Source organism: Pseudocercospora fijiensis, assembly GCF_000340215.1.
Source record: "Pseudocercospora fijiensis CIRAD86 unplaced genomic scaffold MYCFIscaffold_1, whole genome shotgun sequence".
In the NCBI taxonomy this organism is placed as follows: domain Eukaryota; kingdom Fungi; phylum Ascomycota; class Dothideomycetes; order Mycosphaerellales; family Mycosphaerellaceae; genus Pseudocercospora; species Pseudocercospora fijiensis.
This window is the reverse complement of record NW_006921532.1, coordinates 3144847-3212942: the sequence shown is the minus strand read 5'-3', so window position 1 is coordinate 3212942 and position 68096 is coordinate 3144847. Positions and strand designations below refer to the sequence as shown.

The 68096-nt window shown below is 45.4% G+C and overlaps 15 protein-coding genes across 15 annotated transcripts; 8 read left to right on the top strand and 7 right to left on the bottom strand.

Annotated features, from left to right (window-relative positions):
- Nucleotides 1-23347: 23347 nt before the first annotated feature.
- Nucleotides 23348-25442, top strand: MYCFIDRAFT_192173 (uncharacterized protein; the record flags this gene model as incomplete). The annotated part of the gene is made up of 8 exons (XM_007922963.1): nt 23348-23403; nt 24441-24450; nt 24633-24646; nt 24701-24736; nt 24792-24827; nt 24883-24930; nt 25024-25226; nt 25417-25442. The coding sequence occupies 8 exons, from the start codon at nt 23348-23350 to the stop codon at nt 25440-25442; spliced, it is 429 nt and encodes a 142-aa protein (XP_007921154.1).
- Nucleotides 25443-26529: 1087 nt separating this feature from the next.
- Nucleotides 26530-29369, bottom strand: MYCFIDRAFT_159061 (uncharacterized protein). The gene is made up of 6 exons (XM_007922962.1): nt 28690-29369; nt 28305-28636; nt 28147-28248; nt 27853-28090; nt 27676-27799; nt 26530-27623 (listed from the first exon to the last, which is right to left on the bottom strand). Exons 1-6 carry the CDS (start codon nt 28811-28813, stop codon nt 26723-26725), a joined length of 1821 nt encoding a protein of 606 aa, XP_007921153.1. The 5' UTR covers nt 28814-29369; the 3' UTR covers nt 26530-26722.
- A 2207-nt stretch (nt 29370-31576) lies between these two features.
- MYCFIDRAFT_128450 (uncharacterized protein) lies at nt 31577-31885 on the bottom strand (the record flags this gene model as incomplete). The annotated part of the gene is made up of 1 exon (XM_007922961.1): nt 31577-31885. A coding segment is annotated over one exon (309 nt), but the record flags the coding sequence as incomplete, so codon positions are not given.
- Nucleotides 31886-34021: 2136 nt separating this feature from the next.
- Nucleotides 34022-34635, top strand: MYCFIDRAFT_75695 (uncharacterized protein; the record flags this gene model as incomplete). Its single annotated transcript, XM_007922212.1, has 3 exons — nt 34022-34259; nt 34326-34505; nt 34565-34635. The coding sequence occupies 3 exons, from the start codon at nt 34022-34024 to the stop codon at nt 34633-34635; spliced, it is 489 nt and encodes a 162-aa protein (XP_007920403.1).
- A 397-nt stretch (nt 34636-35032) lies between these two features.
- On the bottom strand, nt 35033-36671 carry MYCFIDRAFT_75694 (uncharacterized protein; the record flags this gene model as incomplete). Its single annotated transcript, XM_007922211.1, has 2 exons — nt 35033-36475; nt 36549-36671. The coding sequence occupies 2 exons, from the start codon at nt 36669-36671 to the stop codon at nt 35033-35035; spliced, it is 1566 nt and encodes a 521-aa protein (XP_007920402.1).
- A 455-nt stretch (nt 36672-37126) lies between these two features.
- Nucleotides 37127-38055, top strand: MYCFIDRAFT_48132 (uncharacterized protein). Its single transcript, XM_007921824.1, has 4 exons — nt 37127-37360; nt 37490-37697; nt 37758-37945; nt 38010-38055. The coding sequence occupies exons 1-4, from the start codon at nt 37166-37168 to the stop codon at nt 38025-38027; spliced, it is 609 nt and encodes a 202-aa protein (XP_007920015.1). The 5' UTR covers nt 37127-37165; the 3' UTR covers nt 38028-38055.
- A 716-nt stretch (nt 38056-38771) lies between these two features.
- MYCFIDRAFT_209633 (uncharacterized protein) lies at nt 38772-40524 on the bottom strand. Its single transcript, XM_007922960.1, has 2 exons — nt 39963-40524; nt 38772-39908 (listed from the first exon to the last, which is right to left on the bottom strand). The coding sequence occupies exons 1-2, from the start codon at nt 39973-39975 to the stop codon at nt 39190-39192; spliced, it is 732 nt and encodes a 243-aa protein (XP_007921151.1). The 5' UTR covers nt 39976-40524; the 3' UTR covers nt 38772-39189.
- A 97-nt stretch (nt 40525-40621) lies between these two features.
- On the top strand, nt 40622-41414 carry MYCFIDRAFT_209632 (uncharacterized protein). Its single transcript, XM_007922959.1, has one exon. It carries the CDS (start codon nt 40744-40746, stop codon nt 41026-41028), a length of 285 nt encoding a protein of 94 aa, XP_007921150.1. The 5' UTR covers nt 40622-40743; the 3' UTR covers nt 41029-41414.
- On the bottom strand, nt 40622-44373 carry MYCFIDRAFT_205819 (uncharacterized protein; the record flags this gene model as incomplete). Its single annotated transcript, XM_007922958.1, has 14 exons — nt 40622-41513; nt 41555-42163; nt 42199-42242; nt 42303-42378; nt 42408-42452; nt 42489-42577; nt 42610-42627; nt 42669-42805; nt 42839-43135; nt 43174-43535; nt 43585-44096; nt 44141-44165; nt 44202-44265; nt 44309-44373. The coding sequence occupies 14 exons, from the start codon at nt 44371-44373 to the stop codon at nt 41355-41357; spliced, it is 2502 nt and encodes an 833-aa protein (XP_007921149.1). The 3' UTR covers nt 40622-41354.
- Nucleotides 44374-44684: 311 nt separating this feature from the next.
- Nucleotides 44685-45181, top strand: MYCFIDRAFT_26170 (uncharacterized protein; the record flags this gene model as incomplete). The annotated part of the gene is made up of 2 exons (XM_007921543.1): nt 44685-44850; nt 44901-45181. Coding segments are annotated over 2 exons (447 nt in total), but the record flags the coding sequence as incomplete, so codon positions are not given.
- Nucleotides 45182-45772: 591 nt separating this feature from the next.
- MYCFIDRAFT_125368 (uncharacterized protein) lies at nt 45773-48224 on the top strand (the record flags this gene model as incomplete). Its single annotated transcript, XM_007922957.1, has 4 exons — nt 45773-45912; nt 45969-46189; nt 46262-46914; nt 46962-48224. The coding sequence occupies 4 exons, from the start codon at nt 45773-45775 to the stop codon at nt 48222-48224; spliced, it is 2277 nt and encodes a 758-aa protein (XP_007921148.1).
- An 890-nt stretch (nt 48225-49114) lies between these two features.
- Nucleotides 49115-50669, top strand: CKB (casein kinase II, regulatory subunit). Its single transcript, XM_007924090.1, has 2 exons — nt 49115-50054; nt 50121-50669. Exons 1-2 carry the CDS (start codon nt 49350-49352, stop codon nt 50634-50636), a joined length of 1221 nt encoding a protein of 406 aa, XP_007922281.1. The 5' UTR covers nt 49115-49349; the 3' UTR covers nt 50637-50669.
- A 144-nt stretch (nt 50670-50813) lies between these two features.
- MYCFIDRAFT_71284 (uncharacterized protein) lies at nt 50814-52091 on the bottom strand. The gene is made up of 2 exons (XM_007922124.1): nt 51796-52091; nt 50814-51735 (listed from the first exon to the last, which is right to left on the bottom strand). The coding sequence occupies exons 1-2, from the start codon at nt 52038-52040 to the stop codon at nt 50937-50939; spliced, it is 1044 nt and encodes a 347-aa protein (XP_007920315.1). The 5' UTR covers nt 52041-52091; the 3' UTR covers nt 50814-50936.
- Nucleotides 52092-59575: 7484 nt separating this feature from the next.
- On the top strand, nt 59576-61444 carry MYCFIDRAFT_184732 (uncharacterized protein; the record flags this gene model as incomplete). Its single annotated transcript, XM_007922956.1, has 2 exons — nt 59576-60912; nt 61432-61444. 2 exons carry the CDS (start codon nt 59576-59578, stop codon nt 61442-61444), a joined length of 1350 nt encoding a protein of 449 aa, XP_007921147.1.
- Nucleotides 61445-61562: 118 nt separating this feature from the next.
- MYCFIDRAFT_213042 (uncharacterized protein) lies at nt 61563-63610 on the bottom strand (the record flags this gene model as incomplete). Its single annotated transcript, XM_007922955.1, has 1 exon — nt 61563-63610. One exon carries the CDS (start codon nt 63608-63610, stop codon nt 61604-61606), a length of 2007 nt encoding a protein of 668 aa, XP_007921146.1. The 3' UTR covers nt 61563-61603.
- Nucleotides 63611-68096: the final 4486 nt, after the last annotated feature.

Genomic DNA, 68096 nt, shown 5'->3' with positions numbered 1-68096 from the left:
TAGTATCTTTAGTACTAGCCTAGAAATAGTATCTTTAGTACTAGCCTAGAAACAGCATCTTTAGTACTAGCCTAGAAATAGCATCTTTAGTACTAGCCTAGAAATAGCATCTTTAGCACTACTAGCCTAGAAATAGCATCTTTAGCACTAGCCTAGAAACAGTATCTTTAGTACTACTAGCCTAGAAATAGCATCTTTAGCACTAGCCTAGAAATAGCATCTTTAGCACTACTAGCCTAGAAATAGCATCTTTAGTACCGCTAGCCTAGCCTAGGTACTAAGTCTGCTTATTTAGGTCTTTATTTCGGGTATCTAGCCTCCCGACTTCGTACTCCGCCCCTTACGATGCAGAGTAAGTACCCTATCCCCGTTTAGAAGCGCTTGCTAGCATAGTATACACGTTAGAAGCTGCTTAATAGCGGAGATAGTGCCCTGCTTCGAACGACGCGGGCATTGTCGTTTAACTCGTTAAATTATCGACGGTAGCGATACTACTACTATCGCTTTCTATATTATAGCCGATTCTAATTTATAATCTGTAGCCTACGGCCGATTTCTACTCGGAATATCTAGCCCGCTATCGATTTTAACTTAGAATTAGTAGCCTACGGCCGATTTCAACTTAGAATTAGCAACCTACGGCCGATTTCTATTCGGAATATCTAGCCCGCCGTCGATCTTAATTTAGAATCTATAGCCTATAGCCGAGACTTTCTATTATACTAGGAGGGATTTGCGTCTATTAGCCGCCCCCCTCTCCCCCTTTTCTATATCTCTAAAACCGTATTTAATAGACCTTAAGCATCGACGACTCGTATAGGATATAATAATAATATATACGGGATAGTAGACTTAGTTTAATATAAGTTTTACGTACTACTATATAAAGTATCTTATAGTATTAGTACGGTTATATTTTTCTTAAACGTTAGTACCTCTTCGCGACCTACTTCTATAGGCTAAATAGCTACTAGAACCTCTACTACGGCATCGGCAGCTCGAAGCTACGCTTACGGAAGAACTTCGTCTACGAACTAGGGCCTTTGCTGTCCTTAGTAGTGCGGCATTAGCTATAAGTTGCTAGCTTTATGCTACTACTAAAGTCGATTACTATACAATCCTCCTCGAATTGCTTTATCCGCTATACCTATATAAGATCTTTATATCTCTTAAACTAACGGATCTTCTAAACCTCGGGATATTCTAGTAGCTTCGAGGCCTTCCGCTCTATAACTATACTAACCCTCTTACTTTCGACTAGGCTAGGAGGAAGATTCTAAATCCCGCCTAAATCCTTCTATTCGTATACGATAAACATATTAGAGCCTTAGATATCGCGAATGTCCTACTCTAGCTAGTTCTGTTTAATCTCCTTCCGATCGAATTCGATAACGATAAAGGTCTATAGTTTAGCGGTATACTGCTTATTCGGTTTATCCGTACGCTATTCCTTGCGACCGATCGCAAGTAGAGCTATCGATCCGTCCTTATAAACAACCTCGCTAACTTTAATATACGAGACCTAAAGCGTATAGTTAGTATCTATAGATCCTTAGCTTTCTTAGATCTATACTTGCTAGTCTTAATACCGTACTATACCTCTATCGACGTCGAAGTAGGTAGGAGCTATAGTAAACTTCGGTATTCGGGTTAGCTTAGACGTATGTTTAAGGTTCTAAGAAGATAGCTATATTCCGGAGGTTGTTATTGTTATCGATAAGATTAATCGAGGGCTTAGTATAGGCGTTAAATACCTACTTTCCTATACAAAGGGCAGGTAGCAACTAGCGCCTGCTTCTAGAAGCGGCATATAATAGTAGAAATGTTACTACTAGTATAACTTAAACTATTACATACCGCGTAACTTCGTCTATTACCTACGTACGCTTTCTAGGCGATAAGGAAGGAGCTCTAGTAGGTAGTTAGTTACAGTATATAAGACTTTAGTTAACGGCAATCCCCCTTCCTTTCTTTAATAACAATTATTAATTACCCGATAGTATAGAATACTCGAGCTACTTCGACGAAATGTCTAACAATATATAGTAGAACTAGGGCTAGTAGAACTAGGGCGGAGCGCTATTATTACTAGCTTATTTCGATACGGATATAGGTCTAGTTCGTAGCCTTTAGGGAATAGTAAGTGCCTATAGTCGTCGATTCGTCCGTACGAATACTAACATTTAAAGGGTATTATTATCGGTATAGTTTAGAACGGCGTAGGTAGAGCGTTCCTAGGTATGCTCTATTTTACTACGAGGCAGTACGATCTACCGAACAATAGCGGCCCGGCGACTATACTATAGTTAGTCGTATAGACGCTAGTAGCGGCGAATAATAGATAAGGCAGTATTACCTTTACGTATTAGTTTAACTCTAGAGAGGCAGGCATTTAGGGCCTTCCGAATCAGACGAGGCAAGCTTCTTTTACGCTATTCGGACGTTATCGCGACCTCGACGAAGACTACTAGCGTACGTTAATAATCCGAGACTCGTATACTCTGTTCCCGAATAGTTACCCTCGGGTCCCTACGCGTTAGGGATATTAGTATAACGATAATAGTCCGAATAGCGGTAACCGTACAAGTCTGTAGTCGGTATACGAGCCTACGTTCCTAGAATAGTACGCGCGAGCATACGGGCCTCTAATATAGCTAGCACTGCCGACCTCTCGACAAGCAAACCGAGGGCAATAATAAGAGCTAACTTAAGCCGGAGATATTATAGGCGGGAAGGGTAGGGAGCTCTAGAAGTTAATAGACAAGAGTGCTAAAGTAGTAATATTATAGGAGGGTATCTAAAAAGCGTTCCGCGTTATAGCCGATAGCTAGGCCTTTATATCTCTACCTTAGAGCGAGAAGTTAATGCGTTAGAATAGGGTTTATAGACTCGCGAAAGTTGATCCCCTACTTCCTAGCGACTAGTAGAGAACCTAAATTGAGCTATAGGTCCTAGTATTGCGACTAAGATTAGCATTAGTATATTAACTAGTAGTAGGTCTAGCCGACGAGTGCTATATCTTAAGGGCTAGCTTAGGCAGCGATCGAGCGAGAGGCTATAGGTATAGCGCGAGAGAATTTCAAGGCAGACTAGGGACATTATCTAGGGCAGACACCTCTACTAATATCGCTAAGATCTATAGGAGGTAAGAAGGTTAACAAGAAGGGCTAAGCATCGAGTATTAATATAGATTTCGGTATTTCCGGCATTAGTCTTATTATTTAAATGTTTCTAGCTTTGACATTAGTTGTTTAAATAGCTTCTAGGTTAAACTTAATAGATTCGATTCCCTTTGCCTCGATAGAGTATAGTATTCCCTCCCTCGCCTCCTTTATTAACGCCTTAGAGCGTACTACGACGTTACTAGGAAGGAAGGCTAGGTTGTAAGTTTCCTATTTACTTTTAGAACAATACGAGCTTACTTAAATAACTAAACCTACTAAACTTACCTTACTCTTATAGTTATATATTGCGTACTTCCTAAGTCTATCGATATAACGTATACTTTCTCGCTCTCCCCTATAACAACGTTACCTTAAATATAAGAACTACGTTAGCGGTACGGAAAGTAACAAAGATAGTACTAGTACGCTGCAAGTTGCCCTAGTAGGCTCGTCTCTACCTTAGGCACGCGCTAACTAGGAAATATAGCCGTTATAAAGCTAAACGAGGGCGATATATAGGTAGCGGTAGTACAGATCCTACGGCGGGCTACTCGCTTCGGGGCTAGGTACGTTATCCTCTAGCCTAGTAAAATCGTCGTTTCTGCCGCTAATATAGATCTAGATAGGGCACGGTAGCACCGCCGTAGGCACCTTAAATAGTACTATTACTAAATCTATAAGGTCTTAGACTATTCGCGCCGGGTCTGTTTAGTCTAGCGCCGCTTGCCTTACCGCCTCCTATCGTACCTCCGGCCGGACCTATAGTACTACTACCGCTACTACTACTACTATTCGTGCCTGCTCTACCTCCTCCTCCTCTAGTACCTATACGTCTCGTCGTACGTATCGACTTCTGCTAGTTCTATCTGCTTTAGGTAGTAATCTTCGTAGTTTTAAAAGCTTTTGTTTTTGCTTAGGCTTAAACCGGTCTCTAGAAGATAGGCGAGAAGGGCAAATACGGTCTTAGTAGGTTGGTTTCTAGCAATTAATAGACTACCTTTAGGGCAAGGCCTCGTTCGATAATACCTGCCTTAAGGCTATTGCCTTCGCCGACTACCTCCTCCGTTAGATACTATTATAACGCTTCGCTCGTAGTTAGACTCGGTCTATCTTAGGTAGCGGTATCGAGGCTTTTAAGGATATATACTAGTCTTATAAGAAGGGTTATATCAGTAGGTAGATAGGGTAGTAGTAAATCAGTTTAGTATTCGATAGAGATCTAGGAGGAGAGGGAGGAAGGTAGGAGAGTTAGCCTAACGCTAAGCGCTAAGCCCTGCCTAAGGCATTAAGACCCTAGCTTCACTCGGCCTAGTTATATGCTAATTACGTATAGCCTCTTTGGCTATAATACACGCTTCCCTTCTAAAGGCCGCGCCCTCGTAGCCGGTCTTTATTCTAGTCTCAACCCCTATTGCTACTAACTTAGCAGGTCTAATAAGCCGCTTAGTCCGCGCTGAATTAAACACTTAACTACTTAATTATATAACTATATCAAACCTTACCTTCTAATACAATGTCTAACTCTAACTGCGCTATCCCTATATATAATGAACTATAAAGTGATATATGTCTATAAGAATTAAGGGCCTTCGACTAATTACAATACGAGCGCGTCTTCCCTACTATAATAGGTAGACGTACGAGGTATTGCAGCCCTACCTCCGCTCTACGTAATGTCGTACCGAGTTCTTTGCGTCTACTCTTAAAAGACCTAGCAATGTCCGCTTCCGAGGGTTGTTCTTGTTGTTACGAGGGCTATTATTTACTATCGTAGTTTTACTAGCCTAAATTAGTTAGGTTTGGCAGCCTTTAAGTATTAACTAATTATATCCTTTTAAAAAACTTAGTTCTTCTAGTTTCTATAGGTAAAGGCTATTGTAAGTGCAGTAGTAGAGGTTCGCCTCGCTTAAAGGGTTAGATAGATCGAGGAGTAACCTATTGTCCGCAAGATCGACCCCGGCTAGCTTAGCTCTATAGTTTTGCCCTTAGTTAGTCTATTAGTCGCTTAATCTTTTAACTTAGTTAAAGTTTTAACTTAGCCTTAAAGTTTTAATTAAACCTTTAACAGGCTTAAAGCTTTTAATTAAAGTTTTAATTAAAGGTGTCTTAGGCTCGTAGTATAGGTAAGGTTGTGTCTGTAGGCGCAGCGATAGCAGCAAGTAATGTTAACAATAGCAGCGCTAGTCGTCTTAGCGCTAACTTTACCTTCTTCTAATTTCCTTCTTTAACTAACAACAACTCGGTAATACCGTTACTAATATAGGCGCGCGCCGTTTCTCCTAATACACTGCCGGCACTATCCGCTACGCGTACGCCTTCGCCGATCGCTTAGGCCTCGAGGCCTCGTTAGAAGAAAGGAACAAGAGGGGGACTTAAATACTAAGAGGAGGGCCTTATTGCGTACGCTAGTAAAGGGGTAGATCCCTTAAAAGAGCAGGCGATTAGTTAACAGTTATAGCGCGTTTGTTGATGCTTAGTGCGCGTCTACTATAGTAGTGTAGCCTTATTATCCTAGTTTGTCGGCCTCTAATTAGTTAGCTAATAGCACCCCGGGGGTGCTATTAATCCTAAGCCTTAGTAACATTACGAGCTTTTAGCCTTCTTCTTGTTCTTTATACTAGTCTAATACTTATCTAACAACTTAGTTATATCTTTAAAAGAGGCTTTAGCTTCCTACGAGTCCTATTTAGGTAAATAGCCTTACTATCTTAGTAGGTACTCCTTCTTGCCTTTCCTAGTCCGGTGCTATAGGATACGTTCTATAGACTACAGCTCTTCACCGTCGGCTAGTATTTCTTTATGTTTAGCAGGGGCTTCTTTATTAGGGTCTCCGCGGTAGTAGTATAGTTTAAGGAGGGAGATGTAGAAGGTGTTATAGATAGTGTAGTATAGTAGGAGCCATAACTAATAGGCCTAGCTATTGCCCTTCGGTTCTCGGATTCGGAATAGGCTAATAAACCGTAGTGCTAGTTTAGGGCGTGTTTTGCTATTAGGTAATAGGTGTTTGCGGATGCGGAGGTTCTTTATACTAAGTATAACTATATCGCCTTGCTTGAAGGTTATCGGTATATAGTGTTTGTTATAATAGGCCTTCTAATAGGCCTAGGCCTTTGCTAGTTTATTAGCTATCTTAGCGTGAATCTCTCGTATCTTTTAAACCCTCTCGATAGCCGCTAGTATTTTAGGGGCTTAACGCGCTTCCCTTTCCTTGCGCTCGGCCTCGAGCGAGGTAAATAGGTCTTATAGTAAGGTAGCGTTTTAGCCTATTATAGCTATATATAGTAAAACCTTAGTTAATGAATGCACGCTATTATTGTATACAAATTCGGCCGGTTATAGGAGGTTGACCTAGTCCTCGGGGTTCTTATTAATATAACTGCGCAGGTACTGCTATAGGGTAGCATTCTGCCTCTCTATTTAACCGTTAGTCTATAGATAGAAGGCTGTTAATAGCCGATGCTTTAGTCTTAGCTATAGGCATATTTCGCTCTAATAGTGCGATGTAAATGTCGAGCCTCGGTTAGAGACTATCCCTTTAGGGGTTCCCTAATAGGTATAGAAGATGTTAGTCTATAGCGCCTCTGCTATATTAATAGCAGTCTAATCCTTACGCGCCGGGATATATCGAGCGCCCTTAGTAAATCGATCTACTATAACAAGGATAGTATTATATACTTCCCCCTTACGCTTAGTAGGCGGAAGTCCTATAATAAAGTCTATTATAAGCTCTGCGAATAGCTTCTTTAGAATAGGGAGTGAAGACAACTCGCTAAATAGCAAGTGCTTCGGCGCTTTAACTCGTTAATATACGGTATACGTATTTACGTAGTCCTTTATATCCCGCTTACTATTCGGCTAGTAGTATGTGCGCGATAGTAGCTCGTACGACCTCTCTATGCTATAGTAACCGGCAAGCTTACTATTATAGTGTCGCTTAAGAAGTTCTTGTCGGATCGAATATTTAGCGGGGACATAGTATCTGCCCTTAAACTTTAAATAACCTTTGTTATCGATCGACTAATTGTTACTCTTACTAGATCGAGTCTTTCGCCTACTTATAAGCTTATCGATATGTTTAGTAGCAAAGGCGTCTCTCTGCTAAGCACGTAATAGCTCGTCTATAAACGATTAACTATCCCTATTTACAAGGTTATTTAATAGCACCCTCGCTATTAAACGAGGTACGTATTGTATGCATCTAATAGCACTAGCAGCCGGATTAACTATATTAGTGCTTTAATCGCTATTACTATATATAGCGATATCGACTAGGGAGTTATTATAACTTCTCCTATCTGTGTCCTTAGCTCTTGCCTTAATACGTACTATTAATATAGTAAGAGCATTAATATGCTTTAAGCCGTCGCGGAGTCTGGTAAGCCGCTTATCCTACGTATACTTATTAACAATACGGGCTATAGCAATCTTATACTATAGGGTTAGAAACAATAAATTAATAGATTGCTAAGTCCCGCTGTCGTAATTAGGTCGCCTCGATAGGCTATTAGTAGGGTTGCTTACGCCTAGCCGATATAATATATCAAAATCAAACCTAGCGAGGTAGACGGCCTATCTAGCCTGTCGACCTATAACCCTAGTAACCTTCGTAATTCTACGGAGGTTGTTATAGTCTATATAGACCTGTATTGTATATTAAGCCCTATCGAGGTAGTGCCTCTAATGCTTAAAGGCCTCGACAATAGCTAAGAGCTCTTACTCGTAGGTCTCGTAGCGACGCTTAGCATTAATTATCTTTCTCGAGAAGAAGGCAATTAGGTGCTAGTAGTAGTCACTGTCTAACTACTAAGACATTATAGCTAATATAGCGAACTGTAAAGCGTTAGTCTCAATTCGGATCTACTTATTTAGTACAAAATAGTATAATAAAGGGACTTTAGTAAATCGCTTCTTTAAACCGTTAAACGCGGCTTATACTCTATTAGTCCATTTAAACTCTCTAGTTAGGTTGGCCTTAGTTTTAGTAAGCTTAGTTAGGGGCATTACATGCCGTAAATAGCCCTTAATAAAGCGACGATAGGAATTAGCGAAGCCGAGGAATAATTGAAGCTCCTTAATACTAGTAGGGGTTAGCTACTTAGTAATAGTCTTAATCCGATTAGGATTAGCCTTAACACCCTCGGTTAATACGAGGAAGCTAAGGAAGGACACCTCTTTAGTAGCAAAGGTACATTTAGAGGGTTTGTAGTACAAACTATAGGCCCTTAGGCGATCGAGTACCTTGCGGACTATAGCCTAGTGTTCCGCAATGTTAGGAGAGTGTGTATAAACTAGGATGTTATCTAGGTAAACTATATAGAGGTGATTTAATAGGCCCGAAAGGGCCCGATTAATGTAGGACTAGAATGTAGCAGGGGCATTAGCTAGCCTAAATAGTATAACTAAGTACTCGAAATAGCTATAACGAGTACGAAAGGCCGTCTTCTATTTATCGCCCTTACGGATACGGATACGATAGTACGCATCCTTAATGTCTAGTATAGTGTAGAAGTAAGCCCTAGAAAGGCGATCGAGGGTCTTATTAATAAGCGGAAGTAGACAGCGGTCTTTAATAGTAACAGCATTAAGTCTATAGTAATCGACGTATAAACGCAGGCTACTATCCTTCTTTGGAACAAACAGGATAGGTGCACTAGCAGGGCTGTTACTATACCGAATGCGGCTATTAGCTAGGTTTTCCTCTAGGTACTCACGTAGTATAGCAAGCTCTCGTTTACTAAGGTTGTAGAGGGGGCTAAAAGGAACCTCTTTGCCCTCTATAATGTTAATCTTATAATCCGTCTCTTTAAATATAGGTAATGTCGATGCTAGGTAGTGTTTAAACACATTAATATAGGTCTCTCGGATAGGCTCTAGTATACGAGCAAGCTAATTAGGATCTATACTATTAGGGGGCACAGGCTTATTATTATTACCGAGCAGGTCGACCGTCGGGTTAGCTAGGGTTAGGTTGCTAATAAATAGGACCCTAATATTATTAGGGCACTCGCTAACATCGATATATTCAATGTCCTCTTTCCGAGCGATTCTAAATCGCTATTATTAACTGCCTAAGTCTATAACTATAGTATAGTACTTAAGAACAGGGTTGCTAATAACAATGTTAGATAGGAGGCTGTCTATATCTACCGCGTAGGCAGTAAAGTTTAGTAGGCGCTTATTGCCGAGGTCGTCCTTTAGGGCTATATAGACATAGTAGGCCCTATAGGTCAAGTGCCGAGCGTTATTAAACTAAGTAAGGGTTAGCAGGTTAGTCCTAGGCAGTTGTCGAAGGTCTAATTGCTTAGCTAGGCGATAGCTAATAAGGGCACTAACTGAATTTCCTAGATCTAGTATAACCTTAGTCTTATAGTTAGTCCTATACGTGTCCGATACGAGACAGGTACGTATAATAGCTAGCACAATGTCGATAGTCTTACGCCGTATAAGGCTAACAGTTAGTGCGGCGCTTACTCTTTTTTCGACTAATAAGAAGGCTAGCCTATAGAGGTAGCGTTAGCTACTAAAAGGTGCTTTTAGTACTTAGTAGTAGCACGGTCGATTCGGGCCTAGTCCTTAGGTTTATCGTATTAGCCTAGTAGATAGCTAGTGCTATTACAATTGAAGCACTTCAGTCCGGTTAGTAGACTGCCGTAGCTATTATTGCTGCTATTGTTAGTCGAGCGATTAGTATTATAAGGATACGAGCCCCTTCTACGGCCCCTATCGCAGCCTCCTCTATATAGCCGCCGGCTACGGCCTCTTCTACGGTCGCTATTACTGTTTCTATTATTAGCATTGTTGTTTTAGTAGGACTCTTAGCTATTGCCTCCGCGGGCACTACGATTGCCGCGGTTAGTGCTAGCTAGTCGGATCCTCGATTCTAGTCGTTACTAGAGCTAAACAGCCCGTTTAGCAGTTTCGACTTCGACTATAAATTAAATGCGTATAAGATTAGCCTATTTAAACACACGGTAGCGGTCCAATTCAAGGACCAATTCCTATCTCAATTTAGGACGTATTTCGGAGATCTAGATAGAATTAGTTTTAGTCGGGAGGTCGTCTTCGAGGGTCTTTAAATAGGCCTTAAATGAGCGAGCCGATTGATTAGTCTTTTGTTTAGCTCGAAGGTATTAGTCCTAAGCATGTTATTGCCTTAGTATAGGGTTTCTAAGGGTATCTAGTATAATAGTTTTGTAGGTCTGCTACTAAATAGCGGTCTAATCGTTAAGGGAGTCAAAATAGTTATCCTAGGTGCGTTTTGGGTCTCTATTAATATATTGTATAGCATAGACGACTAGCGAATAGTCGTCTAGCAGGGCCCTTAGTGTATTCCGCTAGTTCAATTTACAATTACGTATATAATCATTATACTGCTTACGGCTAGAGCTATTAAATACGGTACAGTCTTTAAGCTTAGCATCCTTCTTTTAAATAGAAGGTCCTGCTACTAGTTCTAGTCTAGCAGTAGTTGTTAGGGCTTCCTATAGGCGGCGAATCTCGAGGAGATTATCCTTTAGCTGTTATTCTTAACGTAGGGCAGTAAGCCTATTTTAGGTAGCTTCTTAGAGTCTCCCTACTAGTTAGGGGCTAAAGGCTAGTTAGCTATATCGACGGTTAACAATATTGTTAAGAATATCGTCGATAGGCAATTCTAGGTCGTTACCTAGAATTACAGGTTCTTCTTTAATAGGCTCTCCGGCAGGCTCTTTAGTAGAAGGCACTTTAGTAGGCACTTTAGCGGGAACTGTGCTACTAGCGTTGTTATTGCTAGCGCTACTAGCGGCAGCACGGTTGTTGTTGTTTCGTAATAAGCCGGCTATTGTAAGGGGTAACACTAATAATATATTGTAGGGCCCTAAGATACGGATATAGCGGAATTAGAAGATATCGGCTTACCGCGATTAACTCGGAATAATAGGGAGATTAGAAGGCCTGATTTAATAATTAGTACGGTTGTTTCGATAGAATAGTACGTATAGGTCCCGTTCTTCGGGCGTAATATAGTTAGATTAGTTATTATAGCTATACCGCTAAAAGCTTAAAATAAGGACTATCTAGCTGCTGCCCTTAAAGGGTAGATCGAATACTATATAAGAAGGGTTATGTTAGCAGGTAGATAGGGTAGTAGTGAATCAGTTTAGTATTCGATAGAGATCTAGGAGGAGAGGGAGGAAGGTAGGAGAGTTAGCCCAACGCTAAGCGCTAAGCCCTGCCTAAGGCATCAAGACCCTAGCTTCACTCGGCCTAGTTACATACCAATTACGTATAGCCTCTTTAGCTATAACAAGTCTCTACGTATCGTTTACCTAGGCCGCCTTTCTATTAATGTCGATATAGCTAACGGCACTTTCTAGACTACCGATATGCTTTATTAATCTGCTATTACGGTGCTCGCGATATTAGCGACCTTATTACCGGCATTTAGTATAAGGGGGAGAAGGGCAAGTATAGTGTTAGTCTTAAGAAGTTCCGGAAGGTCCGCGTTATTACTAAGCGCCGTAGCTAGTATAACGAGGATAAGTATTATATCGAGCGCTTTATCTACTAGGATGCTAAGCAGTATAAGGTATAGGTTACTAATCCTCGAGGCAATAAGGTAACTATGTCCCTCTACGACTACTTCGCTAAGAAATACAATATCCGTCTCTACTGCTTTCTAAAATCTTCCGAGAGTAACGTCTATCTATTACGTCGAGACTTGCCGAATATCTTAGGCTTAAGGTTATTATTAACCTTCTTATTTTACTAAGGTCTACTGCTTGTCTTAGGCTTAAGGTTATTATTAACTTCTTATCGTTGCACTTCTCGTCTATCTATATTAGGACTAAAGAGGTTATACGTAATTAGCATATAACTAGGCTCGAGTAAAGCTAGGGTCTTAATGCCTTAGGCAGGGCTTAGCGCTTAGCGTTAGGCTAACTAGCGTTACTAGCCTACCTTCCTCCCTCTCCTCTTAGATCTCTATCGAATACTACCTATACCTACTACTACCCTATCTACCTGCTAATATACCCTTCTTATATAGTATTCGATCTACCCTTTAAGGGTAGTAGCTAGATAGTCCTTATTTCAAGCTTTCGGCGGTATAGCTACGAAAACTATCGATTTAACTATATTACGCCTAAAGAACGGGACCTATACGTACTATTCTATCGAAACAACCGTACTAATTATTAAGCAAGGCCTTCTATACGGCCTATTATACTGAGTTAAGCATACTAGACCGATATCTACTAATTCCGCTATATCCGTATCTTAGGGGCTAATAATATATTATTAGTGTCGCCCCTTATAATAGCCGGTTTATTACGAAACAACAACCGTGCTGCCGCTAGCAGCGCTAGCAATAACAACGCTAGTAGCACAGTGCCTACTAAAGTGCCTACCAAAGTACCTGCTAAAGTGCCTCCTACTAAAGAGCCTACTACTAGGCCTACCGAAGAACCTATAGTCCTAGGTAATAATCTAGAATTGCCTATTAACGACATTCTTAGTAATATTGTTAACCGTCGATACAGCTAACTAGCCTTTAGTCCTTAGCTAGTAGCGAGACTTTAAGAAGCTACCTAAAACAGGCTCGCTACTCTACGTTAAGAACAATAGCTAAAGGACAACCTCCTCGAAATTCGTCGCCTTTAGGAGGCCCTAACAACTAATACTAAGCCGATAGCAGGGCCTTCCTTACTATTAGTCCTAGTCTAAAAGAAGGATGCTAAACTTAAGGACTATACTATATTTAATAGCTCTAGTCGAAAGCAATACAACGATTATATTCGTAACTATAAGCTTAACTAACGAAACGCACTAAGGGCTCTACTAAATGACTATTTACTAGTCGTCTATGCTATACAGTACATTAACGGCGACCTAAAACGCACTTAGGATAACCATTTTAACTCCCTTAATAACTAGACTGCAGTTTAGTAGCAGACCTATAAAACTATTATACTAGACACCCTTAGAAACCCTATACTAAGGCAACAACACGCTTAGGACTAGTACCTTCGAGCTAGACAAAAGACTGATTAATCGGCTCGCTTATTTAAGGCCTATTTAAAGACCCTCGAAGACGACCTCCCGACTAAAACCGATTCTATCTAGATCTCCGAAATACGCCCTAAATTAAGATAGGAATTGGTCCTTAAATTAGACCGCCGCCGTGTATTTAAATAGGCTAACCTTATACGCATTTAATTTATAGTTGAAGTCGAAACTATAGAGCGTGTAGTATAGCTATAGCAACGGTTAGAATCTAAGATACGACTATCTACTAACCGTAGTAGCCGCGGTAGAGACCAAGGAAGTACTCCCTAAACTAATACCGCTAATAATAGAAACAGTAACGACTAACGTAGAAGAGGCAGGGGCCGATACCGCGGTAGAAACCCCTAGCGAGGAAGAGGGTAAGGAAGGGGCTTATTTCTATATACCTCTAATCGTTTCTCTAATTCTAGCGCTAATCCGAGTAGATATAGTAACAATCTCCTAACCGGGTTGAAGTGCTTTAACTGTAATAGTACTAGCTATCTATTAGGCTAATGCGACAAACCTAGGGACTAGGCCCGAATCGACCGTACTACCGCCGAGTACCGTAAGCACCTTTTAGCCGCTAATGCTACCCCTATCGGCCCTTCGAAAAAAGAGTAAGCGCCGCACTAACTGTTAGCCTTGTACGGCGTAAGACTATCGACATTATGCTAGCTATTATACGCACCTGTCTCGGAGGGGATATATATAGTAATAATTATAAAACTAAGGTTACGCTAGACCTAGGAAATTCAGTTAGCGCCCTTATTAGCTATCGCCTAGCTAAGCAATTAGACCTTCGACAACTGCCTAGGACTAACCTACTAACCCTTGCTTAGTTTAATAACGCTCGGCACTTAACCTATAGGGCCTACTATATTCCTATAGTTCTAAAGGACGACCTCGGAAATGAACGCCTACTAAACTTTACTGCCTACGTAGTAGACATAGACAGCCTCCTATCTAACATTGTTATTAGCAACCCTGTTCTTAAGTACTATGCTGTAGTTATAGACTTAGGCAGTTAATAGTAGCGATTTGGAATCGCTAGGAAAGAGGATATTAAGTATATCGACGTTAGCGAGTGCCCTAACGATATTAGGGTCCTATTTATCGGCAACCTAACTCTAGCTAACCCGACCGCCGACCTGCTCGGTAGTAATAACGATAAACCTATACCCCCTAATAATCCTAATTAGCTTGCTCGCATACTAGAGCCTATCCGAGAGACCTATATTAATATGTTTAAGTATTACCTAGCATCGACATTGCCTATATTTAAGGAGACAGATTATAAGATTAATATTATAGAGAGTAAAGAGGTTCCTTTTAGACTACTCTACAACCTTAGTAAGCGCGAGCTTGCTATATTGCGTAAGTATCTAGAGGAAAACCTAGCTAATAGGCGTATTCGGTATAGTAACAGCCCTACCGGTGCACCTATCCTGTTCGTACTAAAGAAGGATAGTAGCCTGCGCCTATATGTTAATTACCGTAGACTTAATGCTGTTACTATTAAGGACCGTTGTCTACTTCCGCTTATTAATAAGACCCTCGATCGCCTCTCTAGTGCCTACTACTACACTATATTAGACATTAAGGATGTATACTACCGCATCCGTATCCGTAAAGGTAATAAATAGAAAACAGCCTTCTATACCCGCTATAGCTATTTCGAGTATTTAGTTATGCTATTCGGGCTAGCTAATGCCCCTATAACATTCTAGTCCTATATTAATCGGGCCCTATTAGGCCTATTAGACCACCTTTGTATAGTTTACCTAGATAACATCCTAGTTTATACCTATTTACCTAATATTGTAGAGCACTAGGCCGTAGTACGTAAGGTCCTCGACCGCCTACGAGCTTATAGACTATATTGCAAACCTTCTAAATGCACCTTTGCTACTAAAGAGGTGTTATTCCTTAGCTTCCTCGTATTAACCGAGGGTATTAAGGCTAATCCTAATCGGATTAAAACAATTACTAAATAGCCTGTTCCTACGTCTATTAAGGAGCTTTAATCGTTCCTCGGCTTCGCTAATTTCTACCGCCGCTTTATTAAGGGCTATTTACGGCATATAATGCCCCTAACTAAGCTTACTAAAACTAAGGCTAACCCGTCTAGAGAATTCAAATAGACTAACAAGACACAAGCCGCTTTTAACGGTCTAAAGAAGCGATTTACTAAAGTCCCCTTATTGCACTATTTTGTACTAAGCAAGCAGATCCGTATTAAGACTAACGCTTTACAGTTCGCTATATCGGCTATTATGTTATAGCAATCAGATAAGGACTATTACTAGCACCTAATTGCCTTCTTTTTACGAAAGATAATCGATATAGAGCGTCGCTACGAGACCTACGAGCAAGAGCTCCTAGCTATTATCGAGGCCTTTAAGCATTAGAGGCACTATCTCGATAGTATATAGTACACTATTTAGGTCTACACAGACTATAACAACCTCCGTAGCATTACTAAGGTTACTAGGGTTATAGGTCGATAGGCTAGATAGGCCGTCTACCTCGCCGGGTTTGATTTTAATGTGTTATACTAGCTAGGCGTAAGTAACCCTACCGATAGCCTATCGAGGCGACCTAATTACGATAGCGAGACCTAATACATTAATTCTTTGTTTCTAACCCTGCAGCATAAGATTGCTATAGCCCGTATTATTAATAAGCACGCGTAGGATAAGCGGCTTACCGGACTCCGCGACGGCTTAAAGCATATTAATACTCTTACTATATTAATAGTACGTATTAAGGCAAGGGCTAAGGATATAGATAGGAGAAGTTATAATAACTCCCTAGTCGATATCGCTATATATAGTAACAGCGATTAAAGCACTAATGTAGTTAATCCGGCTACTAGTACTATTAGATGCATATAATACGTACCTCGTTTAACAGCGAGGGTGCTATTAAATAACCTTACAAATAGGGATAGTTAATCGTTTATAGATAAGCTGTTACGTGCTTAGCAGAGGGACGCCTTTGCTACTAAACGTATCGATAAGCTTATAAGTAAGCGAAAGACTCGATCTAGTAAGAGTAATAACTAGTCGATCGATAACAAAGGTTATTTAAAGTTTAAGGGCAGATACTATGTCCCTACTAAACATTCGATCCGATAAGAACTTCTTAAGCGACACTATAATAGCGAGCTTGCCGGTTACTATAGTATAGAGAGGTCGTACGAGCTACTATCGCGTATATACTACTAGCTAAATAGTAAGCGGGATATAAAGGACTACGTAAACACGTGTACTGTATATTAACGAGTTAAAGCACTAAAGCACTTACTATTTGGCGAGTTGTCTTTACTCCCTGTTCTAAAGAAGCTATTCGCTAAGCTTATAATAGATTTTATTATAGGCCTTCCGCCTGCTAAGCGTAAGGGAAGCAAGGATATATATAATGCTATCCTAGTTGTCGTAGACCGGTTTACTAAGGGCGCTCGTTACATTCCTACCCGAAAGGATTAGACAGCTATTAACCTAGCTAAGGCGCTATAGACTAACATCTTCTATACCTATTAGGGAACCCCTAAGGGGATAGTCTCCGATAGGGGCACGACATTTATATCGCACTATTAGAGCGAAATATGCCTATAGCTAAGACTAAAGCATCGGCTATTAATAGCCTTCTATCTATAGACTAACGGTCAAATAGAGAGGCAGAATGCTACCCTATAGCAGTACCTGCGCAGTTACATTAATAAGAACCCTAAGGACTAGGTTAACCTCCTATAACTAGCCGAATTCGTATACAATAACAGTGTCCACTCATCTACTAAGATCTCCCCTTATTTTGCTATAATAGGCTAGAACGCTGCCTTACTATAAGACCTATTTACCTCGCTCGAGGCCGAGCGCAAGGAAAGGGAAGCGCGTTAAGTACCCGAAACACTAGCGGCTATTAAGAGGGTTTAGAAGATGCGAGAAATCTATACTAAGATAGCCGAGAAGTTAATAAAGGCTTAAGAGTACTAAAAGACCTACTACGACAAGCACTATACGCTAATAACCTTTAAACAAGGCGACATAGTTATGCTAAGTACTAAGAACCTCCGCATCCGCAAACACCTATTACCTAATAGTAAAACAAGGCCTAAGCTCGTACTAAGATACATTAGCCTATTTCGCATCCGAGAACCGAAGGGCAATAGCTAGGCCTACTAGTTATAGCTCCTACCTTATTACACTATCTATAACACCTTCTATATCTCCCTCCTTAAACTATACTACTAGCGCGAAGGCGATTAAGCGCCTACTAAGTTAGAAGAAGTCTTAGCTAATAGTAAAGAGCTATAGTCTATAGAACGTATCCTAAAGCATCGGACTAGGCAGGGCACGAAGGAGTACCTATTAAGATAGTAAGGCTATTTACCTAAATAGGACTTATAGGAAGCTAAAGGTTCCTTTAAGGATATAACCGAGTTATTAGATAAGTATTAGACTAGCGTAAAGAACAAGAAGAAGGCTAAAAGCTTATAATGTTACTATTAAGGCCTAGGATTAATGCTATCCCCGGGGTGCTATTAGTTAACTAATTAGAGGCAAGCAATTATTAGCAACAAAGGACAATAAGACTATACTACTATAGAATCCACCTCTTTACTAGCGTACCCTATAAGACCCTTCTCTTAGCGCCCCCTTTTATTCCTTTATTCTATCGAGGCCTTAAGGCCTAAGCGATCGATAAGGGCGATACGCGCGCGCGTACGAATAACGGTAGTAAAGATAATAGCGTCGCGCTACGAGCTAGCGAAGGACGGCGCGGCCGGCGCGGCTATATTAGTAACAGTATTGCGGAGTATATTGCTATTTAAGAAAGGAAGGATACGGCTATATTAGTAACGGTATTGCCGAGTTGTTATTAGTTAAAGAAGGAAATTAGAAGAAGGTAAAGTTAGCGCTAAGGCGACTAGCGCCGCTATTATTAATATTACTTGCTATTATTACTACGCCTACAGACACAATCTTACCTATACTACGAGCCTAAGGCACCTTTAATTAAAACTTTGATTAAAACTTTAAGGCTAAGTCAAAACTTTAAGCTACCTAAAAGATTAAGCGACTAATAGACTAACTAAGGGCAAAACTATAGAGCTAAGCTAGCTAGGGTCGATCTTGCGGACAATAGGTTACTCCTCGATCTATCTAACCCTTTAAGCGAGGCGAACCTCTACTACTATACTTATAATAGCCTTTACCTATAGAAACTAGACGAGCTGTGTTTTTTCGGAAAAGATAAGATAAGATTAACAATTGAAGGCTACTAAACCTAACTAATTAGGGCTAGCGAAACTACGAACAATAATAGCCCTCGGAATAATAAGAACAACCCTCGGAAGCGGACATAGCTAGGTCTTTTAGAGTAGACGCAAAGAACTCGGAACGATATTACTTAGAGCGGAGGTAGTACTATAATACCTCGTACGTCTACCTATTATAGCAGGGAAGACGCGCTCGTATTATAATTAGTCGAAGGCCCTTAATTCTCGCGGTTATATATTACTTTATTGTATACGAGGATAGCGCAGTTAGAGTTAGACATTGTATTGTGTTAGAGGTAAGGTTTAATATAGTTATATAATCGGTAATTGCGTATTTAAGTTAGCGCGGACTAAGAAGCTTACTAGACCCGCTAAGTTAGTAGCGATAGAGGTTGAGAATAGAACATAGACCGGCTACGAGGGCGCGGCCTTTAGAAGGGAAGCGTATGTTAGGACTAAAGAGGTTACACGTAATTGGTATATAACTAGGCTCGAGTAAAGCTAGGGTCTTAATGCCTTAGGCAGGGCTTAGCGCTTAGCGTTAGGCTAACTAGCCTACCTTCCTCCCTCTCCTCTTAGATCTCTATCGAATACTACCTATACCTACTACTACCCTATCTACCTACTAATATACCCTTCTTATAATCTATTACGGGAATTTGCTAGTTGTTTTAGACTTAAGGTTATTATTTAACTTCTCGTAGATAAGTACTAATTAATATCGGCCTATTCTATAAGGCGAATAAGGTAATAACCGAAGCTGCCTAGGGTAAGTTCCTTAACCTAATCCCTTAATCTCCTTAGGGCTATAGGACTTGTTTAACTTGTCGATATTGCCGTAGATAAGGGACATTAATATAGGCACTATATAGCCTTGCTATTATCTAATTAGGCCCTTTAGTATAGTAGTTAATTACGCTCTACGGTATAGTAACGGAGCGTAATTGCTCGAAGATCGCCTATTAAGCAGTTATATGCCTCTAGCCTTAGCTCTATATTACTCGTAGAGACTTCCTAGGGCCGGAGGTAGCACTACTTAGGCATCCGAGAGCGGTTACAATCTATATACTTGCGTTATACTCGATCGAGAATGTCTCTTTTATACTAGAGTAACCCGGGTTCGAATCTCGGAGGGGCTATCTTCTTTTACTTAGGTGTTAGCCTTTTATAGAGGTGTTGTTCTTCTAGATAATAACTATTTTAATCTTTTTGGACCTTTATATAATTCGCTATCTTCTTTTGCTAAAGTCCTATTATTATACTAAAGTCTTATTATTATGCTAAAGTCTTATTATTATACTAAAGCCTTGTACCTAATATCCATTTTTTAGCTCTTTAAATATAGAAGTAATATCCGCGCTCCTTAAGCCTATAGGCTCCGGGATTCTAGTATAACCGTTATCGCGGCGACGCCGGTATAATCTGTAGGCTTCTTAACGACTAGACTAGCTTAGTCTCTAGTGCCCTTAAATTTTGCCTTAATTAGAGCAATACGAGCTAGTATATCGTAGGCGATAGTCGTTAGCGATCGTGTTTAGCGGGTAAAGTCGTCGAGTTACTAGATGTTTATACCTATAGAATGTTTAGCTACGTTCCCTGCCCTTAAGATATAGTATATCTTACGGCTAAGAAGGTTGCGGTTAGGCGACGTATACTTCTAGACTAGCGGCGTTATTAATGCTAAAAGTTAATAAGAATTTTCGGAGACGGGCTTCTTAACGTATAGCACCCGCTACTAAGAGGCTCTTAGGTCTTATTAGCCGAAAGTTAATAAAAGTTGCTAAAAGTTCGTTCGAGGTAGGGCCGCGGACGGGCCTACCCTCCGTCTAAGCTACTAATTTTTACCCCTCGAGTATTATCCGCGCGCCTTAAACCTACAAAGTTTGTAAGTAGGGTTTATAGGACCTCGGGTCCTCGGGAGCTATAGGGTTTATCGTCCTCTACGCTATAGATTCGAACCGATTAGAAGAGGAGTTTTAGGTCGAGAAGAAAATATAGTAGCTAAGGCGCGAGGATTATACGATCTTATATATCGGTAGAGGAACGACGACAGCGATATTAACGATCGGATTTGGCCGCTTAGAGCGCAAGATTCAAATAATAAGAGGTAGAAAACGAGGCATATCGCAGGCATATAGGTACGGATATTATTTCAACTTAAGAATCTATATATTTAGAATTGCCGACTCTGCGGTATTAATAGCGGCCGCACTTTATATTGCCGGCACTACTATCGTATACCCGCTTGCCCTCCTTAGTATATATACGATAGGTATAGCCTAAGCGGGTATAGCGCTTATAGGTAGGCGTACGTAACTCTCCTTTATCTGTCTCTTCGATGCGGCCGATATACGTTAATCTAATCTATATCTCGTTCGAACTCTCTATCTATAGCTTTATAGTCTTAGAATAGTAGGCCTTATCGGCCTATAGGTAGCGTAGCGCAATCCGTAGGCTACTTAGACCCTTCTTCTTCTTCTTCTTCTAAGCCTAAGCTAGTGCTAGTACTAGTGCTAGTGCTAGCGGTAGTAGCGCCCTAGGTACTAAAGTCGAGGCTAGAGGTAGCGGAGGAGGAGGTAGAGAGACAAGAGGCAGGCCTTAGCGAGAGCGGTCTTGCTATCGACGCGCCTATATACTTAGACTAGAACGCCGAGATAGTACTAGAGCTAGTAGCGCTAAGGCCGCTATATTAACGATACTAGGATACATTAGCTATAGCCTTATATAAGGCGAAGATAGAAGGCATACTCGTCTAGGGTATCGATATCCTAAACCGAGCCGCCCTACTAGTCCTACTAGTCCTACTAGTCCTACTACTGCTACTATTATAGTAGAGGCGCCTACGCCCCGGGAGATAGAAAGTCTAGCGCAAAGTCTACAATTTCGTCGAGTTCTTAGTTAGATATAGTAGCGACTGCGACGGCGAGGTATTAAAGGCAAGGATAGTATATATCGGTAAAGAAGAAAGAGAATAGAAGAAGGTCGGCGAGGAGTCTAATTTATAAGCAACTCTCTTATCGAGCTCAATTTCACTATATCGATCTTACTTCGGTATTATACCCTTACTATACGCCTTATAATACTATCCGACTGCTATTATTACTTTAATACTTAATTCGTTACTCCCTACCGCCCTTAGCGCTACGATCGGCCTCGGGGATATTAGTTATTTATAACGAGCCGATATCGTTTATCGAGTTTTAGCAACTTTTAGCCGCTTATAATACGGTCGTTATCTAGAGATAGCGAGAATATCTAAAGTTAAAGTATTAGTATATCGGCTAACATAGCCGACATCTTTTACTAAGTTTTATTAGCTTTAAGCCGCTTGCAATACGGTCGTTGTCTAGAGATAGCGAGAATATCTAAAGTTAAAGTATTAGCATATCGGCTAATATAGCCGATATCTTTTACTAAGTTTTATTAGCTTTAAGCCGCTTGCAAAGCGGTCGTTATCTAAAGATAGCGGGGATATCTAAACTTAAAGTTTTAGCATACCGGCTAATATAGTAGGCTATACTATTAGTCGCGGTAGCAGCAAGATTAGCGAGATTCGTAAGAGCTCTAGCGCCCGCTTCTCTATAAGGTTGTACCTTCGAGACTGTTTATCCTTTAGCGACTAGATATTATTCGGCAACTTTTATTAACTTTCGGCAAGTTTTAGACTATTTATATACGCCTAGGGTTTGTTAGTGCTATAGACGCCTCCCGATAGGTACTAAGTCTACTAAGGGAGCAAGGGTTGTAGTACTCTTGCTACCTCTAACTTAATTAATGCTATTCCTTTAGTACCGCCTATACTAAGTAAACAAACTAGCCCTTCGGTGCTATTGTTACTGCTAAGGTAGAAGAGGCAGATCTAGCTTATTGCCGAGAAGTAGTTTATATAGGGTAAAGTGTAGCAGCTATTATAAAAGCAACTATCTTCTATATTTCTTTCTCCTTTCTTCTATAACACTTGCGCCGGTCTAGGAGACACTAAGCCGGCGGTAGCGACTAGGGGTCCTAATACCCTTACTAAGTAAATAAACACTAGCTTAACGTAATAGGTATTACTACGCTCGATAGGGAACCTTCGGGCCTATATAGATAAGCAAACGGCGTAGAAGCGAGTAAAATTAAAGCATTAGAAGCGAAGGTAGAGGCTGCTACTCCTACTAAGACTTCCGCTTAAGACCCTAACGAAGCGCGCTACTAGTTAGAGTGTCGAATTCAAGACTCTATCTAGGTCTAGGACCCTAACGAAGCGCGCTACTAGTTAGAGTATCGAATTCAAGACTCTATCTAGGTCTAGAACCCTAACGAAGCGCGCTACTTATTAGAGTATCGAATTTAAGACTCTATCTAGGTCTAGGACCCTAACGAAGCGCGCTACTAGTTAGAGTATCGAATTTAAGACTCTGTCTAGGTCTAGGACCCTAACGAAGTACGCCGCTAGTTAGAGTATCGAATTTAGAACTCTACCTAAGACACTAACGAGTACAAGCTTAAGGCTAGTACTACTATCGAAGAAGCGCTCTATAAACGGTAAGCCGGGCCTGCTCTCGATAAGCATTCTATAGTCGATAGGATAGGCCTGCTCTCGAAGAAGCGCTCCGTAAATAGCAAGCTAGGCCTGCTTTCGAAGAAGCGCGCGTAAACCCTAAGCTAGGCCTACTCTCGATAAGTACTCTACGATCGATAGGATAGGCCTACTCTCGATAAGCTCTCTATAGTTAATAGGACGGGCCTACTCTCGAAGAGCGCTCTATAGCGAAGGAGCGCTCCGTAAACGATAGGCGCACTATAGACGATAGGCGCTCCGTAAACGATAGGCTAGGCCTGCTCTCTAAGACTATAGTCGACGGGATTATATACGTATTTAGCTAATCCGAGAATGTTCGCTAAAGCTAAAGGAGACCTAATAAAAGCCGCTAAGGCCTTTAGTAGTAAGTACGCAACTCTTCGCGATTGTACTTTATCTTGCCTATATAGGGTTAGCGTATGCTTCGTAGTCTAGGGAGTATACCTTATAGGCGTATCCGTACCTTTCTCGGGCAATTAGTTAATATTCTAGGCAACTTTAATAGTAAATAACGGGAAAAGTAGGGCCTTACTATTATTAATCCCCTAAGTAGTAGCGGTCTATATAAAGTTTTAGTATCTTTTATAAACTTTTACTAACTTACGAGGGCCCGAATATTAGAGCAGGCAGATATTATAGGCGACGTTAATAGGAAATAGCGGAAAAAAGTAGGGCCTTACTATTATTAATCCCTCGAGCGATAGCGGTCTATATAAAGTTTTAGCATCTTTTAGAAACCTTTACTAACTTTTAGCTAATAAGAGCCCGAAGATTATATCGGACAGAGTATTAACCCTTACTTCGATTCTACTCTTATAGGGCAAACGTAGAGCTATTACCTTACTTGCCCTATATTTTCCTAGTAGTAAAGTTTATATACTATTATTAGTTAGTTTTACGTTGCTTCTTAGATAGATAATAGAACTTATCCCGCCCTTAGCCTTATATATATATTTCTTCTCTCTCTATCGTTTCCTTCCTTCCTTCTTCTTCTATAAGACATCGTATATACCCTCTTACCCTCTTCTATAACGTTACCTTAAATATAAGAACTACGTTAACGGTATAGAAAGTAATAAAGATAGCTAGCCCGTTCTTTTACCGCCTATCGGGGTACCCTCTTTTTAGTATAGATATATATATTAATTAGCAACTTCGGAGGCATTTAGAGATTAGAATACTGCTAATACGTATATAGGGCGAGCGGGCTCTACCGTCTACTACTTCGCGCGTATAGCGCGTATCCCGCCGTAACCGCCGCCGCTATATCGCCCTTCGATTGCGTTTGCTATAGTAGTAGTAGCAGCAGTAGTAGCAGCAGCTATAGAAGTATGCTAGTTTTAGGCGTCTCGGGATAAGAATATACTAATATCTCGAAGTCCGACTTTCTTTATAACCCCTATAGGTATAGTAACGTACGTTTTTAGCTTGTCGATTAATCCTTAGGTATAGCACTAATTCGTAGAATAGCTATTAGCTTCCGCTAGCTCCTCCTCTGCTAGCTCCTCTAGCGTATATATCTTTAGTCTTGTCTGCTTATAATCGCTAGGCGCTAATATATTATAGACCTCCGCTATAGTAGCAACTATAGTAGTAGCCGCAAGGCGGCGAGTAAGTGTTGCTTTACTCTATTGCCTGTTTTAATCGATACTAACTACGATATAGTAATATCGATATAAACTTCGGTACTAGCGGCGACGAGTAAGTTATTACTTTGCTCCGTTGCCTGTTTTAATCGATACTAACTACGATATAGTAATATCGATATAAACTTCGGTACTAGCGGCGACAAGTAAGTTATTACTTAGCTCTATTAGCTGTTTTAATCGATGCTAACTATACTATAGCGACGACTACAACCCTACTAGCGCTAGTAGTAACGACGATAGCGATAAGTAAGTTATATATTCCTAGGCCGTTATCGTGTTTATATATATACTAACTATACTATAGCGAGAATAAGCATTTTATTAGCCCTACTGCCGTAGCCTTCGATACTGCCGCCCTCCCTCTTCCTACTACTACTACCGCCGCCGCCCTCCCTTCTCCTCCTACTACTACTACTACCGACGCCCTCCCTCCTCCTTCTCCTACTACTACTACCGACGCCCTCCCTCCTCCTACTACTACTACCGCCGCTGCCGTCCCTTTCTTCGCTCCGCCGGCTATAGTACTAACAATAGGCGGGCAGGTTAGTAATATGCCGCCTATCCTAGCTAGAGGTACTCGCGTACCTCGCCCTTAGCTAGCTAGGCCGCCTATTCTAGGTACGACGCCTAAGCCTACTTAGGTTATAGGAGAGTAGTAGTCTCCGGATACTATCGACTGTAAGTTAGACTAATCGAGCGAGCGATTAAGGATTATACTAATATATATTATAGCGGCCTATACGAATCGCTACGAGTAGCTACGCTACGTCGTCCGTATTATAAAAACGACCTTAGGCTATCGTTTCGCCCGCCCGTACGATATCTACTATCGCGACGGCCTTAAGTACTAGGGTTATTTAGCGGGTATTAAGGCCTATATTAAGAAGCCTAGTCGTAGTTGTGCTCGCTGCCGTCTCTATAAGGTATAACATTCTTATTATATTCTAGATAGGATATAGTACTAACTTCGTTGCTTTTAGATCCCTTGCTTTTATCGCGACGAGGAGCTTAGGCTCCTACTTAAGAAGAGCCTAGATCGCAAGCTAGATAGTTTCGGTAGTAGCTACGGTAGTAGTGTAGGTAGTAGCAAAGATAGTAGTACTTGCGGTAGCGTCGCCGCCTACTAATTTTTGCTTGTTTGCGTAGTAAGTCCTAAAATATAGTAGTAAGACGTATATCGCTTACTAGGTGTTCGGTATTTAGGTATAGTAGCTAGTCTACTTCTTTGTTTGCTTTTTTATTTGCTAGCCTTCGAGAATAATAGTGCTCTTTATTATGTTTTTATACTCTTAGTAGTCTTCTATTCGGTATTTAGGAGAAGTAGTACGGCTGCTATAAATAGAAACTCTTCTCGGTCCTCTAATCTCGTTACTATATTACTCTACTATATTCTTCGGCCTTTACCTTATATCTACTAAGTTGAAAGCGCTAAAGTCTAGGTATATAGTACTCTATAGATTCGCCGCGGCTCCGCTTGCCGAAGGCCTCTAACTAGCTAAAAGTTTATAAAAGTTAGTAGACGTTATAGCGGCTTAATTAACTTTTATTTAAAACCCTAGAATTTACGAAATTAGCCTAAAGCCGACCTTCTTTAACTTCGGCGCTCTCTTATATAGGACTTTGACGGAGTAGGGTCGGTCCGATCTAGGCTTAGTATTTATAGTAATTTAGGTTTACTGTGTTTTAAGGATCGGCTCTAATAAACACCTTATCCTTATAGTGTATATAAGGTGCTTATATAGCCTTAGTAGGCTAGGTACGTAATCAACCTGTATAGTAGCCCGTACTTAGCGTATCCTCTAGGTATATAACCGTATCTTAGTTAGAAACAAGCTAATACGCGTTGCTTATAGTATATATGCTTGTGTTTATAGTAACTTCATACGCCTGCTAAAGGACAGACCCGTGTTTATAGTGTTCATAAGCATGTGACTACAGTGCGTGAGTGGGGACCTAAATCAATAGGTATTCACAAGCTAAGGCGCTTCGTAACAATATCCTCACCACCATTAGCCCCACAACTCGACACTCACCTTACTTAACCGGTCGGGGAATTGCAAGTGAAGGGCGTCAAATCCGTAGTCTGGAAAGACTCATGCATCGACAAGACAGAAGCATAAATACCCAGACCTGAAGTCGCCAGCGCGCCGATGAGATATAAAATATCAAAAGTATTGAGGAACGGCTTCTTCATGTATCCTCGGAGCCAGCGCTTAAATCCACTGTCGACACGCGTGGCTTGGCCTGTTGCTGGATCGAAGTGTTCTTCTGGCAGCATTGCATCCTTCTGAACGTTGTAGCCAACCATGAAGAGCGGCGGGAAGACGTAGCTGAACTCTAGTATGAATGCAGCTCCGACGAATGATATCAAATAGCTTATCTGTGGGATCGATGCAGCGACGATGAAGGCGAGTCCCCAGTAAATTGGAACCAGTGCAATCCAGACGATTTTGCCTTTCCTCTCATCCAGAGGTGGGAATCGGAAGACATCGCGCAAGACGGCGGCGTAGAAGACCTTGACACCAATGTTGCCGTAAAGCAGTGCGGCAATCAGACCAGAGACAAAGGAGATTGCGTTGCCCACAGTCTGCCAAGCATAGGCAGAGTTTGGAATGCCCTGGTATGCCGGGTTGAAAGTGTACTGTCCTTGGTAAGAATAGACGACCATTCCTATGGTGATGTAGATGCTGAAGATGAAGATGTCTGCGCAAATTAACCCTTTCCAGAAGTCCATCGGTCTTCGCATCTCGGCCATAAGTTCGTTGAACAGGGTTGCACCTCCGTAGGCGAAAACGCAGTTCATGAGACCGTTGATGCGGTCCTTCAATGTGGTCCCTTCTGGCCAGTTTGCGCTGGTTCGTACTGGTTGATTTGGCGGAGTCTTGTATGTTGCGAAGGATGCGTCGTAGTTGGGTCCAAAGCTGGGCACGACTCCCATGCTGTATTGAGGTCAGCTGATGAAGTTACCTGCGATCAGAGTACGAAACTTACGTCATCAAGATCACAAAGACGTTCAACCAGACCGCAAGATTGGCTAGGAAGCCAAGTCGCTGGAGTGTTCTGACTTGTCCAAAAATGAAACCACAAACCATGAAAATGACCTCTGCCGCAACGACTATTCTGCCAATTAGTGGTCCCTTGGCTAAGCAGAGAATAGATAAGGCTTACAGCAAAGAACTCCTTTGCCATTCTTGCCCGCAGCCATCTGCTGAAGACCTTGACCACTGCTCTCAATAAGTAATGTCACGTTTAGGAAGAATTGGCATGACTGAAGCACGTTGACAAGCTGTCTGGCCCATCCGCCGTAGACACGGAAGCCAAGGTCGCCAAAGTTACGCATTGGATAGCGAGGAGAGTCAAGCCCAATGAACATCTTCCAGAGCTGAAGACCGGAGTAGAAAGCCATCTTGACATCATTAGTTGTCGTTTCGACTGGACTGTTCGATGAGCGAATGCACCTACCAGTCCAAATACGAGGTAGAGCGCGAGGCCTGGGCCATACCCCATCCGCGAGATCGCCCACGGAACGTTATAAGGTCCAAGGATGTCGGTGGTGATCAGGTACTACCGTCACTATTAGACAAGCATATTCTTGATCCTCGCGTGGCGCATGACCTTACAAAGATGGTGACCCATGTTACAGTTCTTGTGGCTCTCTGCGCTTGCTCCCACTCTGTCTCAGTCACTCCAAAGCGGTCTTCGCCGGGAGCCGTATCAGATCCATTGCTTGGAGGAGATGCCGACTCGTGCTTGGGATCGTTTTCTGAGGTGCCAGTTGGATATTCATCGATAGGTTGCTGCTCCTTGGCGACTTTCTTGCCAACAAGGACTTTGCTGACTTGCTTGACGAAGTTTTCAGTGGCGAAGTGTTTCTCTGCTTCACGAGCGCGAGCAGCATAGAAGTCGTAGGCCTCAAAAGTGATGCTGCTGTCAAGATAGATGGTGTTGTGACCTGGATGAAATATATCAGCAGAGAGCTTTGCACAAGCCGTGACGAAGTCATACCATGTGTCTCTGGTGGCGCCGTGTCCTTCACGATGGAATCTCGTCGAGTTACAATGTTATCAACCTCAGAACTCGTTCTGGGATCAGCACCGGCCAAGTTACCGGCCGGCACGATTCCAGCCATTCCAACAGCGTCCTGCCAGGTGGAATTAACAGCAGTTCGTAGTGAGAAGCCTGGCCAAGGGAAAACTCCATGTGGAAGACTGGAGCTTAATGAGAGAAGGGATGATGCGTATTTCAGTAAATGTAGCACCCTGCCTCGCCTATCTACCTACTGTTATTCACCTGCTCGTATACAACAAGCAGCTCGGTAGATCCGGACACGGCCAGGGTGCTAATCTCACAAAAGCACCCCTCAGAAAGTTTTCGGCGTACACGTTCGGCGCGAGAGATACGAGACTGACCAGATGTTTTGTGCATGCCAGCTGCAAAAGAGCTTGCCCAGATACCGTCCAACGTCAGCGGCATTGATAAACAGGCATTGATGATGAAGGTGGTATGTCGCGTGGAACAGCATGGAGGGCGGAACCATGCTCACAGCTCGGTTGAAGCTTGGCAGATGCATAGTAGCATGATCGAAAGGTCATAGGAATGCTCTTCACCAGTCGCGGAGCTGGCCTTTTTGAGCCCCTAGCCCGGCTACCGGCCTTGGAACTCTGCCGGCACAGTGTTCCCTTTCGCGGCCGTCTCTGATAAAGAAACATATTCGGCCACGGAGTGGACTGGTGCCTAGTCTGGACTGTTTGAGCTGCGATATGGCGCTCGATAGTTGATGCTACGCAGCCTTCGTGTCGTAGAGTGGAGTGGCTGCCGTCGTTACTCCAATCAGTTGCGATACTGTACCAATGAAGGAGTCTCTTGTGTACTGTAGCCTTCGGGACCTGTGCAATGGCTGATAGCCAAGCCTTTGCCAAGCTATGACAAGCATCCAGAGCGGGGCCTGTTCAATGAGCTGAAAATTGAAATGATGCTTTTTACTTTCCACTGCTTCTTTACGCGTCCAAGAGCCTGTCTTGTCCATAATCTAATCTCTAATATCGTGGCGTTTATTAGCACATAACCTACTGTATTAGCGGCCGCTATAATAAGTGAATTAGATAAGGAGGTATGTCTTCTCGTACGGTTATCGTATCGTCGCAATCTCGGTAAAGGCGTTCTTAGCGCATCTCGTAACTTCCGTAGACTTTAGGTAGTAGAAATAATATAGAAGGAGGCTATTATAACGGCTCGTTCGATATAAGAGATTGCTGCTAGTCTAGTCGCTTATAGGTCGTTAGTTGCCTACTAAATTTGTTAGCAAATAATAGACTCTTAAGCAATCGACCAGTCTTAGTACTCTTAGCTAGAACCACCGCCTAACTACTCGCAATTGCCGGATACGTAATAGGAAGAGGCACTCGACGAGGCACCTAATCTAGCGCCTATTAAGGTAGAAGTTAAAGGCAACTAGCGCTTTAACGATGCCGAGACGCAGTACTTAATAAATAGTGCTATCGATAGGTGTAAGAACTATAGTAAGAGGGCGGATTCTAGCTTCAAGAAGGGCCTGTTTGTTGCAGTAGCAATAGTAGTAAACCTTATTGTTATATAGGCCTAGCGGAAGGCTCGTATTATAGCCGCTTCTATAAAGAATAAGCTATCGTCGCTTAAAGCAGACTAGAAGATGTAGCATAAGATGCTAGCTCAATCTAGCTTCGGTATTAATCCAAATAGTAGCTGTCTAACCGCTCCGGACGATGTCGTAAAGGCCTATATTGCTATCTATCCTCGTACGAAGAAATTCCTAAAGAAGCCGCTTCCCTTCTTAGTTAAACTGGACTAGCTGTTTAGCGATACAACGGCCACCGGAGAGCATGTTCTATCTATTAAAGCTATACTTAATAGTCCGATTCCTAGTCCTATAACAGCTCTTAATCCAACTCTTATAGCAACTAAGAGTAAGGCGGAAATACCGTAGCCGAAGGACGATATCTAGGCTCGAAAGCGGGTAATCTATAATGCCAATGTTAAGGCAAAGCGGCGTCGTTTAGAGGCGCAGAATCGGATATAGCAGACTGTCGACAATATTGTTACTGCAATGTATCGTACGGCGGAGATAATAGCAACGCTACTACCGGTAGGACGAGCGTTATCGCGGCTAGTTTTCTCGGCGGACTTCGTCGTAGGACATAAGGAGCTTTAGGACCTAACCTTAAGGCAAAAGCGTCTATTGTGTCGCAAGATAACGACGGCGGACGACGGTGATATAGTTAATATCTTTCTCGGCGCACCTCTAGATACGTAGCAGGCTATATCGATAGCGTTAGTAGATAAGTATTTAGAGGAGTTTGAATTGTTATCCTAAGCTGGAATACCGAAGTGTTAGATTGGTTAGCTATTCTCGAATATAGCTTTTTTTTAATATCTTTAGATCGATAGCTTTTAGTGCGGTTTTAGCAGTATCTAAGATTCCAATATAAAACTATATTTCTTGGCTATAAGTTATAGCAAATAAGTTTTCTAAGGATAGTAGGAAGTCGAGCATTGCACTACCGATATAAGAAATCCTATACAAAACAGCTATAATCTAATAACAACCAAGATTCTTAACATTTCTATCGAACAAAGAAGCCCCGCCTATCTACTACTTTTACAACTAAGACAATATTGCCTTATCTTCCTTATCCTATAGGTACTATTAGTATACCCGCTACATCTCTATTGCAATAGCATCTCTTTGCCTATCTATCGGTCCTTTAATACTATTGTCTTCTTCCGTAGCGGCGGCGGCATTATCGAATGGCCTATCGTTAGTCTCGTTAGCCTCTAGCTCGAAGGTATCTATCGGCTTCGCGCCTATCTCTTAAAGGACATTATAGAGGGCAGCAGCAACGTATACTATAGCTATTTAAGCGCGAATACTATACTGCGGCGCACTCTCGAATATGCGGAAGCGACGCTTTATTATACTAAAAGTCCGCTCGACAACGTTGCGAAGGGAACTATAGCGAAGGTTAAACAACTCCTTATAGTCCGCCGGCCGCATTGCAGCTAGGTACTGCTCTCGCAAATAGTATCGTACGCCTCTATATAGGACTATATAAGGAGCGCTATTTAGATAGCTAGCATCCGCGAGATAATATCGTCCTTCTAGCGTATCAAATCTATAGTGCGAGCGAGCGTTATTAAGTATACGACTATCGTAGGCGGAGCCCTCCTATCTAGCTAGAATAAAAGTGAACCTTATATTATAGTCTACTACCGCTAATACATTCTATAATAGTATTCCTTTACGACTACGGAAGGCCGCTTATTAATCAACTAGTACGTATGCTAGTATATAAGAGCCATCTAACGCACTAACTGCGTCCTTAAACTAAGGCTAGTATTTCCGACCCTTTGCCTTTACCGCTAAACTGTCGTCTTTGTCGGCTCGAGTAACGATTACTAGATACACCTCTAATATAGCGGCTATAACCTTATAGATTATACGACTATACTTATCGACTAAGTAATAGAAGTCTTCGGCTAGGTCTCGAGTATAGCTGTTAGTTGTAAAAGCGTATAAGAACATTAGCACCTTCTGTTCTTTGCTAATATATCTTCTACGCTGCAGGTATAGCGAAATAAGCTAAAAGAGGTATATAAACGCGTCTAGGTAGAAGCGTATATACCTATACAATCGTCGTATAGCATCTTCTACTAATAGACTAGCAGTAACGGCCTCGCCTTTGCTATCTTCTAGGTATAGGGTGCGTATACTAGGCCGCGAAGAAGCGGCCATTTAGTATAATAGTATCGCTAGTATTCCGAAGGTAAAGACAACGTTGCGCTTAACGATCTGCTAGCGGTCGAGAGCGTCCATTATTGCTAACAATTATAGTAAGAACCTCGACTACTATCTACTACCGAGAAACGTATACCGTACGAAGCCCTCCTACGCCCGAAAACGCGTCGACTTGCGCTATTTTCGTTCCGTACGCTGCCCTCGGCCTTAATTGCAACGCACGGTCCTTAATCCAATCGAATAGCTATCGAGCCGTGTCTATATGCCCTATTTAGTGCTAAAAGCGCTACTCCGGAGGCCGCGGAGGTCTATATTCGATTAAGAAGATTGCACTTAGAAAGGGGCTATTGAATGGCCGTTGGACAGAAGACACGCCTTATAATCCTATCGATAATATTCAATTTTATAGATTATAGTTCAATATCGCTTGGATTATATAGAGATTGGATTATGGACAAGACAGGCTCCAAGTCCCTGGTTTGCATTTGACAGAATTCCTCGTGACTTGGTGAAGCCAAGCAAAGCATTCACAGGCATGGCACTATCGCGCTCATCGACGGCATAGAGCTCGCGTGACAACTGATGTCAAGTCGGCATTTCAGGAACGGACCATGGGAACACCTTCGAGAATCAGCTAAAGACTTGCTCGCCGTCGCGAGAAGATACCTGTGCAAATCTGTTAGCGGGTATCGCGGCAAGAAGCCAACGCGGCATTTGAACAGCTTTCAAATCCATCAAAAGGAGGTCTTACCCGAGATGAGGTTCAATGACCGGGGACTAGCGTTCGCCCTCAAGGGAGGTGGGCCAAGAGTCGGAAGAACTTGTGTAGACAAATGGCAAAGCCTACGAGGTATGATGATCTAATACAAGACATGTGGTACAGTGTGGTATGCCGACTTGTCAGCAGAAAAGTCGCCGAAGGATCAATGGCAGGACAGGATGAGATGAACTCCGACCGAACTCCGCAAGATTCTTTGACCCATAAGAACCGTCTATATTCTAGTCTGAGCAAGGTCAGCTGAAAGATACAATGAAGACGTGAGGCCCACTCAATCGGCGACATCCAGACACCATCAGCACATCAAAACACTTCATTGTAGCTCTGAACATCAACTGGAAAGATTGTCATTTCACGAGGCGTGATGGGCCAGTGAGTAGAGGTTGATTTGTTTCGTGATGAGTCGGAAGTGCTGCCTCCATGGGATTGCAAACATAGTCTCAGAATGTGCGTTCCAAGACCTTGAACAGGTGCGCAGCGCAACATGAGCCATGGCGGAACGCAGACCAGAGAACATTGGTACAGCGCGAACAATGTCCATATTTATCAATTGCATCATTCTCATAAATGCTTTAATTTTTAATACTGGGTCTCATGGTTGCACATGCCTGCTGCCCAGTGAGACATAGTTTGGTTGTGTTTGAGTTCCAGTTCCAGCCCCACTGCTCTCACATCAAGCTCCTCCACCGGTGTTCTCTGCCTGCCTGATCACCAGGCACCGATTGCTTCAGCTGCAAGTGATTGGCTTAACGAATGTGAACATCACAGATAGTGAAGCTTCGCCTATCATGTCAACAACTCAAGAAGACCAGATGCTGTCCTCAACAGAGAACAGTGACGAAGAAGCCACCACGCCAATCAACCAGACCGCAAACATCGCAGACGTCCCCTCTCCGCCTGATTCACAACAACGCGAAACGCGCAGCAGCAGCAACATGCCCACCTCCGCTTCAGGCTCTTCCATTGCGAACTCGAACGGCAAACGCCCGCTGCAGACAATCTCTAACGGAGCAGACGATATGGAAGGTATATTAAGATTACTGGCAAGAGCAGTTTCAAGATGAAAGTAACGGGGGCTGATGGTGGCGATAGAACTTCAAGCCATGGCGAATGGTAAGGCCAGAGCTGATCAGGTGGTAAAGACACATGCGAGCGGATACCAATTCTCTCGAGTCGAGGACGAGCCTGGCTATGCCTGGCTTAACAAGAAGGCACAGGATGAGTACAAACGGGCATGGGACCAGCTGTCACACAAGGAAGCAATGGTCAACAGTGAGTCGCAGAAGCTGCAAGGCGAATCGCGTTGCTACGGAGGGGCTAACGATCCTCAGATCGGTTCGGTGACATCTTCGAGATGGTCGAGAAAGAGCGCGCAATTACTGCCAGCTTGAAGCAGAAGTAGACAAAGACTCCGAGACTTAATCATGAATTGCAGCGTTCCGTACGGCATCAGATGGAGTTGCAAGGCGCAAAGGATATGGAAGAGGTTACTACAATGTGACACTGCATTTGGCTACGAGTTACGAGGATGCCAGCTCCTACTGTAGTAGCATGAATGATACAAATGAGGCAGCACAACCACAGCGATTGAATCCATCTTCACGCTTTAGTCAGCGACCCTCAGCATGTCGGTCGCGCTTGACCAGGGCTCCATATTGACCTCGCTGGATCTCTGAATCGTTGCCGCAGGTCTCACAGTGCAATCCGTCTTGCGGCCTTCTGGATGGACTTTCAACTTCGGGAAAAGTCATCCAGCATTCAGCGAAATGACGTGAACCAGTAAGCTGATCTCCTTTGCCTCATCCCATGGCAGCCATGGCCTCGAATTTCTCACGGATATCGTCCGGATGTACTCTGCGTCCAGTCTTGTCGTGGAAGCTACTGGCCACTCTCAGCCAGCTCTGGCTCGGGTCGCGCATGATGATGTGAGAGAGAAGTTGCAGCTCCTGAAAAGTGAATAACTCGTCCTCCTGGAGAGTCATCCACTCGCCCATGGTGAATCTGACTTCGCTTTGATGGCTCCGAGCTTTGCTGGCGACACTTGCAGCCTTCGCACTTGCCGCTTTAGCACTGGGGGCATTCTTCGCCTCCTCCTTCTGGGGCTCTACTGGCTTGACTTCAGGCTTTTTCGAATCGTCAATCTCCTTCCAGCGGTCTTCGACGTCTGCTTTGGATTTGCCTGGCATTGCCTTCGCAATGGTCTTAAAGGTGGCGCCGGATTTCATGAGCTCTCTCAATTGCTTGTCGTCGTCTTCTGTGAACTCTCTGCTAGGTCCTGGTTTCTTGTCGTTACTGTCTTGCTTGGACGGTTCTTTGCCATCTCCAATCTCATCCCAACGAGCCTGAATCACGTCCCGACCACAATGGAACTCGTTCTGCATCTCACCCCAGGGCTTTTCAGCAGCCCACATTTCCTTCAGCTTGGCGTCCTCGTCTGAAGTCCACTCCTTATTCTTGCCCTTGCCTTTTTTGCCACCACCTTGCTGGTTGTTGCCACCCTTGTTCTGCTTCTCGTTGCCCGTCTTCTGATCTCCGCCATCGCCATCCTGTTTCTGCTTGCCTCCTTGATCATTCTTCTTTCCGCCTTTACCTTGTCCCTCTTGACCGCCCTTGCCGTCTCCTTGAGCATTTGGGTTGATCACTTTCCAGCGTTCTTTCAGTTCCTGCTGCGACCGACCCATCTCCTCAGCGATCTCCTTCCATGGCTTACTGGCTTTGCCGGGTGCCTTGAATTCGATTAGCTTAGCATCTTCCTCCTCGGTGAAGCCGCTCTCATCCTCTTTGGATCCAGGCTTCTTCTCATCAGCCTTAGCTTGATCCTTCTTCTCATCTCCGCCACCTTTGGTCTTCCGAACGTCTTCAGTGCTGACTTTCTCGCCATTCTTGCCACCCGCGATTTCGACTGCACTGCCAGGACGACTCGTGGAGCCCTTGTGGTGGACCATGAACATCTTGCCTCGCTTGTTCTTTCTGATCTCATGGTCTCCGACGCCTGGACGAATGCTCTCGTCCGAAGTACCTAAAGGCTGGCCAGTGTCAGGATCAGTCAGCCAAACTTTTGGTCGCGCGAGAGCAATTCCGAAGGCAGAGGCCACGATCATGATGATGCAGTCGTTGCGCTTGTAGATGACGAGTCCTGAGCGGTCGGGCCGAGACAGTATCCTGACAGTGGAAAATCTTGCGGTGGCGTGCAGGAGTACTTCGACTCTTTGAAACGCGCCAGGCGTGAGTGAGATTGGGTGCTGCCATTGTCGAGCACATTGACAAATGAGAAATGTAAAGTGAAGGAGACTCTAAGTGAGATATCGTGCCTACCTTAGGTGGGGATGTGATTTTTCGTGGAAGGAGCGCATCCAAAATAGACACACGGGGCAAGTTCTGGGGCAGGTTGTCTGCCATCGTCGCAGCAGCAGCGAAATCTGTAGCGAGTCGGCCCATATCGAAGTCGGTGGGTGTACTTGATTCGGATGCGCAGTCTATGCTTGCACGTAGACTATGCTGGTATGACACCGAAGAAGTGTCGCGTCTTTCTGCGGGGTTCAACTGAAGGCGCTCCGACCTGTAACGGTTGCTAGGTGCATCTCGCAAAACAGTTGGTGCAAGCTGGTGGGAATTTGCAAGGCATCATTATCGAAACACATGAACCCTTCGAAGCCAGCGTCCGCACCTGGGCGTCATGATTTGAGCACGGCCACATCCTGAGCATTGCTGCCAAGCCAAAAATTGATTTCATGTGAAGAGTATTGCAGTGAAGTGAAGTGGAAGTCATGCTGATCCCTGAAAGCTTGGCAAGGGTCGGAGTACCAGACTTTCATGGCAGTCGCGTGTACAGATTGACAGCTGGAGGCGTTTCCAGGAGTTCCGTCGTCCATCAGCAACTTTTCCCTTCTTCACTCCTGCTCATTCACCCCCGAGAGTGCAAATCAGGCAACATGGCGCTGCATCTCGAACTCCTCCTCTCCTTACTGGCGCTCGTGTCGCTGGGAAATGCACACAACATTCTTCTGCGCGCTCACTCACGAGAGTGCTTCCACGAGGAATTGCACAAGGACGACAAGATGACCGTCACTTTTCAAGTTGGCGACAGGGAATTTGGAGGCAGTGGGAATCTTGACATTGACTTTTCGGTACGCATACACCGCAATGCCATTATTCGTCCCCCAGCGCACCGCTGGGGCATGAGTCGGGGCAGGATAGCAGCACTCTCTACGATGATGCATGAAGCAGCATACATATGCTGACCCGCACCCTACCAGATACAATCACCGAACGGAGCATATCAGGTCAACGAACGAACTGTCAGCGCTGGAGACCATTCCTTCGATGCGAAAGAGGACGGCAGATACACGTACTGCTTCAGCAACGAGCACTGGTCCGCGAACACAAAGGAGGTCAGCTTCAACGTACATGGAATCGTCTATGTCCCTGAGAGCGAGGCTCCACAAGATCCCCTCGAAAAAGAAGGTGCGTAGAAAGGAGGCTCACTCTCCGTACCAAGGTGAATAAATCGCTGACCTCAAGCAGTCCGCGCCATGTCTGAGCTCATCGCGCAAGTCAAGGACGAGCAAGGGTACATCATCGTCCGCGAACGAACGCATCGCAACACTGCTGAGAGCACCAATGCTCGAGTCAAGTGGTGGAGCATCTTCCAGCTCGGCGTATTGGTTGGCGAGGGCATCTTCCAGGTGTGGTGGCTGAAGCGATTCTTTGAGGTAAAAGATAGCTCGCGCCCTTCATTCAACAGAGGTGCCCTCGGCTAATCTGTGATATCGACAGGTCAAGCATGTAGTATAACAGATATACACGAAAAGCGATGAACATTATCTGGAAGCAATAGATGACTATAGTCACCAAGTATTTGGGCTATTGGACACTGTGTCATCCTCATTTTCAGCGTTCGCTCGAGGTTCGTTCTCAACTTGCAGTGTGCTTCCGCCCCTTCTTATTCTCGGTCGGCGCGCTGAAGGCAAGCACTTCTACCTAGGAGAGCTCCGGCGTGTCTCTAACCCAAGCAAAGTCTGCATCACAACATAGTGCGGACAGAGAGTGCTTCACCATAGCCAGGGATCTTGATCACTGCTACAAGACATGCATGTCGCCGTCAACCACAGGTGCCGGCCATGAGACCGAAGCGTACTTCAAAGAGCTGGAAGGCTTGCCCGTCATGGAACTGTCGTCCTGCCGGCGCACATAACTCTGAAGCCGAGCGCGATATGCAGAGTCTATAAGTCTTCCTTTCACTCCTCCAGCCTTGTCACATGCCGTGAAAACACGCCTGTCGGACGGCAACGAAGAGCCTTGGGCTAGATCAATGATATTTGCGCAGAAACTCCAACTGGATGCCAGTCTGTATGGACTCAAAGAGGGCATTGCGATAAGCGCTGTCGTAAAATGAATAGTCAGAGTACTTGAGAACTTTTGTACCGCTGCTACGTTGCAATGACATGGCGACAGAGGCTTACTTGCCTATATGATTTGCCTTGCCATACAGTCGTGAGTGGACATCGCAAGCAACGAGAATGGTTGGAAAGAAGGCGTATGGGAAGAAACAGTGTTGTATTGTAGTCAAGACTTTACTTTTGTCAACTGCTAGCAAGCTTCTGTCAATCTAACCAAAATCAACGAAGCAACGCAATAGTGTGCCACGAGTCAATCAACTATCAACGCATAATGCTTCAAGATAGGAGACGTCAGTAGGCCATGAAGATCACATGCCAATTTTGCCCTTCATCCATCATCGTGAAGATGTCCAGACCGTAAGGCCGCGCCAAGGAAATGTGAGAGTAGTCGTCGAGACCAGTGGCGACGAAGCGCCCGTTGCGCTCTCCTCCAATGATGAACAGAATGAAATAAGAAAATTTTCCACCACCAGCGACTGTCCAAGGCAGTCGCCATTTTTTTCCGAGTGCAGGATTGAACTTTAGTGCTTGAGCTTTCTGCGCCTGAGCAGCGAGTCCTACTCGCTGTCAGAAGCATCAGCGCCCAAAGAGACCGCCTTCTGCTTCCAGAACTCGACTTCTGCTTTGAGGGCGGCAATCTGCCCCTCAAGGCCGTCACGTTCCTGAACCTTCTTTGCTCGTGACTTTCGAGCAGCGGCAGTGTTCCTCGCACGCTTCAAGGCGACAGGGTCGTTCTCGTCGACAACAATTGGTGGCAGTGGCTTGTCACGCTTGCGAGCAGCAACACCAGCAACATCAGAGTGCTTCACAGCTGGGCTGAATGGAGTCGGTGATGTCTGGAAAGTTGAGCTTCGCTTGCGAGCATTGCCTTCGCCTCCGGGGTGAACAACGATAGTGTTGGACGAGGTGCGCTCCATCAGTGGTGCTGGAGTTGGCGCCTCGGTGTCTTGTTCAGGGAAGAGCGAGAACCATGTCTTGTCATGTTGCATGCTGTCTGTGAAGAGTGGTGAGGTCTGGTAGTCATCCGGAGTGTCGAGGTATGTAGAACCAGGTGTAGTCAGATTGGTGAACGATGTCGATGGCGGGACTGAGTCGTTGAGCAGGTCCTTGGGCGAGATGGTGCCAGCGTTGGCACCGTCATTGATAGCGGTGAAGCTGTTGTCGGCCGAGCCGATGAGCTCGAAGTCGCCGCCAAAGCTGTCATCGAAGCCGAAGAGTGCGACGTCTCCACTGGCGTGGAGATCGCCGAATGTGCCGTCGTAGGCCACGTTGATTTCTGAGTCCATGGTTAGACCAACGCGCTGGACGAACGAGTTCGGCAGTGAATTACCTCCGCCTCCCATTGCGAAAGAGGTTGGATCTGTTCCTTGCTGAATGTACTGATTATTTTGCTGAATACCCAGATTACCGGTTGAGTTGGAATGAAATAAAGGCACAGGTGGGCGAGTAGACCGGTGAGCTGTTGTATTGATTTCCTTCTGAGATGAGTTGAGATGTCCGTTCGCGTGACACGCTGCTGCGGTCGCAGTGCTAAACGAATGAAGCAGCGTCGGATCGAGCGATGGAGCGCGTCGAGAAGGCGGAAGAGCGCGGGTCTGAGGTTGATGGAAGAGTTCGAAGTCCTGCGAGAACTCGGGTTGGGGAGGCAATTGCCTTGGTGCAGCTGGTGGTTGGGGCCATGTTTGCTGTGTAGAAGCCGTGGTGGACGGCGGGGAGGTTTTCACAGAGGCGTGGTCTTGACGACTGGGCGCGTGGTTGTGAAGGTCCGAAGACGCTTCGAAAGTGGAGTTGAGATGGTAGGTTGAGTAGTTAATTATGGTGGGCGAGGTCTGGAATCAAGCAGAGGCAGCCATTTTCGTGGTTGTCTCTGATGATTGTGTATGGTGTGCGCTTGGTGGGATGGGGAAGAAAGCAGGCAGACGCGGGGCTGACGAGAGGTTTTGTGCGAATTCGCTTTCGGATTCCGCGTGAGTCACTGGGATTAAGGTTGGCGCTAAGAGTGCGCCGGTGAGTTGAATTTCGAAGGCGGAAGTGCGCAACGCCAACATGATGAACTGCAACACCACCTTCCCTCGTGCTTTGCGCCTCAACTGGTCCGCGTACTGTGCTCCATGCGCAACAGTCACCCACCGAATTTACGGCTTGGTCTCACGACGAGAAATGGCCGCACAGCGCTCTGCGACTCCACAGAATCTGAGGCCGCAGAGGCCGCAGAGGCCGCAGCGGGCTGTGCGCAAATGCGGTGTTCCAATGCGGCGTTGGAACTGAGCGTCGGCGGAGCAAAATCGTTGCTTCGCCCGGCGGGTTACCGTAACTTGCATAAGTTAACTGACGCCTTGCATCCTTCAATGCATTCCACAGGGCGCGGTTTGCTGAAAGGACAAGTTGCCGGATGACTTGGCGTCTGCCTGATGCAAAGTGTCCGGGGTGCTTTGCGATTTTTACCTCCAACAATGTGTCGCGAGCGTCTTTGACTCTTTGATGAAGACATCGACTCGCTTTAATATTGGACCACGAACAAGTCACGAAGACTGTTGGACATCGAAAGCGATAGTAAGCACATCACATGCCCTCGGCCAGGACACCAAGTCTGGCGGCTCTCAGGGCAAGTCTGACTTATCGTACTCCTCGCAATGTTGGCGTGGCGCATGGGTCAGGCTCTAAGTCAGGAAATGTAATGCTTCCGCATTGTGCAGCATTCCAGAGTGTCGTAGGTGTGAGATCAGACGGTGCGATGTGGTGTCAAGACGGAGCGAGGGAGGTGAAGTTGAGATGACAGGAGATGATCGGAATTATGGTGAAGTGGAACAATCAGCCGAAGCTCTTGGTTCGCTTTATTATATCTTTCGATATGATGAGAGCTTGCCAATATCTCAGAACGCTACGGCTTCATCACTCCATGTAACTCTATGTCTCTTGGACATCATCTTGGGCCTCTGCCCAGAACTGTTCGCGGAGCAGCATAGCTTGAGTGCTGCCGTCTGAAGCGTCCAGAAGCTGATCTAGTCGCTCGTCCCAACCATGCTCTGCACAGTAAGCCACAATCTCAGTCTTGAGCGGATCGAGATTAGTATCAGGCCATGGGACATCCTCTGAGGCATTCAGTTCTCCCAGCTTGGTGTCGATGTGAGGTGGTACCTTCATGCCCTGATAGAGCTTCCATTGTGGTGTGTGGGCGTCGTTCAAGAACATGGTCACGTTCCTGATCTCTGTAGCAAGAAGGGAAGCTCCGTCGAAAGGACTTTTCATGATGACTTGTGCGTCAGGAAGTATCTGTATGCCTTCGAAGTCCTCTGAATTGAGATTTTGCTTCGTAAGTGACTCTCTACAATGTCGCAGCATTGCTCGACAAGTGGTGAGATGGATGAGCAGTGCCGAAAGACTGCCCCATTTCTCGATGGCTCCAGGTTGTGTCGGACTAGCCATGACAGACTTGTGTAGAATTTTCAAGATCCGTCTTTGCTGCATCAATTTTTCCGTCCAGCGCATCGTATCTGCGGGAGGCACCTGCACCTGGCATGCAATAACTGGCTTAGCACGATTCACAACGAGAATTCGAGCCGCACCAAGCTGGCGGAGTCATCGATTCTTTGAGTGATTTTGGAAGTGACTTACCATTGCAGAGATTCCGGAGACAGAAAAAAGTTGGTCTCGATCCACCGTAATGCACTGACCGACCAGCTTGTAGATGCGGGCGCGAACATTACTGCAATACGCTTGACGTGCGATTGGGGTTTGTGTCCTTTCTTTGGTTTGCTTGCATCGCTGGCCTAACCTCCAGCAATCCAGTACCTGCTAGGCATGTTGAAGGCTGTTCTCGCTCAGAGTACAATTATTTGAAGGAATTCGCCTTCACGTTCGCCATCACAACCATAGTTTCGCACAAAGCAGTGTCGATGCAAAACAATCGCGCAAAGTTAGATGTCCCAGAGGATTTTGATTCTGCTTCATCATGACGACCCATTAGTCTCGGTCACGGCGTTTCATTCGTCCTCCTCGAAATCATCGAATGGCCAGTGTCGCGCTGTCATCTCACGCTCCAAGTCATCACCCGCAACTTCCAGTGCACGGGTCTTCATCGCAGCCGCCTGCGCCACAGCATCCTCGTACCCGTCATGTGGAACCCAGCCGTGTGTGCTGATGCCAATAACATCGCGCAAGATGTCCATTCTCCTGTCGATATCTTCCTGCTTGGCCAATTTCTACAGAGTATCTTCTTCTTCTTTCGAATCGAACATTATTGGACAGGTGCTACCAGGAGCCAGAGTAGCCCAGCCTCGTACTGCCTGTACAAGATCCGCTTTAATAGGAATGCTGTTGCCCTCCCAGGGCGCCAAGGCGTGAGTACAGAGTCTTCTACGAAGCAGGCTGGCTTCAGACATCATCCTAGAAGGATGAGCTCGCAAGTTAGCAGATGGTCTAACAAAGGCCCAAACAAGACTGCTGCCATGAGAATGGAGGAGTGTGTGGCTCGAGCCGTGTATCTCTTCCAACTCAACATAGCTGTGCCTTGCACTAGATTAGGTTTCCTTCAGACTTACGCTTTGTAGTGCATGTCCAGCTTTTCAGCTGCAGGTCCCACGTAGTAGAAGTGGGTACGCCGGCGCCGATAAAGATCAAGGTTCTTCTCACGATCGCCTTCGTCCATCTGATAAAGCTCATCTGGTAGCTCTGGCTTCCTCAACTCCTCAGAGACCGGGTCACCATAGTTTTGAAGAGAATTGGGGATTCCCGCGTGCAAAAACAGAGGTAAAATATTGCTGTGCTGCCAGTCGATGACGCTCACGATCTGACATTCGCTGTTGATGAATATGTTGTTCAAGTTGAGATCTGGATGCCGGAGGATGCTCCGTTGGTGCCATGTCTCATTTGGAATAAGGTGCGGAGAGACTCGCTCGAAGGCCTTGAGATTCGCGATGTGGTCGTTTGAGTGAACCTTTTTATAATCGAACATCTCCCTTCATACCCGGTCGAAAGGAAGTCGCGGCTTGCCATGTCGCAGGGAAATCAATGCTAAACAGCCTAGCTTCCAGATCAACGATTCCAGAAAGCACTTTGAGTCGATTCTTGTCCGATAAATTGATCCAGACATCACCCAGACGCTGTGCATGAATCTTTTCCATCACGATGTATTCAGCTCCGACATCGTTGTTAGAGTCGAGTGCATAGCCATGGATACGTGGCGTTGGGACACCATGACTGCGAACGAAGTCCATGGTAGCGACTTCGCTGGCCACAGCTAACGACGCAGGCTGTGTTGAAGGATAAGGCAAACGAGCAATGATTTGATGACCATCGTTCAAGGTAAGCTCAAAGACTCTGTTGAAGCCACCTTCGGCAAGTTTACGAATAGATTGGACATCATCTTGCTCTCTATTGATCGATTTGGCAGCTGCGTTAATGAGGGCAGGCATGCTAAATCTCGGACGTCGCTCGGCCAGGCGACGTGATTCGTTGAATCTAACTATGCATGTATTAGATCGGCATCAGATCCGTTGTCGACAACACTACTGACGAGTAAACGTACATCCATCTTCCGGATGTGTATCCGGGGTTTCGTCAGTCACACTTCACCCCGCGGTCGCAGATAGTGGAAAGCGTGCTCAGTCGCTGCAGTCAGGGCAGGAGAAATGCTGCAGTTTGCTCGTTGCGTGGTCAGGTGTTAGCGATCGATACGAAATCTTTCTCAATACCGCAGTCACTGCTCCTGTGGCCCAACAAGGATTGAGGTGAGCAGGCATGCTTCCAAAAGAATTGCAACATCTTGAAGATGAATGCGAAAGATGAGGAGTTGGAAAATGCGTCGAAAGAGATGAGGCGATGCGCCGCACAGACTCCCGGCCCGGCTAGCGCGCTTGCCAAGAATCATTGTCTTCAATTGTCTTATCGATAAGCGGCAAGGGTCGTGCTGCTTGTGAGGCTGCTGCAAGCATTGCACGACCACCATTCACGCATGCCATTACACTGACCGCAATGGCGTCCGCTCAACAGGCTCAGCAAAGTCAGTCATGCCCGAATTGGACCCTCCAAGCAGCCATTGACTGTCATCGTAGTCGATCTCGCACAGCTCGCGCCGCAGCAGCTGTCTCAAGTCAAGAAGCAACTCGACGATGAAGTCCAACATCTGAGCACATCGCACCAGAACCTTCGCACTGCACAACAAAAGTTCCGCGAATGCAAAACAAGTATCGAACATGGTGTTGCCAAAAGCGCAAGTGGTATGCGACGTGATTTCCCATCGAAAGCATGATATTGACCTCGGATCCAGATAAGGCTTTGCTCGTTCCGTTGACTTCCTCGCTATATGTGCCTGGCACGCTAGCCGGTACTGACACTGTACTTGTTGATGTCGGTACTGGGTTCTTTGTCGAGAAATCTACCAGCGATGCTCAGAAATTCTATGATGGCAAGATTGAGGAGCTAGGCAAGAACATCAAGGACTTGGAAAACATTGTCAACAGCAAAGCAAACAATCTGAGGGTGGTGGAAGAAGTTCTCAGGCAGAAGATGCTCGCTGGGCAGGGCCAGGCCGCTGCAGGTGCGGCATGAAAGCATGGTGCCACTGTCACTGTCACGATATCCCAAGCTGGCAAACTGAAATCAGAGCGAGCATCCGAATGTGCCACGTCTGGAAACACACAGACACAGCGCTCATGGAGCTGCAGGTCATCTCTGCAAGCACAACCTGCTACGCTTCGTTTGTAAGGAAGCCTACGCGTCCTGGAGAGCAATGCTCCATACTGCCCGTTTCGTTGGCAGGCAACGCTCAGGGCCAAGGGAAGGCCGAGAATGCGCTCAGGACTTATACACGGATGCGTCGGTAAGCTCTCCGTCGCCAAAGTGCGATGAATCCAAGCAAAGGCAGACTACTGAAGGCTCATGGGATCTCTGCCTCTGCTGTATGAATAGAAGATACAGATTATGCCGAGTATCTTTCATCTCTCCGTAAAGTCTGTGCCAAGTCTCATGCTCAGTCGAAGTTGTCTGGTGATCCTCTGCGGCTCTGCCTCTGCCAGTCATCGGTAAGCTTTCGCAGCTTATTCCGCCCCCGCACGTATTCACACGACCCAATCGTTTCGCTTCGGCCATGCAACTCTCTAGTCAGGCATAATGAGTCTCGATGCGCAGAACATTGCGCAGATGGCAAGAGATCTGCAGCAGCAGCCGCAGCAGAACGAAAATAGTGACAGCAACGCAAATGGACTGAAGCGCAAGGCCGAGGATCACGGGAACCAGGGTCAGCAACGCGCCAGACGAAACCGATATGTATCGATCGCGTGGTAGGCACATGTACGGCTGGCTAATGCACAGATTGATGCTGATAAGTGGGGACCAGCAATGAATGCAAACGACGCAAGATCAAATGCAATGGCCAGACTCCTTGCCAAAGATGCGGCAACCTCAACCTCGAATGCGTTTATGCGCCGAACTGTTGCGCCGGCTTCAAGGAATCGCAAGAGTTCAAGGATATGTCGCAGCAGATATCGCTTTTGCAAGACCAAGTCAGTGTACTGTACGATCAGCTGAACCAGCTTCGTTCACAGGTCACCGGCCATGGTCTGGCACCGGCTTCACAAACCGGCAACACACCTATCGATCCGTCCCTGCAGACTTATGGCTCTCACCGAGGATCATTCAATGCGCGGACCGCTTCGCCAGGCGTAGGCGCCGCGGCTTTGTCCCCGAGCCATCATCGTCCTCGTGCGTCAAGTCAATCGCAGCAACGCTTTAGAGGTCCGACCAGTGTAGCCTTTAATTTGGGTGTCGCAAAGAACAGCTTGGAATCAATGGGCATAACGGGCCAGCCTGATGAGGAGAATAATGGGAGTGGTGATGCAGGGACAGGCACAGCAGATGCGACACCACAGCGAAGCCCAGCACTGAAAGGTCAGCTGTTGCAAAGCATCCATCGCGATAAGGATCCTATATGGACAATACCGCAAGAGGAAGCAATCAGACTATGTCGAGTCTATGAGGACGAAATGGGCTTGATGTATCCTGTTGTGGACATCAATAAAGTCATTGCATATGCTGGTAAGCTTTATAAATTCATGGAAGCGGCACATCGCTCGGGCTTGATGCAACAGGGCCTGCCGGGATCCGATGCCATTGACGATGAAGACACAAATTTGCTCAAGGTGGTCATGGCCACGGCAATGACGGTAGAAGCATCAGGACGCAGCGAGACGGGGCAGCGGATGTTCGAATACGTGCAGCCTGCCATTGACACGATGCTATTGGGAGCTATAGGAGTAAAGGCCATTCGGCTCCTGGTCATGACTGTAAGCTTTGCTGCAACTTCTGCATGAATGAGCTGATGGAACTTTAGGCAATGTACGAATTTCATCGCGATAACGAAGGCACATCGTGGAGGATAATAGGACTGACTGCACGGTTGTGCATTGAGCTCGGTCTTCATCGTCGCGAGACTTACGACGCTATTCAAGACGAGTCGGAACGATCAGATACGATGCTATTGTTCTGGGCAATATATGTGCTGGACAGACGCTGGAGTTTCGGAACTGGTATGCCCTTTGCCGTCCAGGACACTGATATAGATCCGCAGCTTCCTAAGCCGGAGGACCGCTCACCGTACCTTAGCGCTATGATCCAGTATTCCGGCATCAGCAGCAAAGTGTGGAAGTCGGTCGTCGCTCTTCCGATGTCTCCTTCAAGAGGCGGGGCGCCGATCAATGTCGACGAGATGAACTACTTGGACTATCAAGTCATCCAGTGGCACAGAAACATCCCTGCACATCTCCGCTTCGAGCATCCGTCTCAGAATGGCAAGGTGCCTTCTACTCCGATCGGTCCCTCGCCATCGCGAGCAGGCCACAGATTGCGTATCTTGCTTTACCTTCGTGCAAACCAGATGCGCATCCTCATCTATCGACCCGTCCTACATTCCGCAACCTCTATCATGCAGCACCGAGAACAAGCGCAGACAGCTGTGGACGTTGCCAAAGACACGATCAGAGTTTTGACTCACATAAATCAGACGTCAGATCTTTATCGCACTCAGCAGGTCATGTTCAATGCCTTCCTGACGTCGGCGTTGGCCGTGCTGTTCCTCGCGGTGAGCCACACTCCGGCCGTTTTCGCCGAGAATGTCCGTGAGGAGTTCTACATGGCGCTTGAACTCGTTCGAGGATTTAGCAGAGGCAGTTGGGTGAGTCGGCGGCTATGGAAGACGATCCGCGTTCTGAAAGAAGTTGGCCCTAAGCTCGGCTTGATGATGAAAGAAGGATCGAACAACCAACAGCACAGTTCCAGCAAGGACGAGGACGCAAGCCACTCTGCCGCCGTGGCCATGGCAGGGCTGGCTGGTGTCAATGTCGATGAAAACTCCTTGTACAATGGAGGACCGCAGCAGCATCACTGGTCGGCTCAATCGGGAGCGAGTAGTAGCCCGGAGAATATGGTTCACGATCTGACGAGCCTGTTTGAAGCAGCCGGCGGTTACCAAGCAATGGAATTGAACGGTCACCATAATGCCGACGGTGGCTACGGTCTAAACGCTGCAGACAGTGTAGAAGGCTTCGGCAGTGTTGGAGAAGATGGACTGTCGAATATCCTCAGTGAACTTTTTTGATGGGTGGCTGATCACGTCCATTCTGCTGTTGCGGTATTGCGTGTTGGCGGAGATTACTCGAAAGCGATAGCACAACGTGCATTGTACATAGGAGACGTGTGACGAGAGACGAGCGCAACCAGGCATGCCATATTACATGTACCTACGACCCTTTCCCCATACCAATCACATCTTATTCCCACGTGACAAAGAACCTTATCGATGCGGTGGCAGTGGCTGTGGTCAGATCTCCATCGGCGCTCAGTTCGTGCCGCGCACGCCGCGCAGCAGCCCACCAAGCACCAAAGCAGCAAGGCCGGCCCCGGCCCCTCGTTCATTGTTGCAGCTCACGAAGCAGTCTGGACTTTCTGCAAAACCAACGCACATTGCAGGCTTACGGCAACTCCTGACGTGGTCGTCCGAAACTGACGTCTGTGAACAATCCCGTGGCTTGTGGCGGTTGAGAGAGAGGCAGAGAAGCCAGGGCGAGCCCGAGCTCGAGCCGTCGCCTAGACTTTGAGACTTTGAGCCAGGGTGCAACTCAGTTGCTCTATACAAACTCGAGAATTGCAGTGCACAGAAACATTGCTCGCGCCCAGAAGCAGGCTTTCACTTGGACACGTCAAGCGTCGGCCCTCGAATGGACAGGACATGTGCGCGACTGCAGTGCGCTTGACTTTGTGCATGTGATTCAGCGAGAAAAGAAGCAGAGCAGAGCCCGGCTGCGAGACGCGACGACCGAAGACGACCGAACGACGAGTGCTTTTGGAAGCGGCGATTGTTTGAGAAGGAGCAGGAGCAGGAGCAAACGGTGGGCAGATCGCTCAGCGGCCAACGCGGAGGGAGCGCAAGCTGGCGCCCGATTTGATCGCCGTTGATATCGAAGGGACCGCGGCCTTGACCAGCGACGACACCTCCTCTGGCATATACGCCGCCCCGCCCACCTATTCTCAAAATACTCCCCCGCCTTCGACCACTGGAGGAGGACTGCTGCCACAGCGCGACCAGAACAACGTCAATACCTACGCCCACGAAGCGCTTGTGCGTCCGGATCTGCACTTGCATCACCGCGGGTTGAGCCTGAGCTCGGCTTTCGAGAAGGCTTGCACCGTTCACCACGTCGCGCTGGACGACCTCTCCCAAACCATGTCCTCCTCCAGTCAGGCGCCGGAGAGCTGGATCTCCGCCTTTTGCTCGCTGGTCGGCCACGAGTATTTCGCAGAGGTTTCCGAGGACTTCATCGAAGATGACTTCAATCTCACCGGGCTACAGAGTCAAGTACCCATGTACAAGGAGGCGCTGGAAATGATCCTCGATGTCGAACCCGAAGACGCCAGCGAGGAGGAAGAAGAGGAAGAAGAGGACGAGGACGACGATGAAGACGAGATGCACGACGGCGAGCTGGGAATAGGACGTGGAGGCTACCGGAGAGCAGCAGATGCGGCAGCTGCAGCAGCCGAAAGACGGCATCTGCGCATGGCCAGCGATTTGAGTGTGATCGAGAGCTCGGCGGAGATGCTTTACGGACTCATACATCAGCGTTTCATCACGAGTCGACAAGGCATCCAGCAGATGGCGGAAAAATATGAGCTTGGTCACTTTGGACACTGCCCTCGAGTATTCTGCCAGGGCGCAAAAGTACTACCCGTGGGATGCTCCGATATACCAGGACAAGAGACCGTGAAGCTGTTTTGCCCGAGCTGTCTGGACGTCTACACGCCGCCAAATAGCCGCTTTCAGACCGTGGATGGAGCATTCTTTGGTACGACATTCGGCTGCCTATTCTTCATGACATTCCCGGAACTCGACGTCGGTGGCACAAGGCCGCCGCCAATCGATGCGTCTTCGCCTGTTTCTGAAGCAACACGAGAGAAGGGTCGAAATTCTTTATCATCATCTCTGGGCAATGCTACACAGCAGATGCCTGCGCCTCCCGTAGAGGCGGCACTGCCGAAACAACCTGAAAGCATCAACGGCATTGCTCCCAAGAACCTCGCACCAGGGCTAGGACCGGGCAGTATATATGAACCGAGGATCTATGGCTTCCGCGTCAGTGAAATTGCAAAGACTGGTCCGCGAATGAAATGGTTACGAAGTCGACCACAAGATGTGAACGAGCTTGATGAATGTAGGGTATGGGCGGAAAACCAAGAAGCAATGATGTCAACGACAGGAGGTGATGCTGGAGGAGATGGAGATGCCATGCCTGCTTTTGCAGACAGTGAAATGGCGGACGATAACGAGGAAATAGACCAGGGTGAACAAGAAGATCAAGATATGGACGCCAGAAATGGTGACGAGCATGGACTGGAGTCAAGGGATGTTGCGGCACAGAGAAGGAAAGCTGTCAACAGGAGGAAAGGCAAACACGAGGATTCTGGCGCTGGGCTTGTTAACGGCGAGTCGAGCAGAAGTGCTGTTAGAGTGGGTTGACGCCAGCCACCACCCATGTCATTCTTCGGGAAGTTCGTTCGTTTGAGCACAGCTATCTAGCGAATGCTTGCTGCGTTCTACTTTCATTCTCCTGCTCTCTGCATAGCGGCGTCGAGATCTTGGGTTTTATCATGACTGCAGCGGATGGACAAGTGATTGGCTGGCTATGAGTAACGCAGTATACCATTGTGCAGTGCTCTGTGGAATCCAGATTGATCATTACCTCATGACTTGGCGAGCCTTGAGCGCTGATCTTTATTACTTTCAATTCCGCAGCAAAATTCCTCGAAGACTTGGCAATTATGCTAGTAAAGCCTTCTGCGTGTCGTATGTGTACTTGTTTTCACCATGCCAGTAATTCGCCGCCGTCGGCTTCGCAATCAGCCACGCCTCGTCCAACACCTTCAGCACCTCGTCCGGCAAGGGTCCCTTCTCGATGTGGGAGAGATTGGACACCATCTGCTGTTCACTTGATACACCGATTATGATTCCATCCGGCTTTCCTGCACCAATGTCCAGCTTCGAGTGGTGGACCAGCCATCTAAAGGCGACCTCAATCAGAGTCAAATTGTGCTTCTGCACGACTGGCTCAATGATCCTCAACGCATCGAAAGTGGCGTCCTTGAAGTACCGTTCCCGGTATCGCTGTCCCATTGCGGATGCTGTATTACTGAATCGTCCTTGCTGAGGAACATCTTGCGTTTTGATCTTGCCTGAGAAGAGACCGCCGGCAAGTGGGTTGTAGACCACAATGTCCAAGCCAAATCGCTTGCAGGTGACGATGAGTTCGGGCTCGATGTTACGTTGGATGGCATTGTACATTCCTTGGTAGATGGTCGGGCGCACCCAGTTGTTGTACCTGCAATGCAGCCAGATCTCTGCCACTTCCGCGGCCGTGAAGTTCGAAAGACCGAGTTGGACGAATTTGCCTTGCTTGTGCAATTCGTTCAACTTCTTCAGAGGTTCTGTGAAAGGGATGCTCCGGTCGGGAGCGTGAAGGTAAAAGATATCGACCGTGTCTGTGCCAAGTTCCTTCAGAGATTCATTGAGCTTTTCCTCAATTACTTCTGCAGCATGTGCTCCTGCCTTGTGAGGATACCTGTATAGACGTCTTCAGCTTTCTATACTCGTGATAGACAGCAAAGTCGACCAGACGTACCATTTGGTGGCCAATGTGAGTCCACGATCTTTCCAGCCAGCGTCTCGGGTCCATGCCTCCTGCTTGCCTCCAATGTACATGCGAGCGGTGTCAATCTCGTTATAGCCGCGCGACTGGAAGGCATCAAGGCAGGACTTGTAGTCGTCCAGCGAAGTTATCCTGGCACCTGAGGCTTCATCCGGCCCGAAGGTCATGGTGCCCAGGATAACGCGAGGCTTTCCACTTCCTGCATTGATGAGTGGCATCTTGGCTGCAGTGCTTGAGATGAATGTTCTGTGAGAAGAAGCGTTCGTGACAGGCGGGTGTTGCGGGCGGTTATAGATGGGGAAATGGCGAGTGGAATAACGGGAGATATTCTGTCGCAGGGCTGGCTAGCTACGCTACGGTCCATTTTAGGTTGTGGATGTATTTCGACATCAGTTACTAGTCTTTGCTAAACGGCTCTCAGGTCAGCACTCTCGCTTGTCTAGGACATGTAATGATGTGGTCGTTGCAGTTGCACGTGTTAAAAATGTGCTGTGGATCGCTGCGCAAGCAATCCATGTATCACGAAGCGGCCGCTCGTGAGTTATACCTACGTGTCCTTCTCGCGATAAGGCTAAACTGTATTCGGATGCTATATAATATCTATACTAAAGATCGGCTTTACGGTCTCGGCCGCAGTCCTTTAATATTGCTTACGTATATCCGGACTTTTTTGCGGCCTATAAAACCGCTTGCCTTTATATCGCTTACTTATTCTATAGCCTTATTCTTCTTGCACTCTCTTATATTAATCGATCGTATTAGAGCCTCCGGCGGCTCTCCGAGGGCTACTACGTAGAGCTTGCCGCCCTTCGGGCGAAGTCGTCTCTAGTTCTATTACTAATTATAGGGCTTTAATAGCTTAGTATATGTCCGAGCTACTTCTAGACGTATATATAGGTTATCGACTTCCTATTAATAGAGGCGAGCCTTACGGCTCTCGTCGCGCTCTCGTAGAATGCGCTCGTCTTCTATCTTACCTAGTAGTAGCTAGCGTATATCTAATAACTCTTATAGTATAATAGTAAGGAGGCGATTATTCTCTTCTCGCTAAAGTCGCTTACGTTCTATCTGCTCTATATCTTCGCGTTAGAACTGTTCGAGCTACACTTAAAGTTTAGACTAAGTAATAGCTTCTACTATTACGTCGTTATCGTTATCGCTAAATTCCTATTACTCTATATCTTATACTATATTACCCTAAGACTTAATAGGTAAGAGGCTAGGCGCTAGAGGCATACTAGCGCCTTATATAGCGGGAGTTAGAACACGGTAGCTCGTACTACGGAGGTGCTAAGTTTAACGACGCTTATAGTTAGCGAGGCGTATCTTATATATATTAGTTACGCGAATACTAAAGCGATTATAATCGAATAGTGTTTCGATTATAAGGTAATCTAAGTGCTTAATATAAGAGTAAGTAACGTAAGTTAAGCCTATAGTAAAGTCCTTCTTAGTAAGATCTAGTACTACGCGATCTAATATTAAGCCCTAGGCTTTATAGATAGTAATAGTATAGGCGATAGTAACTAGAAACATCTCGCGGGTACAAGTACGCGTGCCTCTCTCGAACTCGCGCCGAGATAGGAATATTATAATATAGGTACAATCTTCTACTATTTACCTCTAGATAGAGTAGTCGGAGGGTTGTATTTAGCCTTAGCTTCGCTATAGGACGGTCTACCTCCGATAAGCCGATAGTCGTATTTGTCGAAGGCAATAAGTAGGTAAAGAGGGAGATTAATAGTAGAGTCTATATTAGTAGACTAGATAATATCGACGAGAGTGCTAATCGATCCGTTATTAAGACTACGTTTAGTCTAGATATTCTTAGTTAGTATTAGGCGATAGCTAAACGAAATAGGAAGCATAGCGTAAAGATTGCTACCTTCTTCGAATGTCGCCTTCTTAGCTCCGCTTCTAGTATAGTTAGCCTTTAACAACTTAACGACCTTGCTACTATCGCGCATCCGGATATAATTATATAGGTTTATAGGCTTCTTCTTCGAGTAGATCCGTAAAGCATCCGTAAAGTCTGCCTAGCTATTCGTATCGAGCTAATTCCGAACGCGGGTAAGTAGGAAACGCTAGTCTTCTTTAGTAATACGGTTCTTACGTATATTCTCGAGCACTAATTTGAATGCTAAAGACTTTCGATCTATACTAGTCTATCGCTAAATAATCTTTAACTCGATAGTATACTTTAGCTCGAGGTACGCTACCTGGCCTTGTCTCTCTTCGTTGTTTTCGACTTTGCTACTAAAAAGTAGCTTACTACTAACTAGAAGGAGTTAATAGAAGTCGCTAAATACGAGAACGCTAAAACCTCTATACTACTCGTTCTTCTTTGTAGCGATCTAGCGGAGTCGGCGGTCTAAGTAGCTAAGTATCTTTAGATTAACTATTAACTTCTTATTAACGATAACATACTTAATATGTCGAAAGGTATATTGCAGCTCTAGCAACTTCTTAGTCGTTAAATTAGTAAAGGTAGACTAAACTAGTAGGAGTAATAGAGAATAGAGGGTCTTGCCTTTAATGCTATTTGCAGCAATGCTAGTAGGTATAGATCGTAGAACAGGACTGCCGCTGGTGCGCTAATACTCTTAGTCGTGCTACGCCTAATTGCGCTATAGGTAAGCTAATAGAATAGCGATTATATAAGATTTTCTAGTGCCTAGTCGACTATCGATATTAATACGTAGAGGCTCTAGCTTTATACTATATAAGGTCTGTTAGTAGTGCTAGATTATAGTATCGTACAGAATCTTCTACTCTTTGTTTAGTACGGTGTATTAACCTTGCGACTAAGACTATACTATAGTTTTAATAGACTAAAGTTCCTTCTGCTGCTTCTACTAGTTACGTTGTAATTAATAGATATCGGACTAAGGGAACTTCTTAATATATATAGTCTAGTCGTAGGTCCGATCTATGTTACGTAGGCTAAGAGCGTCTTTATTATCTATACGAATGCCTCGAACATTGTTATTACGAGAGAGCTCGGCGAAATACAACTCGTCTCCTTTATTAGTCTAGTTAGGATCTTCCTATACATCCTCTAGGGATCTAATAACTATATAGTAGTTATCTAGATAAGCGTATACAAGCTAATAGTGCGTATAGGCCTTAGCGAATAACTTAAATAATAGGTTAGTATTAAGCGCTCCTAGAAACCGATATAGCAGACTCGGGTATATAGTAAAGGGATAGTAATTAACAATCTTAATACGGCACTAGTCCTCGTACTTATCTCTAGGCTTATAGCGAGGAAACTAGTTAATTATACGGTCCGGGGTATTGTCCTACCGAGAGTGTATCTTCTTCAAATTGCTAAAGTTGTACTTCGTTAAGAACTAATAGTATATAACGTCTTACAAAGGATAAGGCTACTCCGCCTTATCGTCGTTATTAGAGCCTTCTTTAGCTAATAGTGCAGCAGTAGTCTATAGCCGCTCTATATACTTCTCTAAGAAGGACTTCCCCTTCTTAACCTTACCTCTAGGGGCAATGTTAATAGTGCTAGACTAGTCGTTATACGGGCGGCAATCTATACTAAGTACGGTACGAGAACTAACCTAGAGTAGAAGTCGATTAATTAGGTAGCAAGCCTCCTACGTAGATATATCTCGCTCTCCGATTAGCTTATTATAGAAGCGCTAGACTAGAGACAGTAGCGCATATTGCACTTCTAGTCTTATCGTGCTAAGTAGGTGCTTAGTTAAGTCCTATAAAGACTAAGTAGGTACCTCTACCTTAGAGGTATACTTTAGGAGGTATTATACGGCTTGCTCGATCGTTGTATAAGGGGTTAGGTCGCAATTCGCACGCTACGCGTATAGGACTATACGCGAGTAGTAATTTAGCTATAGATTATTGCATTTAGGCGCAAAGCCTAAGTAGTTTAGATTCCGGTTAAAGTTTAAGGTTGCTACCTCGCGCTCTTTATAAGGATATCTAAAGCGGCATTCCTTTATAGAATTTAGAGAGGCACCCTTCTTTCGACATATATAATAATTATTGTAATTATAATACATTACTCGATTAAGAATATTCGAGAGCTGCAATTAGATATTATCGAGATTAGACGTATTAAGCTAAATACTACTGTTCTCGTCTACTAGTGCCTTCTCGCGAGTTAGATTAGAATTAACGGCTATAATATGTCGTCCCTAGAACTCTAAGAACTGCTCGCGGCCTAACTACGTATTAAGGTCCTGCTTCGGTATACTATTAGACTAAAGAAAGCCGTATATATAGGCACTACTACGGCCCTACTACTCGAAACGATACTAAAAGTCCTTAATACTGAATTTAGGCTTAAGTACTGTTTCTATAAAGATCTTTACGCGGCGTATAAAGTAGGCGTCTACGATGTATAAATAGTCGCGTAAATTACGACGACCGATACGCAACTTAGTATTAGTATCTCCTACAACCTAGTTATCGTAGTTTAGAAGAAGGCGCATTAGAGACGGCTAATAAAGATCGGCTGTACTTAACGTAAAGAAGAGATCCGGTACACCGAGGTCGTAGACGTAAGCCGATAGGTTTCCGCGTATGCTATTCTAGAAAGATCGAGTGCCTAGCAAGCTTTAACCCTAACGCGAGATTAAGTATAGAAGGGCTTTAGACTTAGTCGTACTATTCGCAAATGCAGCCCGAAGTTTATCGCTAGTAAGAGCAGCTTGTTCGCGGTATCGATTTATAAAGTATATCGAGCTACCTCGTACTTTACGTCGCATACTAATATTATAGATAGCGAATTTAACCGATAGTGCTTTGCGAAGCGATCGTCTTTATAGTTTATAAGGTGCTCGACAGCATCGTTAAATAATACCTCTCTTTCTCTTAGTATATTCGGATTAGCTATACTAATAGGGAATAGGGTAACGAAGGCACTCGAAAGCAAAAGCTTAGCACGATTATACTTAGAGAGCGGTCGGTCGCTACGCTTAGGCTAGAAGATAGTAGCGGTCTTCTTCTGCTTCGTACCGGTTATACGCTCTCGGAGCTCTTCGATACTAGTTTAAGAGACATCTATAGCTTAAATACTAATATAAACATCGCCGGTATTAGTAGCGTCTAAAAGATCTTATATACTCGCGGCCGTTATGCTTCCTTCCTAATAGGTTTGTATTAGCAACTAATCGAGAACAATGCCGTTATTAGGAAGTGCATTAATAGCGGCGGAGTTTAGTATAACTCCCTTATAAGCTAGATGCCGCGCAATTAAATGCTTATACTACTAGGTGACTTTACGCTTCCGGACTCTAAACTCCTTCTCGAATTGTCGCATAGCTCTATTATCGGCATTAGTTAGCTTTAGGATAAGAATATCTACATCGCTCGGAAAGAGAGGAATCTGCTTAAAGAATTCGTCCTAGTCGCGAGGAAAGTGCGCAATATAATTACAAGACTTGTATTAAATACTACGGACCTAGTATACTTCTATAGTGTAGTAAGTACGTGCGATAAGAAGCTCCTCGATAGGTGTAAGCTTAGGCAGGTTGTAATACTCGTAGCTAGGTCTAGGATCTATATTGTTATCGGCTAATATAAGGGTAGGACTATTACCGCGCTTTCTAGCTAGGTCTCGCGACTCTCGGCACTTCTTATAGATACTATTCTGATTATTAGTATCGAATCGCTTCTTATTGTATATATTGTAAGTATCTAATTGTTCCGTCGGAGCGTTAATAGCCTACTTAAAGCTTATTATAAGAGCATTGTCGGCGTCTAGCAAAGCTGCACCCTTGTATAAGTAGTCGACAGGTTCTAAAGAATACTCTTTGTTATTAAGTAGGCGATCTATAGTATTAGTTCTAGTAGAAGGTCCTACTAGCGGACGGCTACTACTAAGGTTTACTTAACTAGCTATTAGGCCGAGTATATTACGACAGCTAATATACTCCTTCTCGTGCTCCTAGTTATTCTAGTTAAAGTTAGTATACGTATAATTATAACTACCCTTATAATACTACTTTATCTTATCGCTCCGATCTATATCTATAGTACTATTATAATACTAAGTATAGACATCGTCGCCTTAAGCGCACTTCTATCTATTAGCCCGGTTATACTAGTAGTTAGTATAATTAAAGTAGGGCAGGGTTGTAATATCGTTATTTAGAAGGTTGCTATTACTCTATTATTTGTCTTATTAAAGCTCTCGTAGCTTCTATACTCGACTCGTAGTAGTATCGGGTCGTCGATGTAGTACTAAAGTTAGACTAAGAGCGGGTAAGAAGGTAAAGAAGATTCGAGGTAGTACTCGGGTTTTACTAGTAGTACGACGCTAAGCGCGATCTACGTAGTTACTATACTAGCGAGTAATTACTACGTTACGATCTTCGCCTTATCTAATACCGCCGCGTCGTATTCCTTTATTAGCGGTATCGTCTTCTATAATAGGCTTCCGTCTAGTACTAGCGCAAGATCTACTAGCGCCGGGACCTATTTAGCCTTCCTTATAGCGCGGATTATATAAGTTACAAGTATTATTATACTTCGGTATACTATTCTTATCTAGTTTCCTAGTATAGAACTCCTGCTAGTCCTTCTTCTTACTATACTTTAAGCATAGCTACGGGCGCTATCTAGGAATAATTACTCGTAAGGTAGGCACTATCGTCTTAAAAAGGCCTTAGTTTAGCGGTCTTCTAGCGCCTCCTATAGCGATAGTAGCTATAGTCGTAAGGGTACGAGTTATAAGTGTAATAGGATAAGTAGATATATAAATTAAAAGTTAGATAGAATTTAAGCAAATAGTATACTTACGCGTATCTCGTTTTATATCTTGCGTTTCGCGCCTTCTCGCGTTCTTACGTTTATTTACTATACTTCGGCCTACTTCGAGTAAAGGGCCGACTATATATAATCGTTAGAGTAGTAAAAGCTAAGGTCTTTGTATTCTAAATATAGACTTATAATAGTTATAATATTATTGTCCTTCGAGCTGTTTATAGGGGAAACCCCTATAGACCCCCTATTCCGCTACGCTCGGCCTTTTACTCTATAGGGTATATACTAGTATTAACTTCGTAGGCTTAGCTACTAGTTGCGCGGCGTCTATACTATAAATGTAGGAGGTATTGTCGAAAGTTATATAACGAAACATTTGAAAACCGACCAATTACAGAGCGCCAAGAAATCGATCGACGTAGCATAACTCACGAGCGGGCTCCGCCTAGTCACCTAACCTTCGCAAGCTCCGGGAGGTGCTAGACTGTCGCCCGCTTCGTGAATAATCTGAGAAGATCAGCCGGGGCCCAAGTCCCAGAATGTCTCAGAGACCGCGGATCACGGACCAGGAGCACATGCAAGCTGCATTCGCCAAGCACTCCATAGTTCTGGCAATATTCAGTATTCCACTTCACTACTGTATCCTTCCTCATGAACAAGTGTCTTCTATATTCTGCCCCACGATGCACCGCCTACACCATCCCCGCTAGTGCCATGCCTGACCGGTAAGGGCATGCCTTCCACCTCATCGCCGGGCCAAGCGCACGAGCTGCCTTCGTCGAGTCTTCTCCCTCCAGACCAACACCATACTCACGACCAAGACTCTGCCTCCACTACTGGCGATTCGTCCAGTCTGGTCCACTTGAGCAGAGAAAATTCGCGCCAGCCGAGTCCGTTCACCCCTCTGCCGCATCCCGATCACTTCGCATCTGAAGACGAGGATAGCGACTTTGAACGTTGGGCGCGCGACGGCGACGGCGACGGGCCCTCGTCCAATCCAGCCTCCTCCACTATGCCCTCTGACTTGCGCCCGAGTCAGGATGCGCATAGACCCAACAGCCATCAGCATCAGCCGCTATTATCAGGGGGAGACAAGCGTCACAGTCAGAGTTATGAAGGCGATGGGAGGCCGACTCTAGGCTCCCGGCATTCGACACATTTTCGCGAAAGAGATCCCCCCATTGTGGAAAGCAAAAATGACACCCGAACAAGATACACATATGCTGCGGCATTCCTACTCCTCAGTCTGGTGAGCTTTGCTGTGCAGACAGAGACAGCAGTATACATTCAGCATGACTTGCATTGGAATAAAGCTTACTGTATGCTGTACTTCACACATGGCTCCTGGTCCCTGCTGTTCTTCGTACAACTGCTCATCCTAAGGCTTCAGAAATGGTCACAGCCATGGGATGCTTTCTGGAGACGACACATGTCTATTCAACGATCAACCGCGCAGATGATCGAGCATAGGACCCTGAACGTTCCACCGCACCTGCGGAAGAAGTCGCCTTGGCCGTATTTCATCAAGACAACTTCCTACGTCACATGCGCTCTGACAGTGGCAGGAGGCAGCTGGTATGTCGCAGTAGATTTGACCACCGCCAGTGACCTGACAGCAATATACAACTGCTCTGCATTCTTTGCTTATGCCTTCGCCATTCCACTCCTTGGCGAGAAGTTGCGGATCGGTAAGGTCGTGTCAGTGGGCATTGCTATCGTCGGCGTCCTCGTGGTAGCTTATGGCGATGTCGGCCATCCGAAGCACGGCAACAAATCTGGCGGAGGAGCTGGAGGACCGTCTGCGCCCGATAGCTCCGAAGCATCCAATCGAGCTCTCGGGAATCTAGTCATTGGCGTGGGCAGCGTACTCTATGGCTTCTACGAAGTTTTGTACAAGCGTGTGGCATGCCCACCTGAGGGCTGCTCACCTGGCAGGGGCATGCTATTCGCCAATGCTTTCGGGTCCATGATCGGGACCTTCACCCTTCTTGTACTCTGGATTCCTCTCCCGATTCTGCACATGACTGGAATCGAGAAATTTGAATTGCCCCGAGGTGAGGCGGCATGGATGCTGGCGATCTCGGTGCTTTCAAATGCTACTTTCAGCGGATCTTTCCTGGTTCTGATATCGCTCACCTCACCAGTATTGAGTTCTGTCGCCGCGCTGCTTACAATATTCTTGGTTGCGCTTTGCGACCAGATGCTACCGCCTCCTCTTTACAGTCCGCTTACAGGAGCGGCGATAGCGGGCGGCTGTCTGATCATTTTTGCTTTCTTACTCTTGAGCTACGCCACATATAAGGAGATGGAGGAAGAGCATCGCAAGAACACCGAGGAAATGGTGGAGGAGTCGGAAATAGAGGACGAGGATGACATGTAGGTCTGGACATTTTGCGGATGCTTTCGCATTTGATCTTTGATTTCATACGGCATTTGCATGTGCATGAACTTGGCGCTGGAGGTCTGCTGCGCATGGCGATGCGCGACTGCTGTCTTCCGGATGAAGACACAATCTGAGATAGACGAAGAAGGATCTCACGTTCCAGATAATAATGAGATGATACAGTACTCAAACACAATCGCACTATTGTGAACTTATTACATTTGACCCCTCGCCGCGAGACAACGATCAAAGTATTCGCAGAATCTGCTGCGAGCGAAAAGCTCTGCGCCACCAACACCATCCACTTGTATCAGCTATTTTCATCGTCACCTCATCCTCGTCGCTACAAGCCACTCTTCCATTGTCGCCAGGGATAAGGCTTCCAGAAGCCCATGTCTCGTAGGGTATGATGACGCTTGCACATGGCATTCATGATTCATTGATGATGATGATGGAGACCATGCGACAATCAAAATCAATATAAGTACAAAAGATTGAATAATTACACACAAAGGGGAAAAAAAGATTGGGTATCAGTAGTACAGCACCTGCAGTAAAAGCAGACAAAAAATGTAATGGAAAAAATTCAGCCACCAAAAATCCGGGTATGCCTAGGTAGTCATCAATCAGATAGATGTCAGTCAGTCAAGTTCGTTATCAAAACATCCCGCTCTCCCTTTCCAGCTTATCAGCCAGACTGATTTTGCTTCGTTCTTCCTTTGGTGTAAGATATTCCTCATAGTCTGTCTCCTCCACTTGGACATTATCGCTTTCAGATCCGCTGAATCTGCTGACGACGGGCTGACTCGCTGATGCTCCAGACAATCGCTGCAGAGTTAACGAGCGTGGTGACTCTTCCGGTCCGCTGGCTTCACCTGTCTCGCGCAACAAGTCCTGTAATCGGGATGATGAACCCGCTAGCATGTAGCTGCTACGCGTGCTTTGAACGTTGGAGGACACGTGGACTTGGCTGTGGAGTTCGGAGATGTCGCGGCGCAAGCTCTGCAATTGCGATTCGAGTTTCCTCCGGGCTGACCGTTCGTCTGCAAGCATTTGATAGAGGGAGCGGAAAGTACATGGCTGGGGCGTCTGATCTTTCGAACCTCTTGCCTCCGCATTTACAGCGGCCAACGCTTCCGGTGTCAGCTGAGCTGGAGACGGCGGTCTTGGAGGCCTGGTCGGCGGTTCACTTGGCGGCGGCGGTGCTGTCTCGTGAATGAAAGGATCCTCGAGCCCTTGGACGTGCGGCGGTATAGGTGGCGGTGGCTGCGGTGAAGTGGTCGGCCGCAACGTATGTCCATATTCATACTCGTACTGGAATGATTGATCAAGCGCATCTGCAAGCGTATCTGCAAGCAAGCTAGGTGTCCGCAAATCTCCCGAGGAGCGTCTTGTTCCAACGCTGCTTCCCATTACTATAGTCCGTCGATTCCGGTCAGCTGTCAGTTTCTGCAGAGACCGCTGGAAAGTGTGCAAGCCAGCTTCCAACTTTGCCACCCGGTCTTCCAGATCTCGAGACATTTCGGTCCCAGAGGATGGCCGATACTCTGATTCGTACACCGAAAGAGGCTGGCCGTATTGTCCGGGCGGACTGCTTTTCAGTGTGCTGTCCCTCAGAGCGAGTGAAGCATCATATGCACCACGGCCTGATGATCTTGCCGTCTTCTCACCTCCTGTCTCTTGTATCGACCCTTCCCTGTTGCTTCTGCGAGAAGTGCCTGATGGAGGCGCTTGTGCATTGTCTCTGTTCGAGCTAGGCCGAGCAATGAAGCCGCTGGCTCGTAGCACGTCCGGCTGAAAGCTTTCGCGCCAATACTTTATCTCTTCGCTTCTCTTTCTCGGAGTGCCTTGTTGCTGCAGCGCAATAATCGATGGAAGATCATCGACACTTCGTGACTTTCTCCGTGACTTTTTGACACTATTCGGAGTTCGTTTCGGTATCATTGGTGCTTCTCGTTCGGGTTCAATGTTGTTGGACGTGCTCGGCTCATCAGCTGCTTCATGCGAGCTGCCAGCAATGGCCGCAGCTCCTTCTTCTTTCTCAATAAGCATGCTCGGGAGGGTCTTTCGTCGTCGAAGCTTGGGAACCTGCATGAACGGATTACCCAGATCCATAGGTTTCAGTCTCACACTGTTGGGGAATTGAACAGCGTAAGGAGAAGCGGTTCTTGAAAGGCTCGTAGACCGGGTATGCGATTGCACTGCATAAGGATCCGACATGACTCGTCGCGCAGAAGCGTCTTCGAGTTGTAGTTCGGGAAGCTCAGGTTGAGCTGGAAGCACCGGTGGCTCGCTCTTATGACAGATGTGCCGTGTCGAAGGTGCTTGCGTCGAAGAGGATGAGGCGTCTGTAACTTGCGAGATGGAGTCTCTGGATCGTCGCCCGAATATCTTGCGAACGGCATTCCGAATGGAACCTTTGCGAGCTTTGGCTCCGTCTCCAAAGCCCGCGGCGACGAGAGCGCTGCTCCTGATGGGAGGTGCTTCAGGTGCACTGGATAGAGAGAATGGTTGGCCGTGGCTGGTCGATCGCATGCCATGGTTGGATCTTTGCTTGTGAAGACGAGCGGCCGACGATGGTGCCGTCTCAAAGCTCCGCCGGCCAGCCATTGCTCCTCCAGATATAGTGGTTGTGATGAACGCTCGGCCGGCTGAAGACTCCATGGGGTGGTAGTATGTCATCCATGCAGCCGGGGACGAGTGTGTTTCTAGGGTTCCGGTAAGGACAGACTGGCACAAAAGAGCGTGGGCATGTACGAAAGGAATGTCGAGGGCGTCGCCAGATGAAGGCGGAACGGCGACTGCCACGATCAATTCTGGCTTCTGTTCGCAAGCCACATGTCTCTCCAGAATGGGCGGAGAGAAGCAGGTCGGACTGACCAAACGGGAGGGGAGTGTGGCTCCAGAGTCCTAGATCAGCATGTACTGTACAGGGTGAGCCGAGTGGATCCAGGATGGGTTTGGGCGGGCATGCAGCTGCAAATCATGCCTGGCCAGGCCGAGGCGGTGGGAGCAGGTCAGCGGCGTGAGGAGGGTGTGTAGGGGAGGGCGGGCGTTAGAGTGCAGGCGGCATGGCAGCTGATGAAGCTTCGGACAAGAGAAAGGTTGCGGTGTTGTCCGCGCTGCCACCGCCTCCGCCTCCGCCTCCGCCTCCGCCATGCGTTCGCCGACCGTCTGGTTTGCTTGCTCCCTTGCAGCAGACAACAAGCTTCAGGACGCCTCGACATCTCAGCGGTCCGTCCAGCAGCTCGACGTGGGCAGAACGGTCAGCGGTGGAAGTGCCGTTTCAAGCTGCGGGATCTAGCCCGGCTGACATGCAGTCCATCTTTTATTCTAGTCCAAGCGATTGGCCTGCAATCAAACCGCCTGCTGCGTGCACGGGAACGCCTGCGCCGCAGCGAAGCCATCATGTGTAGCGATGTCCATCCACGAGCCACAAAACTGATTAAACTTACGGATCTACGTGTTCACTGCGGGTGTTCGAGATTCCACTATGGACATTACTTCTTAGCTGGCGCTATGCCTATTCCGGTATAGTTGACTAGGCTCTCTCGAATATATAGTATACTCGGAGGTTAGTAAGTATTCGAAGAGGTTCCCTTAGTATCTAGCAATTTCTAACCCTTAGCGATTAGTAAACGACGTACCTAATTAATAGGCGGTCTAAGGATACTTCTAGTATATAGAACGACTATATTTAAGTATAGATTATAGAAGAAATTGGTAGACAAGGACACCGCCGGTATTAGGATAATTATAGCGGTAAGGGAAGCTAGTTTCTCGGCGTATAGAAGCTATTAATATAGACCTATTCTTCTATAGATTATAGCTCTTTAGTTATTACTATTCTCGCTATTCTAGCTCTTTAGTTATCGCCTAATTATCTAACTATTGTCTTCTATAATAGCTAATTCGACTTAAGGTAGTAGCTCTATTAGAAGTCTATCGAAGAAGACGAGAGCGAGGCGGTTAAAGCGGAGGGTTAAGGAAGCGGCTTATTAGCTAGAGGTTAATCGTAAGTATAATACTCTTAGTTAGAGGCACCCTATTATTACTTATAAGCATTGTAATAGTTAATAGGTCTCGAATAAGAAGCGGCGAGTTAAAAAGTACCTTCGAGTATATAAGAAGTTGCCTTAACGATTAATAAAGGCCTTCTAGCCTTATCGTCTTAATAGCGAGCCTCCTTATATAGCAACTCCTCGTCTATTGCATATCTAAGCAATATAAGGACTAGGTATCTAGTAGATGTTAGCGGCTTACTATCGAGTTACTATTAAGGCGTACGCTAAGTAGGTGTATTTAGCTAGTTTATCCCTCTCTATAACTAACTACCCTGCTTTCCGAGAATTTATACGGATACTAGCTCCTGCTTTTATACTACTAAGTCGGAAGGAAATAATAGGCGACCTACTCGATACTAAGTACGAAACCCTTAAGGCTAAGATCGAGGATTAGCTAAGGAGAGGCGGTCGTATTACATTAGTAACTAACGGCTAGACTAATCCTCGCGGCGAGTCGATTGTTAACTATCTTGCTATTACTTCGAAAGGCGCCGCTTTCGTTAAATCCGAGGATTTCGAGGACAATCGATATACCTCCGAGAACCTAGCGGACGCTATAATACGAGTGCTCGACGATATTAGTGTTAAGAACGTTATTAGGGTAACAACTAACAATGCTTCGAATATAGTTAGTATAAGAAATTTAGTAAGTAGTTACTAATCTTTAGATTAGCCTAGCTTAGCGTAGCGGGAACGGTAAGGGCCGCCTTCTATTAGCTCTTATCGGGCTTCTAGAAGCCTTCTACCTAGCCGCTAGGCCTAATCTAGCTAGAGCTAATACAAATCGGGTAGTTGCGAAACTATTACCCGCATTTAATTAATCTCGGCTACGGTTCTTACTATATATACCTCCTTATTAATCGCCTTATAACTAGTAAGTACGCGCTAGTAGCTATTCGAGAGATATACGGCGATGTCCTTGCATGCGTTAAATACGCTAAAGACTACGGAAACTTCACTTAGTAGCTCGTTAAACTCGTAGAAGTCTCTAGACTCGAATTCGTAAGCTAGAAGCTACTAGGTAAGACTCGCTAGCAAGGCAAGTTCAATATAGTTAACGGACTTATCTATAATATACCGGTCTGTTAGCGCATTACCTTTAGCGACGAGAAAGTCCTCGCTTATAGAGCGGCGCCTATAGAACGTAAGGCGTAGTATAAGATTAAATCCTTATTTTGTAACCCTTCCTTCTAGTAGAGCGCTATTTACCTTCGCGACTTCCTTAAGCCCTTCCTTTAGGTTACTATTGCGCTCGAGAGCGACAAGGTTAAGCTTAGTTACGTCTTCGCTAACTACAAGTAGCTAATAGAGAAGACGTACGACAATTAGCTCGCTCTAGCCGCCGAGATCTAAGACACTATATTAGACCGCTTCGACAAGGTATACTATCCGCTAATGCTTATTGCCTATCTCTCTAACCCTTAGCAACGCGAGAGCCGACCGATTAGGATTAAGAACGACGAGTTAATAGCTCTTTAAGAGTAGCTTCTATACGATTATTGCTATAGCGATAACGACCGAGTTTCGATGCTTCTAGCTTAGCTCTTACTCCTTAAGCAACGCGAAGGCCCCTTCGGCGATACTATTAAGTAGAATAGCTATAAGTCGCTTACTGTCCTTTAGTAGTAGTAAACCTACTAGCTAGACGAGATAGTAGACCTGTCTATACTATATATACTGTCGCTCTCGCTAGCTCTAACAACTAGTGTTACTAAGCGCAACTAGTCGGCTTATAACTTTATTTACAACCTCCGCCGCAACCGCCTATCTTACTGTACTATTAACAAGCTCGTATACCTCTTCTAGAACCTCCGGTTAAAGTATAGGTAGAATAATAACTATCTTAGTACCGATAGTAGTCTTAACGACGAGATTGACGAGCTCGAATAGCGCGTACTGTTATATACGCTTTATATTACCTTCTTAACGCTCATTTACCCTAGTTTAACTATATAGGACTTATAATAGGAACGGATATGCTGTTCTTTACCTTCTATATACAAAATCTTATATAATTAGTAATCTACGTTATACCTACGCCTATATATAGTCCGCTGCCATCTATACGGCGTACCGCTATATAAGTTTGAAAATCTATATAGCCACCTATCGCTAATTATGTAAAAGGTAGTAGTAAGCCGCCCCCGTCTCTTCCCCGAGCCCTAGCTACCTACCCGAGCCCTAGCATAACCCGGTGCTAGCACTATTACAGAATCGCCTCTATATCAAATTACGCCTAATATAGGCTGTTTCCATTCTTAGTTAGTGCTATTAATAGGCGCGTAGCGCGTTACCTAGGAAGTCGCGCCTCGGATTCTATCGTAAACCTAAAATTCGTATTTCTTTCCTCTTTTATATAGATTACCTAGTAACTATCGAAAATAGCTAAATCTCTATTATACGACGAGTTCCTTAATAATCTTATTACTAGTAGTAGCGATAGTAATAGCGGTAATAGCGTAGCGGCGATAGTAGTAGTAGAAAATATAAAAGATATAAAGGGCGTAGAAATAGTAGTAAAAGGCGCGCTTTCGGCAGCGGTAGATATTAAGTCGTAAGAAGAGGTCTAATTAGTCTTAGAAATACATAGTCGCTTACTAAACCTACCTCGCGAGCGTACCGCTTTATCTAATAATAGGTTAGTATCGCTATAGCCTTAGAAGTACCTATTTTTAAAGAAGGCGCGCCGCTATAGACCTATACTACTTAAGTCTAATTTTAGGTTTTACTAGGCGCTAGTAGACTATATTAATACCTTTAGTAAGACTAGCGGATACGAGTTTAAGTAGTATAAGCTATAGAAGAATAAGAATAGTATTAAATACTACTATTTATAAATCTATAGTTATTACGAATAGCTAGATAAGTATACCTAGAAAAACGGTAACGAGTTAATTAAAAAGAAGTCTTAGTTAAAGAAGATAGGTTATTAGTTCTACTTCTATACGGTTGCTATTAATCTAATCTAACCTAATAGTTAGTAGCAAATCCGCTATCCTAGTAAGGATAGTTACTACTATTATAACTATAAGAAGGACAATATTATTACCCTTACTATATACTAGACTCGCTCGAGAACCGTCTAA

Excerpts from the sequence above, each read along its gene's own strand:
- CKB (XM_007924090.1), top strand. The coding sequence starts at position 49,350 with ATGTCCTCCTCCAGTCAGGCGCCGGAGAGCTGGATCTCCGCCTTTTGC. Across the intron at positions 50,055-50,120 it reads CAATCGATGCGTCTTCGCCT|CAGATGCCTGCGCCTCCCGT; the intron begins GTTTCTGAAGCA and ends AATGCTACACAG.
- MYCFIDRAFT_71284 (XM_007922124.1), bottom strand. The coding sequence starts at position 52,040 with ATGCCACTCATCAATGCAGGAAGTGGAAAGCCTCGCGTTATCCTGGGC. Across the intron at positions 51,736-51,795 it reads CTCACATTGGCCACCAAATG|GTATCCTCACAAGGCAGGAG; the intron begins GTACGTCTGGTC and ends ACGTCTATACAG.
- MYCFIDRAFT_159061 (XM_007922962.1), bottom strand. The coding sequence starts at position 28,813 with ATGGCTGGAATCGTGCCGGCCGGTAACTTGGCCGGTGCTGATCCCAGA. Across the intron at positions 28,091-28,146 it reads TCTACCTCGTATTTGGACTG|ATGGCTTTCTACTCCGGTCT; the intron begins GTAGGTGCATTC and ends AATGATGTCAAG. Across the intron at positions 27,800-27,852 it reads TGGCAAAGGAGTTCTTTGCT|TCGTTGCGGCAGAGGTCATT; the intron begins GTAAGCCTTATC and ends TTGGCAGAATAG.
- MYCFIDRAFT_48132 (XM_007921824.1), top strand. The coding sequence starts at position 37,166 with ATGGCGCTGCATCTCGAACTCCTCCTCTCCTTACTGGCGCTCGTGTCG. Across the intron at positions 37,361-37,489 it reads ATCTTGACATTGACTTTTCG|ATACAATCACCGAACGGAGC; the intron begins GTACGCATACAC and ends GCACCCTACCAG. Across the intron at positions 37,698-37,757 it reads AGATCCCCTCGAAAAAGAAG|TCCGCGCCATGTCTGAGCTC; the intron begins GTGCGTAGAAAG and ends GACCTCAAGCAG.
- MYCFIDRAFT_209632 (XM_007922959.1), top strand. The coding sequence starts at position 40,744 with ATGCGCAACAGTCACCCACCGAATTTACGGCTTGGTCTCACGACGAGA.